The following is a 72,089-nucleotide window of genomic DNA, read 5'->3' as shown; positions in this document are numbered from 1 at the left end:
CTGCAAAGAGACAAAAGTAGATGGAATGAGACTGGATGTAGTTGGCTAAAAAGATACAAAAAAGTGGGATCAAAGACAATAGATTTGGTTCTGATAAATGAAGTCACTTGTGTAAGTCTAGAGAAAACAAATTTTGATTTGAACTCAAGACTTTGACTCCAAAGCCTTTACCTACCACAAAATGCTATACATCCTGATGCTATTAGGGTTCTTCACTGTTGACTGATATTTAACATTTTAAAATGGGCAATTTCTAAATGCTGTTCAAAGTCTTGGTTAACCTTTTAAATCATGAGATGTACTTCTCTGTCATGTTTGTTTGTTCACACTTTCCTAGCTATAACTAGGTAAAAGAGGTCATCCTGCCTTTTATCTATTAACAGTGAGTTCCCAGATGCAGTTGTTGCTCAGGACAGCACTGAGTCAGTGTGAATTCATGATTGTAGATCATCTAAATTTGTTAAGCACTGTGCTAAATGGTGGGATAGGGTACTGACGATTTAGGTGTGTGGTGGGGAGGAAACCCTGAAAATGAAAAAAAGGGCTGCTGTGCATCATGTGACTAAAGAAGATGATGCTATGAACTCTACTTGAGGGCACAATGAAAGACTTTCCAAAGAAGTGACATTTCAGCTGGGTTTTAAGGGGTGAATAGGAGTTTGTGTGTATCAGAATAACCTGAGCTCTGGTCATGCAGTGAGGTAATATCACAATCTAGTGGAAAGAACATTGGTCAGGAAACCCTTGCTTCTGTGTTGACTTATACAAGCATACCTCATTTTATGCATTTCACTTTATTGTGCTTTGCAGATATTGCATTTTCTGCAAATTGGTTTGTGACAAATGAACAAGTCCATCAGGACCATTTTTCCAACAACACGTGCCCACTTCATGTCTCTGTGTCATATTTTGATAATTCTTGCAATATATCAAAGTTTTTCATTATTATTCTATCTGTGATCTTTGATATTACTATTGTACATTTTGTGAGCTGCCACAAGACAGTGAACTTAATTGATAAATGTTGTGTGTGTTCTGACTGCTCCACTGACTGACTGAACACTTGTCTTTCTCTCTCTCTTTGAGCGTCCCTATTTTCTCAGACACAATATTGACATTAGGCCAATTAATAACTCTCCAATGGCCTCTAAGTGTCAAGTGAGAGAAATAGTCACATATCTTTCTTTAAATCAAAAGCTAGAAATGCTTAAGCTTAGTGAGGAAGGCCTGTCAAAAGCTGAGATAGGCCAATAGCAAGGCCTCTTGTGCCATACAGTCAGCTATGCTGTGAATGCAAAGGAAGAGTTCTTGAAAAAAATTAAAAGAGCTACTTCAGTGGACACAAATTATAAGAAAGCAAAACAGAACAGTCTTATTGCTGATTTGAAGAAAGTTTTAGTGGTCTGGATAGAAGATCAAACGAGCCACAACATTCCCTTAAGCAAAAGCCCAGTCCAGTCTTGACTCTAACTTTCTTCAATTCCATGAAGCGTGAAAAAGGTGAGAGAGCTGCAGAAGAAAAGTTGGAAGCTAACAGAGTTTTTAGTTCATGAGATTTAAAGAAAGAAGTCATTTCCGTAACACAAAAGTGCAATGTGAAGCAACAAGGGCTGATGTACAAACTGCAGCATTATTTAGAAGATCTAGCTAAGATCATTGATGAAGGTAGCTATATTAAACAACAAATTTTCAATGTAAATAAAACAGCCTTCTATTGGAAGGGGGTCTAGGACTTTCATAGCCAGAGAGGAGGAGTCAATGCCTGGCTTCAAAGCTTAAAAGAACAGGCTGATTCTTGTTAAGGGCTAATGAAGCTGGTGACTTTAAGTTGAAGCCAGTCCAGCTCCTCACCTCTAAAGTAGTGACCAGTGCCTTCCTTTCACAACAGTTCTTGTTAAGATTAGTTATAATGTATACACCATGACTGGCACATAATAGTTGTTCAGCAAATGGTAGCTATATTTATCTGTGTCTAGAAGAGAGGTAAGGAAGCCATGTGTATACCTTAATGTAACTCTAGATCCTTTTTTTTTTTTTAAGGAAAGACATTTCCAAGTAGTAGATCTGATGTCTGCTATGGCTGGGGTATTATTCTTGTAACTGAAACATTTAGAAGAAGATTCCTTCATGAAGAGGGGTCAAGGGGGATAGCATTTCATGGTAGAAAGGAAATAAAGATGGTCTTGGATTATGCTATGAGAATTTTGATCCTCTTTCTCAGAAACAACATTATTTTGTCAAAAGTTCCAATAGGCAATGGGCCAATACATACATATTAGGTATATAGTTAAGTGTTCTACATTTTTGAGATACAAAATATAGATCCTCTCACTTCAACAATTTATAGTTTAATAGAGGAAAGAGGAATAATACCTTGAAACAACTGAAAATGATAGTAGACTATGACTATGCATATATTTAATTGCTAAATGATATGGTTGTGTAGAATAAAAGTTAGTTTTTGATTTCCTGTTTATCTAATCTAACTGCTAATTTCTGTGATGTTTGAAGTGGCTGGTTATCAGAGTAATTTTTGGGGAATCATAGCCAACTTCTCAATAAATAACCCAACAGACAATAAATGAAATCCACAGAGGTCAAAAGTCAAGAGGGTCCCTTGCAATAATTGTCTTTTCATTCAGCAGAGCAGGTCACCCTCAGCAAGTACAGTCTTGTGAATCTGTGTGTTAGTTCAGTTCTTTCAGGTTGCAAAATAAGAGAGATGTCAGGTCACCCAAGGAGAAAAGGCCTTGATATAAGTTTGCAAAGAAAGGAAATAAGCAACGGGAAACTTTCTCAGAAGGCTTCATGGAGCCTGGAAGCTTATTCCAGTACAATTTGGTTCATGCAGTCCTGTTCTCTCATGCCCCCTCTGTAAGAGGAGTTTTTTGGTTCCTTCTCCTGTTGGACAATTGTGGACACTCTGCTTCTTTTGCTCCTACCATCATCAAATAACTGCCTATGGTTTCCTCATTTTTTCCTTCTTTCAATGTCAACATTTCTGCTAACTTGTGGGTTGTACTCATGCCTTTTGTAAGCTTCTGAATGACTTCTTTTTATCATTTTTCTCTGACTCTTCTTTCCAACAACCCTCTGTCTGATGACTCTTTTAGTGTCAAACAGAGGATTTGATTGCGTCAAAATATAGCATCCTCCTGGGTCACTTATCACCAAATAAGCTTCAGGTGAACTACTTTGATCACCTTACATCAGGTTTTCTTTCCTACTTTATTTACTTCCAAGGTGTTAGGGCTGCATAGTTCAGTGCCTGGAGACGTAGATGTCAGGAAACTTTCGGAAGTGAGTTACGGCCATGGTAGCCGTTTGAGGATCCTCAGGAAGGGTCAGTATATTTACAGTCGTAGTTCGTGGTGTTCCCAAGGGGCTGCATAGACTAAGTACTGTACAAGAAATAAGAAATCAATGTTTTTTCCGGAGGTTCTCTATGTAAGCTGTGGGAACTGTGTCCATGTGTATAGATTTTTATTTCTGCTGTAACAAATGACTATGAACTTGGTGGATTAAAGCACCATAATTTTGTTATTTTACAGTTCTGCAGGTCAGAATCCTCCCATGAGTATCAATGGACAGAAATCTCATTGTCAGCAGGGCTGAATTCTTTTATGGAGGCTCTAGGGGAGGTTCTGTTTCCAGGATTATTGACAGAGTTCAGTTCCTTGTCACTGGAGGATTGAGGACTTGTTTCCTTGCTGTTTGTCAGCTGAGGGTTATTCCCAGTGTCTAGAGGCTGCCTGTATTCCTTGGCTTGTGGCCTCTTTCTCCATCTTCAAAGGCAGCAACAGTGGGTCAAGTTGCTGTCAAGCTCCAGATCTCTCCTGCTTCCTCTTCGCTTTTCCCATCTCCCTGACTGACCCCTTTGCCTTTTTCTTCACTCTTAAGGACCCATGTAATTAGAGTGGGCCTATGAGGATATTCTAGGTTAATCTCCCATTCTCCAAGCAGTAATCACATATGCAAAGTCCCTCTTGCCATGAAAGGTAATGTAAGTCACAGGTTCTGGGGACTGGGATATGGACATCTTTGAGGGAGGAGGTGACATTATTTTGCCTGCTACACCATTTTTTGACATGTGCTTGTCTTGACCATGGCAAATATAAATTCTTCAGAATCTCTCTCAATTTTCACATTCTTGTGGAGCATTCCCCAAATATTCTTGGCAATGCAGATAATTTCTTCCATTAACTTCCTATGGCACTTATTGGTTCTGCCACATTTTGTCACATGATCTTGAGTACTCTTGATTTTTGCTAATCTGAGTATATATTTTGTCATTCTGTCATTTTCTCCATGAGATTGTGAGTTCCTGAGGAAATTCATGCATCTTTTGTATTCCTCACAGCATTTACCAACTGCTGTATATATCCAAGCTGTTCAATACTATTTAAAATATTATATAAGAGGCAGTCTTTGGGGGAAGGAAGTATAGTGGAGGTTCTGTCCTAGGATGACAATCACTTCATTGATCTACTTATCTCTAAAACAGAACTGCCAAAGGATTATTTTAATATATTTTCAAATTCCCCTTTCCTACTCTGGCAGTCAAAATTGATTAGAATTTAAGCCATTCCAGCAAGATCTTTCAGACATAGTAAAATCCCTGCCCTTGGATTTTATTGTTCTTCTGTATGAAGAAATCTTAAATAGACAATTCAGGTAAGGTTAGGATTCAGAAACCCTCTTGGACAAAGATCACATAGCATAATTTCACTAAATTCAAGTCTTCTATAAAGGTAAGAAAGTAGAACTGTAGAAACTTCAGAGTCAAGCTTGATGCCTAGATTTTATTACTCCTCTTCTCTTCTAAAGTTCAAAGAGAATGTCTATAAAGACAAGACCAGAGGTAAAAATATATGTGTTATCAAAGGGTTGGACAGTAGTCTATTAATGTTTCTAGGATTGCCCATTGAGAAAGGATCTTAGGACCCATGCAATCCTGGCGTACCCACTCACTTGTGAATGGAAAGCTGGAGGAGGATGAGCATGGCAAAGCAGGCCTCTCTCTTCACTTACACTCTGGACGAGGAAGCCAGGGTTCCTGCCAGATGTCGAAGGCAGGCAGCCTATGGTGAGCGAGTGGCCAAGGAGTCTGTCTTGATGTTGAGCAGCTCCCTGGTTATGTGACCCAGTCTCTTTAGTCACTATGTGACTTTAAAACTCAGAGAAGATATTCCTCCTCCCAAAGAAGAATGGAAAACGAGGAGAGAGACTGAATGTTTTATTCCCATGGCTATACTGGAAATGTAACAAAACTCCCCTCTCCTCTGAGAACACATGAAGGTGAGCTTAAACACTAACTCATATCCTTTCCTTCAGAAAGTAAACTTTATTGAGAGCCCCTTATGTAACAGCCACCAAATTGGGCTTTTCTCACATATTTCCTCCTCTTCACAAAAATCTTGTGGGCAGACATCACCGGCACATGCTTTGTTCTCTAGAGGTCATTTCCTGTCTACTCCCTCTCATCACCCCTCAGAAGAGGTCCTCTGACATGGCTTAAGGATACAAGGCAGCCATTGGGCTAAGTGTGGGGGTTTCGTTGAGAGAATAACAGGAGTTAAATCATGTCTTCCATGTGCAGTTCCTTTTTCGTGTTTGTAGTTCCTTTTACTTAGTTTTTTGGAACATTTTTCAACACAGAATTATTCTCCTTTAAGACCTGTTTCCAACGTAGCAGGATATTGTAAGAGACAATTTTCAATGTCTTTTTAAAACCTATTTAATTTTAGGTTTACAGAAAAGTTGCCAAAATAGTATCTAGTTTACATGTGCCTTTCACCAAGCTTCTCCTGATGTTAACAACTTATCAAACCAAAGGACAGCAATCAAAACCAATGGTCAAAGCTAATAAAATAAGACATAATAACATGTTGGTTGAACCATCAAAAAAAAAAAAAAAAAGAAATTAACATTGGTACAACTCTGTTAACTCAGCTACAGGCCTTGCTCAAATTTCACTCATTTTCTTTTTTCTTTTTCCCCTAATGGCCTTTTTCTGTTCCAGGATTCTATCTAGGACTTCCCTTGAACTTAGTCTTATCTCGTCAGTCTTCCCCAACTGTGATAGCTCCACATTATTGCTGTGTCTCATGATCTTGATACTTTTGATGAGTACCACTTAGTTATTTTTATAGACTATCTCTCAATTTGGGCTTGTCTGGCGTTTTCCCATGATTAGATTGAGGTCGTGCATTTTTTATGGGAATACTGGTGAGAATACCATAGGTGATGCTGTGTCCTCTTCAGTGCATCATATCAGGGAGTGAGATGTCCTATTATTGGTGATGTTAATTTAGATTATTTGGATTAGATGTTACCTGCTGGATTTCAACTGTAAAGTTATTTTTACATATGAAATGAATAGTGGGGAAGATGCTTTAAAAGTACACGAATATCTTATTTTCCCTTGAGCTTGAACCCACTAATTTTAGCATCCATTCATAGATTTTTCTGTAACAGCTATTACGGTAGTGCTCACTTAACAGCAAGTTTTATTTCCCCCTCTTCTTTTACATTTATGAATTGGAATTCTTTTGTAAAGAAGAGATGTCCCATATCTCCAATTTATGTATTTATTCAAATGTTTATTTGTATCCATAGGGACTCATTTATTTTGTGACTTATAATCCAATATTATCATTATTATTATTTGCTCAAATTGTTCCAGTGTTGACCATTGGTGTTCCTTCCAGTTGGCTCTCTCTGACTTGCCTCATAGTATCTCACACACATAGCGGGGGCAGGAGGGAAGATAACTTGTTGTTATGGGCTGAATGGACACTCTCCCTCAAAAAAATTCATATGCTGAAGTCTTAACTCCTATTACCTCAGAATGTGACTCTTTTTTGAAATACAGTCTTTATAGAGGTGATTAAAGTGAGGTCATTAGGATGGGCCCTAATATGATGTAACTTTTATTTTTGTAGGAAGAGGAAGTTTAGACACAGACCTGAACAAAGGGAAGATGATGTGAAGACAGAGGGAGAATATAGCCATCTAGAAGCCAAGGAGAGAGACCTGGAAAAACAGATCCACCCCCCATGGCCTTTAGAAGGAACCAATCCAACTGATGCCTTGATTTTGGTCTTTTAGCCTCCAGAACTGTGAGAAAATAAATGTCTGTTGTTTAATCTAGTCTGTGGTACTTTGTTAGGGCAGTCCTAGCAAAGTAATGCACTCGTCTAGAGAAAATATTACTTTCATTAAGACACCAGCCTTACTGATTAATTAGTGATCGGAATTTCCTTGCAAATACCACTCCTGAGAGAGGTATTTTAGACCAATTTGAACATACTCCAAGCCTCAATATTGCCACCACTGTCAGCCAATACACAAGTAGCAAAACTGATATCTTCAAACCACATCCTCAGGGATGCTAGAAATGTGACTTTATTTTTCTATAATTCAACTTTATCTCTCTCGAGCCTCATTTCTGCTCAGTGGCAGAAAATTTGCCCATTTTATTCTAGTTTTGATTAAGTCTTTCAGATTAAGTCCATTTTGGGGCTTTTTTCTTCTCCTTCTTCCCAGGGAAAGAAGTTTTGTGGGGCCTGAGAGCATGGCCTGGGGACAGCTGTGGGGCAGCACACCTGCTGAGGAGTGTAATCCACAGTTGCATTCTCTGCTGAGGTGGCATGTCACCACTGGAGTCTGGTGGCACGGCCCAACCCTTTCCACTTAGATGTCCACCTGTCACAACTGCAAAACTTGTTCAGGATCTACTGGGTATCTCTTTCTCTCCTCAGCCCTCTTCCATGGCCCTTTGCAGGTGCCCTCCAAATTTGTTCTACTATGATGCTACGTTGCTGCTGGAGAACCAGGAAGGCTTCTTTAGAACTTATCTGCCCCAGATACCCCATACAACCACTTCTACTACACTCCCACAGGTCCAGGGACTATATCAGACTTCCTCATGCATTGCTTCAGCTTCTCTCAGCCTCTCCTGTCTTTTGTTCCCTCCTTTGCTCTAATGACAAGCTTTGCAGGGCTCTGACTGACTTCCCAAAGGTGATTCGCCTAATACCTATGCCTGGCCAGGGGCTGTCTGTTGACATGAAAATGTGGAATTCTGTGGAATTCTACTTGGCCCCATAAATTTACAACTTGGAAGAACTGGGTAGTTAGTGCTCCCTGCAGTAAGGCTTTGACTAATATGATACAGGAACTGATGGGTAATGGATATATTTGTTTTCCATCCTCTTCCCTCTACTCTTTCTAACAGGCAGTCTTGAGATCCATTTTATATGACTTCTCGGAGACTGATTCAGAAAGATGCAGCAATTCGTCATGTTTTACTGTGGCCAGGTTGACAATGCATCACCATTTCCTTCCCTGCCTTACTCCCCTAGTCCCTCACTCTTGCTTCTTTTCACTCCCTAAAAAGTAGTAGCAAGTAGACCTTTTTAAGACTCTGCTTCCCCCCACCTCGCTTTTTTTTTCAAGCTAAGAAAAGGACTTTGCCTCTCTTTATAGGGTCCAATTGGAAATGAACCTAGTACTCCTTTGTTCTCTGAATGCCAGAATTATCTGAAGAGAAGAATTTTTACATCTTTCCCCATGCTCTAAGACCTGATCCTGGGTAGGAGATCAAGGGTTCAGAGCCTTTAAAGGCTGAAGTTTCCCCTCAAGGTCATTACATATGAAACTTCCTTATCATTTCCAGTACCATGTTCCACTCTATGTATGTTTCCATAATCTAACCATTGATGGGTACTTTTTCTATTGCAAATAATATGGCAGCAAATATCCTTGAACAATTGTACATTTGATAGACATTTTCCAGCTGATCTTCAAGTTGTCTGTACTATCTCCCATTGTCTCTATACTCCCATCAGCAACATATGAGGTGGTTTGTTTCCTTCAGTTTCACCAGTGTGGAAGACTATAAAACTTTTTGATATTTGCCAATTTGATAAAGAATGGCATTTAATTTTCATTTAAATATTACTTCTCTTTTTTTCTGCCTCAGATTGGGCATCTTTTCCTGTATTTAAGGGTTATTTATAGTTTTTGTAGCTTATATGTTCCTGTTCTTTGTACAGTCTTCTCTTGGTTTGTCTGTGTTATTGATTCTTCTGAGGTAATTAAAAAGGAAATTATCCCTTTGTCTACAATAGGAGTTTCAAATACCTTTTCCTGTGATTTTCTATTTGTATTTTGACTTTGATTATGGTGGATTTTACTGTATAGAATTTTTTATTATTATTAGTTTATCGATGGTTTCATTTGCCATATTAAAATATCAGTGAATATTTAAAACTGTAAATAATAGCGAAATAGGTTTTTTTCTTTTCTTCCCTACCAGCACTGGAAGCAGGAGGCAGTATCACTTTTTCTTGCAGACTTTACCTAACATAATTTTTTGCAGAAGTTTGTCAGAGTGGATTTGAAGTGATGTCTATTCAGTTTTAATAAAAGAAAAACTCTCTATTGTCCCAACTTACAGACCTACTAGTATCTTGTACATTCCTTCAAAACTTTGGACAGGTTTTCTAAAAAAGAAAGAAGCAAAATGAACACTGTGGAACAGTCCCTTGATCAATGTTTTGGTAAAACCATTTCACTGTTAATAACTGCTATCTTCTTCTTCATTGCCCAAGTAAAAACACAAGAGTAATATAGAAGAAAAAGATGATATAGATATTTTTGCTTTTGTTTCTTGACAAACATCAATGAAATAGAAAAGAATATTATCTAGAACATATTTTAACATTTGTAACATGTTTTCAAAGTGTTGCTTGTAACACATTTTCAAAACTTCTGGTATATAATGCCACTGGCATTAGAATTATCTTACAAAGGGAATTTCATTTCTAAATGTTGCAAAATTGCTTCCCTTCCTACTAGCATAAATTTAAATAATCTGATAAGGCCATTTAATTATTGGATGCATGCTCTCTTGCATACCTCAAGTAACCTCTTCTATGTTGATGACATTGTTTATTGTTAGGGAACAAGAATAGTCTTAAGATATCTGAGCCTGTGGGTTCATTATTGTCAATAAGATTGGCTTAACTTCAGCTATACTAAAGCTAAATTTATAATCTTGGTTGGAAATTTCTGCAAATTTAAATGAATGCACCCCTACAGTCATCCTTTAACAGAATTTAGCAAAATAACAAAAGAAAAAAAATCCATTTGGCAGTGCAACACATTCATTGGGAAACTAACATGTCCTCTCTGAAAACATTTAAATCAAGCTGGTCCAACCTGCAGCCTGTGGGCCGCATGCAGCCCAGGATAGCTTTGAATGCGGCCCAATACAAATTCATAAACTTTCTTAAAACATTATGAGATTACTTGTTGCAATTTTTTTAAAGCTTATCAGCTATTGTTAGTGTTAGTGTATTTTATGTGTGGCCCAAGACAATTCTTCTTCCAATGTGACCCAGGAAAGTCAAAAGATTGGACTCCCTGAATTTTAAACCCATACATTGTTCATTATTTGCTGTTCGTTAGAGATCCTTGAACTCTTCTGAAGATCAACTGGATTTCCTAATGAAGCTGCAGGAGCTATCTGCCTTAGGAGACCAGGAGGGGGTCAATCAAAACTGCTTGTTTATTTTCCTTTACAAATATTGGTCCTCACACAATTTTGTTTTCTGCCCCTTAATAGCATTTTGTGTGTGTATGTGTGTTTGTGTGTGAGATATTCTTTAATCCAGATACTTTTCTTTCTCATAAGACTTATGCAAAGTAAACATCCATCAAGGTCATGAAAGACAACGCAAGACTGAGAAAATATGAAAGGATTGGAGGCAACTGAAGAGAAATCACTCCTGAATGCAATATGGACCCTGGAGCAGATAAAGGAATTAATGAAAAACAGGTGAATTTTTCATGATGTCTGCAGCTTACTTAGCAATGCGATCCCAAAGTTACTCTCCTGTTCTTTTTCCCCCAGTTTTAATGAGGTATAATTGGTATACTGAAAACTGTGCATACTTAATATATACAATTTAGACATGTGCATACACTCATGTTACCATTACGATAATCCAGGTAATAAATTTATCACCTCCAAAAGTTTTCTTGTAATCCTCCCCTCCCTTTTTTTTTCTTTTTGGTGAGAATACTTAATATGAGATTTATCGTCTTGATGAATTTTTAGGTACTATATATATATATATGTATATATATGTGTGTGTGTGTGTATATATATGTGTATATATAATTTTTTTTTTTTTTTTTTTTTTTGTGAGATGGAGTTCTGCTGTTGTTTCCCAGGCTGGAGTGCAATGGTGCGATCTCAGCTCACTGCAACCTCCGCCTCCCAGGTTCAAGTGATTCTCCTGCCTCAGCCTCCTGAGTAGCTGGGATCAGAGGCATGTGCCAGCACACCCGACTAATTTTGTATTTTTAGTATGTTGGTCAGGCTGGTCTCAAACTCCCGACCTCAGGTGATCTGCCTGCCTCGGCCTCCCAAAGTGCTGGGATTACAGGCATGAGCCATCGTGCCTGGCCCACAATATCTTATTTTTAACCCTAGGCACTATGTTGTACAGCAGGTCCCTGGAACTTACTCATCTAGCTGTAACTTTATACCTATTGAATGACAACTTGACATATTACTCTGTTGCCATCTCCAGGTAACCACTATTCTATTGTTTACTTCTATACTTTTGACTATTTTAGATGCCTCATATAAGAGAAATCATGCAGTATTTGTTCTTCTGTGACTGACTTATTCCACTAATGTCTTCCAGTCCATCCATGTTGTCACAAATGGTAGGATTCCCTTCCATTTTAAGGCTGAATAATATTCCATTGAATGTACGTATCACATTTCTTTATCCATTTATCTGTTAATGGACACTTGGGGTTTTTCTATACTTTGGCTATTGTTCATGCTGCAATGAACATAGGAGTACGGATATCTCTTCAAGATTTAACCTCCAATTTTCTTGGATATATACCCAGAAGTGACACTGCTGGACCATGTGGTAGTTCTATTTTTAATTTCTTGAGGAACTGCCATACTGTCTTCCATGGCTTCACCATTTGGCATTCCCACCAACAGTGTGCAGTGGTTCCATTTTTTAAATAGTCTCACCAATGCTTGTTGTCTCTCATTTTTTTGATAATAGACATCCTAACAGATGTGAGGTGATATCTTATGTGCTTTTTGTTCCGTAAGTTATTGGCGTACACGTGGTATTTGGTTACAAGAGTAAGTTCTTTAGTGATGATTTGTGAGATTTTGGTGTACCCATCACCAGAGCAGTATACACCGCACCATATTTGTAGTCTTCTATCCCTCATCCCCCCCCCAGTCTTCCCCCCAAGTCCCCAAAGTCCACTGCATCATTCTTATGCCTTTGTGTCCTCATAGCTCAGCTCCCACATGTTAGTGAGAACACACAATATTTCATTTTCGATTCCTGAGTTACTTCACTTAGAATAATAGTCTCCAATCTCATCCAGGTCATTGCAAATGCTGTTAATTCATTCGTCTTTATGGCTGTGTAGTATTCCATCATATATATATCTATATATATAATTCCACTAATGTATATATTATGTATATATTAATATATAATATACATATGTATATATTATATATAAATGTATATTATTCCACTAATGTGTGTATATATAGATATACTTATTCCACTAATGTATATACAATGTGATATATAGTGAATTGTGCTGCTATAAACATGTGTGTGCAAGTATGTTTTGCGAACGACTTCTTTTCCTCTGGGTAGATACCCAGTAGTGGGATTACTTTATCAAATGGTAGTTCTACTTTTAATTCTTTAAGGAATCTTCCCACGGTTTTCCATAGTGGCTGTACTAGTTTACATTCCCACCAGCAATGTAGAAGTGTTCCTTGTTCATGCATCCATGCCAACACCTACAGTTTTTTAATTTTTTTGAATATGGTCATTCTTGCAGGAGTCAGGTGGTATTGCATTGTGGTTTTGATTTGCATTTTTCTGATCACTAGTGATGTTGAGCTTTTTTTCATATGTTTGTTAGCCATTTGTATATCTTCTTTTGTGAATTTTCAATTCATGTCCTTAGCCCACTTTTTGATGGGATCGTTTGTTTTTTTCTTACTGATTTGTTTGAGTTCATTGTAGATTCTGAGTATAAGTCCTTTGTAAGATATATAGATTGCAAAGGTTTTCTCCCATTCTGTGGATTGTCTGTTTACTCTGCTGACTGTTTCTTTTGCCGTGCAAAAGCTCTTTAGTTTAATTAGGTCCCAGCTGTTTATCTTTGTTTTTATTGCATTTGCTTTTGGGTTCTTGGTCATGAAATCTTTGCCTAAGCCAATGTCTACAAGGGTTTCTCCAATGTTATCTTCTAGAATTTTTATAGTTTCAGGTCTTAGGTGTATGTCCTTAATTCATCTTGAGTTGATTTTTGTATAAGGTGAGAGATGCAGATCCAGTTTCATTCCCCTACATGTGGTTAGCCAATTATCCCAGCACCATTTGTTGAAAAGGTGCTTTCCCCACTTTATGTTTTTGTTTGCTTTGTTGAAGATCAGTTGGCTGTGAGCATTTGGCTTTGTTTCTGGATTCTCTATTCTGCTCCATTGGTCTATGTGCCTATTTTTGTACCAGTGCCATCCTCTTTTGGTGACTATGTCTTTATAGCATAGTTTGAAATCAGGTAGCATGATGCCTCCAGATTTGTTCTTTTTGCTTAGTCTTGCTGTGGCTATGCAGGCTCTTTTTTGGTTCCATATGAATTTTAAAATTGTTTTTTTCTAATTTTGTGAAGAATGATGGTGGTATTTGATAGAGACCACTTTGAATTTGTAGATTGCTTTTGGCAGTATGATCATTTTCACAATATTGATTCTATCTATCTATGAGCATGGGATGTGTTTCCATTTGTTTGTGTCATCTATGATTTCTTTCAGCAGTGTTTTGTAGTTTTCCTTGTAGAGGTCTTTCAACTCCTTGGTTAAGTATATTCCTAACTATTTTATTTTGTTTGCAGCTATTGTAAAAGGTGTTGAGTTCTTGATTTGATTCTGTGCTTGGTTGCTATTGGTGTACAAAAGAGCTACTGATTTGTGTACATTATTCTTGTATAGAAGAGATACTGATTTGTGTACTGGAAACTTTGCTGAATTATTTTTAACAGTTCTGGGAGCTTTCTGGAGAAGTCCTTAGGGTTTTCAAGGTAAACAATCATATCATCAGCAAATAGTGACAGTTTGACTTCCTGTTTACCAATTTGGATGCCCTTTATTTCTTTCTCTTGTCTGATTTCTCTGGCTAGGACTTCCAGTACTATGTTGAAGAGGAGTGGTGAGAGTGGGCATCCTTGTCTTGTTCCAGTTCTCAGAGGGAATGCTTTCAGCTTTTCCCCATGCAGTATTATGTTGGCAGTGGGTTTGTCATAGATGGCTTTTATTACATTAAGTTATGTCCCTTGTATGCTGATTTTGCTGAGAGCTTTAATCATAAAGGGATGCTGGATTCTGTCAAATGACTTTTCTGCATCTATTGAAATGATCATGTGATTTTTGTTTTCAATTCTGTTTATGTGGTGTATGACATTTACTGACTTGTAGATGTTAAACCATCCCTGCATCCCTGGTATGAAACCCACTTGATCATGGGGGATTATCTTTTTGATATGTTGTTGGATTTGGTTAGCAAGTATTTTGTTAAGGATTTTAGCATCTATGGTCATCAAGGATATCAGTCTGTAGTTTTCTTTTTTGGTTATGTCCTTTCCTGGTTTTGGTATTAGGGTGAATTAGAGAGGGTTCCTTCTTTATCTTGTGGAATGGTGTCAAAAGGATTGGTACCAATTCTTCTTTGAATGTCTGGCAGAATTCCACTGTGAATCCCTCTGGTCCTGGGCTTTTTTCTGTTGCTAATTTTTAAATTACCATTTCAATCTCACTGCTTGTTATTGGTCTGTTCAGGGTATCTAATTTTTCCTTATTTAAGCTAGGAGGGTTGTATTTTTCCAGGAATTTATCCATCTCTTCTAGGTTTTCTAGTTTATGTGCATAAAGGTATTCACAGTAGCCTTGAATGATCTTTTATATTTCAGTGGTGTCAGTTGTAATATCTTCTGTTTCATTTCTTAGTGAAGTTATATGGATTTTCTTTTTTTCTTGGTTAATCTTGCCAATGGTCTATCAATTTTATTTATCTTTTCAAAGAACCAGCTTTTTGCTTCGTTTATCTTTTGTATTTTTTTTTGTTTCCATTTCATTTAGTTCTGCTCTGTTCTTGGTTATTTCCTTTCTTCTGTGGGATTTGGGTTTGGTTTGTTCTTGTTTCTCTAGTTCCTTGAGGTGTGACCTTAGAGTATCAGTTTGTGCTCTTTCAGTCTTTCTGACGTAGGCATTTAGGACTATGAACTTTCCTCTTACCACCACCTTTGCTGTATCCCAGAGGTTTTGATAGGTTGTGTCATTATTGTTGTTCAGTTTGAAGAATTTTTAAGTTTCCATCTTGATTTCATTTTTGACCCAATGCTCATTCAGGAGCAGGTTGTTTAATTTCTATGTATTTGCATCGTTTTGAAGATTCCTTTTGTAGTTGAGTTGATTTCCAGTTTTATTTCACTGTGATCTGAGAGAGTGCTTGATATAATTTCAATTTTCTTAAATTTATTGAGACTCATTTTCCTATGGATGTGGTTTCCTGTGAGCTGAACTGCAGTGATTCTTGTTTCTTTTCTAGGTTTAGCCACCCAGTAAGTCTACCCGGCTTTGGGCTGGTACTGGGGGTTGTCTGCGTAGAGTCCTGTAATGGGAACTGTCTATGGGTTTCTCAGCTGTGGATACCAGTGCCTGTTCCAGTGGAGGTGGTGGCAGGGGGGTGGGGGCAAGTGCAGCGGACTCTGTGAAGGTTCTTAGCTTTGGTGGTTTAATGTTCTATTTTTGTGCCGGTTGGCCTCCTGCCAGGAGGTGGCGCTTTCCAGAGAGCTTCAGCTGTGGTATTATGGGGAGGAACCTGCCCGTGGTGGACAAGGCCTTAGAACTCCCAGGATTAAATGCCCTTTGTCTTCTGTTACTAGGGTGGGTGGGGAGGGACCATCAGGTGGGGGCAGGGCTAGGTGTGTCTGAACTCAAACTCTCCTTGGGCAGGTCTTTCTGTGGCTACTGTGGGGGATGGTGGTGAGACTCCCAGGTCACTGGAGTTGTGTACCTGGGAGGATTATGGCTGACTCTGCTGAGTCATGCAGGTTGTTCGGGAAGTGGAGGAAAGCCAGTAGTCACAGGCCTCACCCAGCTCCCACACGCAAACCGAAGGGCCCGTCTCCCTCCCACCATCCTCCCTGCAACTGCCCCTAGACTGTTTCCAGGTGGAGAGCAATACAGGATTGAAAACCTGCCCCAGGCTATTCGCCTCCCAGCTGTGAAAAAAAAGGGCTTGGTTCTTCCCCAACCAGTAGAGTCCGCACACTGGATTTGCACCCTCCTGCAAGTTCTGGCCAGGAGGCTTCTCACCCTGTTCAAATTGTTACAAAGTTCAGCTAGAGATTTGCTTCTTCCTGTGCAGTTTTACCCCCGCTCCTCTCCTGTTGGATCTCTGTGGTACCAGGCAGGAATGGGTGCTAGGGGACCCAGTGAGCCTCCCGGGCCTTTCTGCTGCTTCCGCTACCCCTGTATTTCACTCGGCTCTCCACACTGATTCAGCTCCAGGTAAAGTTGGAAACGTCTCCCCTAAACAGACCTTCAGTTTCTGCAGTGGGGGTGTGTGTTCAGGAGAGGAGGGTCTCCCTTTCCCACTTCCACAGTCTGGGCACTCACAGTTTTGGGGGAGTCCCTTGGGTCCTGCAGGAGTAGTCCGCTTCCTTCAGAGGGTCTGTGGGTCCTCTCGGGATTACTGGTTGGCTCTTGTGGTGGATCTGGAGCTAAAATTCACAACGCGAGCCACCCGCTGCTCTGTCAGGAGCTGCAATCTTGTCCTGCTTCCCATCTACCATGATCGACTTCTATCTCTTATGTCTTTTTTTGTTTTCATTTCCCTGATAATTAGCAATGTTGAACATGCTTTCATATACTTGTGGGGCAGGTCTTCTTTGGAAGAATTTCTATTCAAACCCTTGCACATTTTTTTCTACATTTAAAAATTACTGTTGAATAACATAGACTTACAAAGTTGCAACTACGTATTTAAGTGCTTAAGCAGATTTAATGTATTCTTTCTTCTTTTAAGAAAAATCTTGATCATTCTACCCCAGTGGGGTTTTTTTAAATATAGAATATGACACATAGACACCTGTCACAAAGTTTTTCAAGAATTGAAGTTGAGATATAATTTAAATACAATAAAATGCACAGATTTAAGAGTTTATTTGCTGAGTTTTAAGAGCTGTGTATATTTGTGCTAAACATCATCCAGAAAAAACATATAGACCGTTTCCATTTTCTCCAGAAACTTTTCTTGTACCCACTTTTAGTCAGCTTACTCTCTCTCCAACAATCAACAACCTGTTGATGGACATTTGGATCATCTCCAGATTTTGATTATGAATAAGTTTGCTATGAACATTCTTGTACAAGTCTTTTTGTGGTCATATGTTTTCAATTATCTTGGGCAAATTACTAGGAGTGTAATTGCTGGCCTTGGGCCAATTATATGTTTAATTTTTCTAAGAAACTGCCAAACAGTTCACCAAAGTGGTTGTACCATTGCACCATTGCACATTCTCACCAGCAGTGAATGAGAGCTCTGATTGTTCCACATCACCACCAGTACTTGGTATTGTCAGTTTTTTTTTTTTTTTTAAGCTATTTTTTTTTTTTTTTAATCATGAAATGGTATCTCATTTTGGTTTTAATTTGAATTTCCCTTTGAATAATAATGAGCATCTTTTTATTTTGTATTGGTTACTTGTAAATCTTGTGTGTGTGTGTGTGTGTGTGTGTGACAAGTTTGTTCGAATATATTTGTTCATTTTAAAAATTAGATTATTCATTTTTTCCCCTGTTGATTTGTAGGAATTCTTTGTGTATCTATATAAAGGATGCCAGATTTTTAAAAACAGATTTTTAACCAATATACATTTTTCCTAGTCTGTGGTTTACCTATTAGTTTTGTAAGTAGTGGTTTTAATGAGCAGCAGGTTTTAATTTTGATGGAATCTAATTTATCAATTTCCACTTCTATGGCTATTACTTTTGTGACCTAAGCAATCTTCATCTACTGTAGAGTGTTATAGCTCTAGTTTTTAAGTTTAGGCCTATGATCCATCTCAGATTAATTTTTGAATGGCATGTGGTAGCAGTTGAGGTTCATTTATTTTTGTTCATGTGGATTCCAGTTTTTTCACTACCACTTGTACAAAAGACTTTGTTTTCCCCGATGAATTACCTTGGCATCTTTGGGGAAAACCACCTGCCTATATTGTGCGGATCTATTTCTGGAATCTTTATTCTGTTACACTGATTGATTTGTCTATCTCTGTAGCAATAGCACACTGTCATAATATTACTTTATGGTTAGTTTTGAATGAAGTAGTATACATCCTTTAATTTTGTTCTTCCTCAGCTTGTCAATTTCTTCATAAGCAGTCTGCTGGGATTTGTTTGAGAATGTATTAAAGAGATCAACTTGGGTCAAATGGACAAAAGAGTATTGAGTCCTTCGATTTATGAACATGAGGTATCTTTTCACTTATTTAAATGCTCTTTAATATCTCTTAGAAATTTTTGTAGTTTTCCATATAAAGGTCTTGTGCATCTTTTGCTAGAATCATTCCTATGTGTTCAATGCTTTGTGTTGCTGTTATATGTGGTATTGTTTTAAAATTACACTTTATAATTGTTTTTTGTTAACATATAGAAATACAATTGATTTCTGTATATTGACCTAGATTCTGCAGCCTTACTAAATTCACTTGCCAGTTCTAATAGAGTTTGTTTTTGTAAATTCCATTGAAATTTCTTTTGATTTTTCCTTTTTTTTTTTTTTTTAATGGAGATGGAGTCTCACTTTGTTACCCAGGCTGGTCTTAAACTCCTGGCCTCAAGCAGTCCTCCTGCCTCAGTCTCCCAAAGTGCTCGGGTTACAGGTATGAGCCACCACGCCTGGCCTCTTACAAATTTTAAGGTAGAAGCATGGATCAGTGATTTTCCATCTTTCTTCTTTAATAATATAAACAATTCAACACTAAGCATTTCTGTTACTGATGAAGGGTCTTGACTACGAGTCATACAGGTTCTTGGCGTTTTGAACAAAGAATTGGACAAAATGCACAAAGCAATGAAAGCAGAGATTTATTGAAACAAAAGTACACTCCACAGTGTGGGATCAGGCTTGAGCAAGCACAAGCGGCTCAGGAGTGCTAATTTTAGAATTTTCGTGGTTTAAATACCCTTTAAAGATTTCCCGTTGCTTAACTGGTTACACCCTATGTAAATGAAGCACTGTCCCAGGACCAGTCTGAATGGTCATGGGAGGTGACCAATCAGAGGCTGAAGTGAAGTTATAAAGTTACACCTTATGCAAACAAAGACTTGGCTCGTTACCAATCTGATTGGTTGTGGGAGGTGGCCAATCAGAGGTACTTTCCATTTTTCTTCTGCAACGCAGTGGAAAGGGTAGGGGGTTTTGCAAAAGGAGAAGCCTCTGATCCTTTCGTTACTTGGGCATGGAGAGATAGGATTTTCTTTTTGATTCTGTTCTAGGAAGTCAGTGCAAATCAGTTTGCGCTGTTCTCCTGTTCTGCCTCATTACCTGTTCTCCTGCTTCATTACCTCCTCAGCTTAGTATTAATTGAATCCCATAAATTTACATATGTTGTGATTTAATTGTCATTTAGGTTGAAGTATTTTCAGTTTTTCTTACAATTTTCTCTTTGACTCTGGATTATTCAGAAGCACATAATTTAATTTCCAAATGTTTGTCATGAGTGTTCTTAGCTGTCTTATTGTTTTAGAGTGCTAATTTAATAACAATGTGACCAGAGAACATACCTTATCATTTCAATTTTTATAAATAAATTGAAACTAGTTTTATGGGCCAGGATACAGTCTCTCTTGGTAAGTGTTCCATATATTCTTTTAAATTTTATCTATTTATTCTCTAATTTTTTAATTTTTATTTTTATTTGTGAGACAGGGTTTCACCATGTTTCTCAGGCTGGTTTTGAACTCCTGAGCTCAAGTGATCTACCTGCATAGGCTTCCCAAAGTGCTGGGATTACAGGCATGAGCCACCATGGCCAGCCTGTGTTTTTTAAAAGAATGTGCGTTCTTCATTTTGGAGTATTGTATTTTCTATGAATATAAATTAGGTCATGTTAGCTGATGATGGTGGTCTAAATCTTTTATACTCTTAACTGATTTTTTGGTTTACTTTTTCTGCCAATTAGTGAGGAAGAAATATTAACTTCTGCAGCTGTGATTATAGATATTTCAATTTCTTCTCTGATTTCTGAGTTTTTGCTGCATAATTAGGTGCATACTTATTTATGAGTGATTTGAATTCTTGATAAATTGACCATATTATCATTATCAAATGTCTGTCTTTAGCTCAGATTATACTGTTTATCTTAGAGGACTTTGTTTTATACTGGTACACTAATACTAGCTTTCTATCCTTTAGTACTTGCATGGTATATGTTTTCTCACCCTTCTTTCAATCAGGCTATATATTTCTATTTTGAGTATATTTCTTGTAAACAGTTAATGACTGAGGCTTTTTTTGGTCTAGTTTAACAATCTCTGCTTTTTTACATGACATGTGTAATCCATTTACATTTAACATAATTATTGATACTTGGGTTTAAGTATAACATCTTGGTATTGATTTTCTATTTGTCTCATCTCTTTTTCCTTTATTTCTTTGTTTCTGCCTTCTTTTGGCTGAATAAAAAATTTTGTAATATTCCACTTTGTTTCTTCTATTAACTTTTAAAGTGTATTTTAGTAATTGCTATAGAGATTGCTACGTGAGCTTTGAACTTTAGTTCTACACTGAAGTAATACTGAGTCTTACAACAAGGATCTTACAACACTTGAATGGAATCTTACAACGCTTTTTCTTCAGTGGGGTTTGGGATCTGTGTATTCATGAACCTCCTTGTATGCTTTATAGCTTTGCTACCAGATTTTTGGGTTTGTAGATGAGTGGGGGAGGAATTCTCTTTTCTCTACAAGTTACTTTCAGGTTTCTGTGCTCATGATACCTCCCTCTGCTCTGCTGATGTCCCTAGGCTTTGGAGAGTGTGTTGTAGTATACTTAGTAAAAGCCTGGTGAGCCTTGGAAAGATTTTTCTCAACTCTTGCTCTGTCCCTGCCTTTGGTGGCTTCTGCCTTGCACATGGGGAAAAATTTGTGTGTTTATCCAGCACGTTCAACCTCTTAGATGGGAGAGACGTTCTCTTCTCACTTTCTACATTCTGACAAGAAGAGGAAGTCCCTTTATATGTCAACTTTTACCATCTAAGATCTAAAACAACTTAATCAAAGATGGCAAAATTTCACATAAACTCCATATTTCCAGTTTTCCCTGAAAATCCAGATAAATTTTACAATAATGGGTCTGTATTTCTTTTAAATAAAAATGGGCTGAAGCTGGGTAGTGATTCTCTTATATGATAAATTATGTATTCTTAACTTGCACAATCCCCTTCACTTCCTATTTATTCACTACCTGAGTCAAACATCTATCTGCCTGGACTCTGTAGGCAATGTAAATTGGAATCCCTGCTTAAGTCTTATGATTATCTCTTTAATCAATATTATAAAACAGCAACACTCTAGGCATGATAAATTGCCTTTCTAACCTTTTATTTTTGAAATATCTGCTGCTTTAAAGGGAATGTGTAAAATATATATTAATTATTAATTCATTTACATTTCCTAAGTCCTCTCCATTTTTAAGTTATATAATCAGGACTCAGTTTTTGTGAACGCTAATTCTTTGAAGATATCTTTTGATTTCTATGCAGTGCTGCATATTTTGTGTCAGGATAATACTAGAGTGATCATTTGCAGTATCATTTGTAAAAGCAGAATACTAAGCATTTTTCTATTATCATCCAATGTCCCTGGAATTTGAAATATACTTAATAAATACTTTCTAGATTTACACTAGAAAAAATATGCTTTTCCATGTGTCTTAGTTTGTTTGGGCTGCTATAACAAAACATCATAAACTAGGTAGCCTAAATCACAAACATTTATTTCTCACAGTTCTAGAGGCTGGGAAATTCCAGATCAAGGAATCTGCAGATTTGGTGTCTGCTGAGGGCCTGTCTCCTGGTTCACAGATGGCTGTCTTTTTGTTGTAAGCTCACACTGGGGAAGGGGTGAGGGAGCCCTCCTCAATCTCTTTTATAAGGGCACTAATCCCATTTGTAAGGGATGATGCTCCTGACCTAATCACCTCCCAAAGGCTACACCTCCTAGTAGCATCAGCTTGGAGGTTAGGATTTCAACATATAAATTCTGGGGTTGGAGGGGACACAATTTTTCAGTCAATAGCACCATGCTAATATATGGGTCTTTAAAAAGTCAGTGTTTTTGGGAGCATCAACCAATGATTGTTTTTAACTTAGTTACCATGAAGCTCAGAGTTAAATTTAGCATTTAGTTATAATATCTCACTCCTACTAGTTGTTCTAGGTAATTTCTTTGAATTGGTTAGAATAATTAGGAGGAAAAGAACTAATCAGAACATTTTCACTGATGCCCATATAAGGCCCAGTTTAACTGAACAAACAACACTAAATTCTTAAATTAGAAGGGAGTGATATAATTTACCTACTCCATGCCCTTGGATCCAAAGTAGAATATTCTGAGCTCAGGATTCTTCTTTGGGTTTAGTAGCAGATGGGCAGGAAGGAACCCCTCCAGGATCATGACTTGACTCAGTTTCTTGTTAAAAGCAGAAACTATAGATGACATGACAGACCTCAAAGCATCATCATTTGAATACGAATAAGAAAGTCATAGTAGTCTCAGTCCCCTGGAGGGTTCAGTACCCATTGAATTCACGCTCTGCTCTGAAACTCTTTCCTGTTCCCACCTGAGTTCTGGTCATCATCACAGATCCATCTGTGTTTATCATTCATCCACTTGCCTCTATGTTCTTAAATCAGAAAAGGGGCTTTCTTCTTATTGATATATTTACTTTAGTGTTATTGATCAAGGATCTCTGCAAAGGAGTCATGGCTTAGTTATTAAATCTTCTTAGGATACAATATTTAATTAATACCAGGAATCAAAAACAATTGTGTGGTTAGATCTCATGATCAGTACAAATCTTTCATTCATTGATTCAAAGTAATGCATTCAACATTTTTCCAAAAGTTAGATAATAATGAAAATATTATTTAGAAATTTCCCATGGAGGCTGATAACTGCTTCTTTTCTTTCTTTTGCTAAAGGTGATCATCATAAACAGAACTTAAAAAAAATGTCCACTCACAGAGGCTTGGCTTACTTATTTAACTTCTCTTTCTAATTGCTAATTTTACTTTTTAAATTATGGTTTTTTTTATTATGTGTTGAACATTGTAAATTGCCGAACACATTTTTCTTTAAAATGGGAAGGCCATAAAAAATAGATATATATAACCATCTGAAACATTGAACAGATTGTGGTAAGCCATTTTTATAATTCTTTCCATAAGAAGGGTGTGGAACTGTCACGAGTCAGAAGCAAGGTCATTCTCTCTACATTGCCAAATTATATAGTCTTTCTACAGAGGAATAAGAAGCATTGTGGATAGGCATAATAAATACACAGACATGTGATACCATCTCTAGTCCAACAACTTCTCAATTAGAATCTCCTGCCAAGACTTCTCCCTAACTAACTCCATCTTGTATACTCAACTGCTTACACAATGTTCTCACTTACTATCTAATTGTCATTTGAGCCAGGTGTGGTGGCTTATGCCTGTAATCCCAGCACTTTGGGAGGCTGAGGTGGGCGGATCACCTGAGGTCAAAAGTTCAAGACCAGCCTGGCCAATGTGGTGAAACCCTGTCTCTACTAAAAATACAAAAATTAGCCAGGTGTGATGGCACATGCCTATAATCCCAGCTTCTTGGGAGGCTGAGGCACAAGAATCACTTGAACCTGGGAGTTAGAGGTTGCAGTGAGCTGAGATTGCATAACTGCACTCCAGCCTGGGCAACAAAGCGAGACTCTGTCTCAAAAAAAAAAAAAAAAAGGCATCTGAAAGTTAACATGCCCCAAGATGATTCCTGAACTCCCTCATCATACCTAATCTTCTCATGTTTTTCTCTCAGTAAATAGCCAGTTCATTATTCGAATTCCTCTGACAAAGCGTCTTGAAACTATATTTAATTCTTCTCTTTTACTCATATTCCACATCTGATCCGTAATAAGTCTTACTGGCCACGTCTACAAAAAGAAAATCCTGAATCTGACCCCGTGTAAGCCGCTGTACCACTACCACCCTGGTCCACATCACTGTCATTTCCCACCTGGATTATTGCAGTTTTCTAACTGTTCTACCTGCTCCAGTCCTGTTCCATTCAGTGTATTCCTAACAAGTCAAAGATATTATTAAGATATAGGTCAGATCTTGTCAGTCCTCTGCTCCATTTCTGTGCTTCGAACTCTTTAAGAGTTGAGTCTTCCTTTCTGTCTGACTCAAAGTAACAGCAAGAGATGTTAAAACAGCCCATGGCATTTCTGTGATCTGGCTGTCCATGGCCTCCCTGACCTTCGCCTACCCTCCCCGTGTGTCACTCCACTCCAGCCATGCTGGCCTCCTGGCCATTCCCTGACAGTTCAGGCATGCTCGCATCTCAGGGCCTTTGCACAAGTTCTTCCTTCCTTCTGTCTGGAACACTTACTTTCTCTGGATATTGTCATGTGTCACTCCCTCAACTTGTTCAGTCTCTTGTCCATATCATCTTCTCATGGAAAATTTTTCTGGCCAGTCTAACACTGCAACCCTCCCCAAGTCTCTCTATCCCACTTCACTATTTTTTTCTTGCTTTATTTTTTTCTCTTTAGCACATACCAGCACTCACAAATTGTGTTAGTTCCTCAGGCTGCCATAAAAAATGTACCTTAAACCAGGTGGTTTAAAACAACAGAAATTTATTCTTTTGTAGTTCAGGAGGCCAGAAGTCTGAAATCAAGATGACGATAGGATTGGGTCCTTCTGGAGGCTCTCAGGCAGAACCCATTTCATGCTTCTCCCCTGGCTTCCGGTGGCAGCAGCAATCCTTGGTGTTCCTTGATTTGGAGCTGCACACTCCAATTTCTGCCCCCATCATCATGTGGCCTTCTTCCTGTTTTCCTGTATCTTTAGGTCCAATTTTTTTTCTTCTTAAAAGAACACTAGTCATATTGGATTGAGGGCCCACCATCATCCAGCATGACCTCATCTTCACTTGATGACACCTGCAAAGATAATATTTCCAAATAATGTCACATTCACTGGTTCCAGGTAGATGTGAAATTTTGGGGGGACTATCCAACTTAAGACACCAACTTATTAATTTAATTTATTGTCTATCTCTGTCTCCAAAGTATAAATTCATGATAACTTTGCTCATTGCTGCATCCCTTGTGTAGGATTAGTCTGCAACACTTAGTAGGATTTAATAATGTTTAAGTAAATAATCCCTTTGGTTGATCAGGCTATGTTTTATTTAGATGGCAGGTGCCCAGATAATATTTCAGGTGGTGATTACCACGTTATAAAGGGAGAACATTTTTCTAAGAAGTATAGGCTAAGGGCTAAAAATCCAACCATAATATTTTATTCTTTGACCTTTTCCCCTAGATCTACTCACAGGCTTTGGACTAACTCTGAGTACCTTTGAAGCTCTATAAAAGTAAGTAATATCTGCTGTAAAAGACTCTGAGCTCCCTGGATAAAAGCATTATATCCATAAAGGGACTGTTCTTTTAAGCCCTCTCCAATGTCATTTGATAATAGAGGGCACTGAAAAACTTTTGATGTGTTTCTGGCTTCTCTAAATTCCCTGGATACTAGAAAATCAAATAAGACAGTCCAAGAAAAATATTTCCAAACAAAGCAAATAAAAGCCCCCAACATACTTTTGATGTCAAAGCAAAGCTCTACTCACATTTAATACCCGTGTGTACACTCTTGGGTGCAGATGAGTCAACAGCAGCTAAGTTAACAGATGAAATATGCAGCCTCCTATCTCAATATGAACCTTCACATCCCGTTCAAAGAATGTAACTCCAAAACATATGTTTTTCTCTCAATGAATGGAAACTACATTATTTGATTAGCAAAAGTTGATGTGAATATTAAATGGTGCTTTTCACTTTTTAAAATAAGCTATTAATTTTACCATTTGGTATTATTATTAGATCCCCATTTGACTGGGGTAAGAGGAGCATCTTGTTACTGATGTTCAATCTTATTCTATGTGAGTTGATTATTTAGTTGCTGAAGTTGTGAATTATTGGCCTGAATGAAGCTTCCTGCCAGGTTTTCACATATTCTTTCATTATAGACATGGTTAGTGTGGGATGCTGTATTAGGGTTCTCTAGAGGGGCAGAACTAATAGGATATATATATATATATAAAATAAATAATTATATATGGTATATATAATATATTATATATGGTATATATAATATATTATATATTATATTATATATATAATTATATCATATATAATATTATATTATATATTATATAATATATAATATATATTATATAATATATAATAATAATTATATATAGTATATAATAATTATATAATATATAATATATACTATATACTATATAATATATAATATATATTATATATAATATATAATATTACATATATAATATATAATATGTAATATAATATATATTACATATATAATATATAATATGTAATATAATATATATTACATATATAGTATATATGTAATATAATATATATTACATATTATATACAATATATTATATGTAATATTATATACAATATATTATATGTAATATAATATATATTATATATAATATATAATATATATTATATATAATATATAATATATTATATGTAATACAATATATGTTATATAATATATATTATATAGTATATATAATATATAATATATACTATATAATTAATATTATATATTATATATACTATATTATATATTATATATGCTATATATAATATATAATATATAATAATATGTATATATTATATGTATATGTATATAAGGGGATTTATTAAGTAGTATTAACTCACAGGATCACAGGGTCCTGCAATAGGCTGTCTGCAAGCTGAGGAGCAAGGAAGCCAGTCCAAGTCCCAAAGCTGAAGAACTTGGAGTCCAATGTTTGAGGGCAGGAAACGTCCAGCAGGGGAGAAAGAGGTAGGCTGGGAGGTTAGACCAGTGTAGCCTTTTCACGTTTTTCTGCCTGCTTTATATTTGCTGGCAGCTGATTAGATGGTGCCTACCAGATTAAGGGTGTGTCTGCCTCCCCCAGCCCACTGACTTAAATGTCAGCCTCCTTTGGCAACACCCTCACAGACATACCCAGGATCAATGCTTTGCATTCTTTAATCCTATCAAGTTGGCACTCAGTATTAATCATCACAGATTCCCTGCCAGTGGGGTGCTCTCCTGGAGAGTAAATGTTTTTCCTCAGTGAGAGACTGTGATGGGTTGAATCTTGTGTCCCCTTCTCAGTACCCCCAAATTCATAAGTTGAAGTTCAAACCCCCATACCTCAGAATGCAGCTTCATTTGAAAGTAGTGTCTTGGCAGATGCAGTTATTTAAGTTAAGATGTCATTAGGGTGGGCCCTAATGCCAATATGACTTGTGTCCTTATAAAGAAAGGAGTTTTGGACACAGAGATGTGCAAACAGGGAAACACCATGTGAAAATGAAGACAGAGGTCAGGGCAATGCTTCTATAAGCCAAAGAGCACCAGACCTTGCCAGCAAACCAGCAGAAGCCAGAGGAACAGATTCTCACAGCCCTCAGAGGGAATAAATACTGCTGACACCTTCCAGCCTCCAGAACTGTGAGACAATAAATTTCTGGTGTTTAATTGACTCCATTTGTGGTACGTTGTTATGGCAGCCTTAGCAAACTGATACAGAGACCTTGCCAGCTACATCAGAACTGGATAGAGACAGAATATCACCTTGAAATTGCTGAACACGGTCTCCTATTATAGGGTGCTTATAGGATAAGTAAACCTGATTGATGGGGTAAAGGGTGAGCAAGTTTTTGTGATAAAGTTGGTTGCTGGAACATCTTGCATACAATAGGATATGCCTTGGGGCTGGTATGTCCATGGGAATTAATTGTGTGGAGTTACAGAATGAATTGCAGAGAACGAGAAGACCAGGGAACAAAGGCCTTGTGGGTGTGCATTATGGGAAATGAACTTTTCTGGAAGAGTCACTGTGAAAGGATTGGGGAGTGAAGGGCTATGAGCCTAATTTTTGAGAGCAGTTTTGATGGTGCAGGCAATGCTCCCTCTCCCAGAAAGCCATGTTTCTTCTGAGGAGTCTGGCCTGACACAGCTTCCCAGCAGTCTTGTGCCACCCTCTGGTGACACCACATGACCTGTGCGTTTCTGACCTGCTTTGCTTCCTAGCAGCCCCGTTCACAGCAGGCCAAATCCAGAAATCAAACTTTGATCTGTCATGTAATTCAATCTTTTCTCCTTTCCCTGGGCTCTGCGAGCAGCAGTGGGAAAGGATCCAGTGGTTTGTTCTTTTACTTTCCTTCCTACACCTTCCTCCCACTCTCTAAGGTTAGTGGTTCAAACATGCAGAAGAAGGAATAGAGAAGAGGAGGAAGATCTTTTTCTTTAGCTACTCATGCTTATTATAGTTCTCTTCCCTTTAAATGCCAGGGGTCCAACTGCAAATTTTTGCCTCCTGAGGCTCTTCCTGTGGATTCCTCCAGACCTCCCTTTGGGACCTCTGCATTGTGCCATTCCAGGCTTGGTGATCTCTCTTGCAGGCCTCTTAATATGCCCCCAGCTCTTGTGCTCTTGTGACCTACTCAGGTTCTTTCTACAGGGAAGTCCTAGTCTTGTGTTGTGGGCTTAATTGTGTCCACTCCACCCCCCACCCAAATTCATATTTTAAAGCCCTAATTTCTAGTACCTCCAAATGTGATTATGTCTGGAGATAGTATCTTTCCAAGACATGATTAAACTAAAATGAGGTCATTAGGGTAGGCCCCAATCCAATATGACTGATGTCCTTATAAGAAGGGGAGATCAGGATGCAGACATGTACAGCGGGAAGACCATTTGAAGACAGGGAGTTGGCTGTCAAGAAGCCAAGGAGAGCGGCCTCAGAATAAACCAACCCTGCCAACATCATGATCTTGAACCTGCAGCCTGCAGGATTATGAGAAAATAAATTTCTATTATTTAAGCCACCCAATCTGTGGCGCTTTGTTATGGCAACCCTAGCAGACTAATACACCCTGGGAAGCACTTGGGTGGGACCTTTTCAAGATGGCCCTCGCCTGGCTACCTTCATGGTGTCTACTAGGCTGACAGGAAGACTCCTGCCTCCCTTCACCTCCATAATCCTACCCCTTTCCTCTATGTCCATGCCCTCAATTTCAGGAAACCCCACCTAACTCTTCTTAGAATTATCTATTTCAGCAAACATGCAACCAGGGATGTGTTGTCAGACCCTCTTTTGCAAAACCCAAAGCTCTATGATTGGTTCCCTTGGAGTCTTCCTCACCCCGCTGGGAAATGGAGATAGAAGAACCTACAGAAAGGGAAGAAGGAATATCACAGCACTCTTCTTTCTATGAGTTCTCTGTAAAGACCCTCATCTCTTCATTCATTCAGGTGGCAAATGTCTGTTGACTGTCAGGCCACGTTCTAGATACAACAGTGAACAAAACAAAGTTCCTGCTCTCTTATATTCTAAAGGGCACAAAATATTAACAAATAAACAAAATATGTGATATGTTAAGTGCTAAGAATAATATAAACAGCGTATGGCAGGCGCTGGTAGTTCTATTTTATAGAAGATACTTTTTATAGAGGAGGGAAAGTCTTTCTGATGCAGGGGCATATGTGTGCAACATTATGGGAATTGAAAGTAAAGCAATGAGCCTCTTTGAAAGAAGAACTATCCAGGCAAGGTGAGTAGTGAGACCCAGAAGACCCAGAAGTCAGAGTATGCTTGGTTTATTCATGGAAGAGGAAGAACAGCTGTGTGGCTGCAACTTAGTGATCAAGGGGAAGGTTGGTAGGAGGTACATTCCAAAATGTGAATGTGGGCACAGATCAAGAAAGGCCTTACTGACAATTGTAAGGACTTTGAGTTTACTCCAGGGGAGTTGGGAAGCATTGAATTATTTTGAGCACGAAAGTGACATGATGTGATGAATTTTTATAGGGATCACTCTGGCTGGAAGTGAAGAATAAATTGTACAAAGGCATGGGAGGGAAGCAGGGACACCAGTGTGACGAGAGAGTCTGCATGGTGCCAACTCCATGCCCATTCTCCTTTCTTACTTAGAGATTCCTGATTTCAATGAGGTGCTGATATACTCAGTTAAAAAATACTTTTCTCAATCTTTCTTGCATGCAGGAAGGCCTTGTGAGTATAATAGTTCTGGCCGATGATATGCAATCAGAAGTTGTTGTGAAGGGTTTTCAGGAATGCTACTTAAAAAGAGTGCTGCCTCTGCTAGCATATGCCATCTGCCCATTGTCTTTCCCTCTTTCCTGCCTAAAGGATGAGAATGATGGCTGGAATCGAAGGAGACGTTATTAGGAAAATACAGTTTAAAAGCACAATGATGTACCTCCTCACATCTATCAGAATGGCTAACATTTAAGAAAAATGACAGTGCTAAGTGCTGATGAGGATGGGAGGCAACAGGCACTCTCATGCATGGCAGGTGAGAATGCAAGATATTACAACTCCCTTGAGAACTTTTAAGGTTTTTTAATAAAGTTTAACCTAATCTTACTGAATGATTTAACTATACCACTTTCTATTTGCCAAGAGAAATAGAAATTTATGTTCATATAAAAATCTGTGTACAAGTGTTTATAGAAGCCTTATATGTAATCTCCAAAGACTGAAAACAACCCTAATGTCCTTGGGTGAACAGACTGACAAACTGTGTTGTGTCCATGCAATACTATTCAGCAATACAAAAGAACAAACTACTGATATGGTCAACAACTTGCATGAATCCCACATGCATTTTGTTAAGTGAAAAGCAGGGCCTAAAAGGCTATATACTGCATCATTTCATTTCTATGACTTTCTAAAAAAGGCAAAGCAATAGGGACAGAAGAGAGAAGCATGGGAGTAAGGGAGAGGGAGGGGTTGACCCTAAAGGGACAGCATGAGAGCATTTTGGAGGGGCAATAAAACTTCCGTACCATGATTGTGGTGGATGTAAATCTGTGTGCATTTCTCAAAACCCACAGAACTGTACATTCACAGGAGTAAATTTTAAAGTATGTAAAAAATGTAAAATCTGAAAAAAAAAGACTGGGAAAATAATTCATGTAAATCTGTCCCTTCTGCCAGAAAAACAACCCAAAGTGGGAAAATGAAATCATCTTGATTCCTGAAGTTTAGTGGTGTGGTTCAGGAGAAAGATAACTTAATTCCCCTTTATAAATAGCCTAGTTCCCATTTATTTTTAATTTTTTAATTTTTTAAAAAATTTTTTGAGACAGGCTCTTAACTCTGTCTCTCAGCCTGCGGCACAGTGGCATGATCACTGCGTACTGCAGCTTCAAACTCCTGGACTCAAGTTATCTGTCCACCTCATTCCCTTGAATAGGTGGGACTACAGGTATGTGCCACCATGCCTGGCTAATTTTTTACTTTTTATCCTTTGTAGAGACAGGGTCTTGCTATGTTGCCCGGGCTGGTCTCAAAATCCCAAACTCTAGCGATCCTTCCACCTCAACCTCCCAAAGTGCTGGGATTACAGATGTGAACCACTGTGCCTGGCCCCATTTTTAAAGGAAGTACTTGTGTTAGGAAGGCAATGTAGGGAGCAGGATAGTCTGAGAAATTGGATTTTGGTGTATTTTTTTTCCATCTTAATATCTCCTACTGAAAACATTTGAAGAGGGTCAGAACTGACAGAGAGATAAGCCATATGTTAAGCTTCTTTTCTTCCTGGTATATAAATGTTAATATGCCAGATGAATTTCACCATAGCAGTTGTTATGGGGATAACATAGGGATGAAATATCAGGAAGTTCCCCTCCCCGCCCCCGAAATCTCTTTAAACCGAGAAACATGATTTTAAAGTTTTAATATAAAAATAGTTTTGAAATCCTAGATTAGTTTTATTATTAGAAATGAAAATGATTTGGAAGGAATATTTAGTGGCGAGGAGCAATCTAATGAGACAGCTGAAATCCTACAAAAGGAGGAAGAGCAGTGGCATCTGAATGGAATAAAGCTGCAGCCGGCTCAGGTCACCAGATGGCCAGCCCTGCGGAGTCTCTTTCCCTGTCACCAATTACTGCCCATGAATTTTCTTTTTAGGGACATGCTAAGAAAGTCCTACTCTTGAATTCACACACAGAATAATCATCCAGCAAGTAAGTCCCTTCTTTGCCCTAAGCTGCTCTGGCTCTCTCTGCAGGACAGAGGTGAGAGCTGTGGTTTAATAGAAGGCAACACCAAAAGTGTGAACCACATGCAGCCGACTTTGTGCCCTCATGGGGTGGAAACTTTTTAAAAATGTCAACTTTTATTTTAGGTTCAGGGATACATGTGCAGGTTTGTCACATGAGTATATGGCATAATGCTGAGGTCTGGGATACAAATGATCCTGTCATTCAGGTAGTGAGCATAGTACTCAATAGGTAGTTTTTCAACCCTTTTCCCACTCCCTGCCTCACCCACCTGGTAGACCCCAGTGTCTATTGTTCCCGTCTTTATGTCCGTGTGAACTCAATGTTTAGCTCTTACTCGTAAATGAGAACATGTGGCATTTAGTTTTCTGTTTCTGCATTAATTCACTTAGGATAATGGCCTCCTCCTCCTCCAGCTGCATCCATGTTACTGCATAGGACATGATTTTATTCCTTTTTGTTGATGTGTAGTATTCCATGATGTATATGTACCACATTTTCTTTAATCCAGTTCATTGTTGATGGGCATCTAGGTTGATTCCATGTCTTTGCTATTCTTAATAGTGCCAAGATGAACATACAAGTGCATGTGTCTTTTGGTAGAATGATTTATTTTCCTTTAGGTATATGCCTAGTAATGGGATTGCTGGGGAGAATGGTAGCCTAAGTTCTTTGAGAAATCTCCAAACTGCTTTCCACAGTGGCTGAAATATTTTATGTTTCCACCAACAGTGTATAAGCTTTCCCATTTCTCTGCAGCCTCAGCAGCATCTGTTATTTTGTGACTTTTAAATAATAGCCATTCTGACTGGTGTGAGATGGTGATCTCATTGTGGTTTTGATTTGCACTTCTTTAATTATTAGTGATGTGGAACATTTTTCATATGTTTGTTGGCTGCATGTATGTCTTCCTTTGAGATTGTTTGTTTATGTCCTTTGCTCACTTTTTAATGTGGTTGTTTGTTTTTTGCTTGTTAAATTGCTTAAGTTCCTTACGGATTCTGGATATTAGACCTATGTCGGATGAACAGTTTGTGCATATTTTCTCCCATTCGGCAGGGTGTCTGTTTACTCCATTGGTAGTTTCTTTTGCTGTGCAGAAGCTCTTTAGTTGAATTAGGTCTCACTTATCCATTTTTGTTTCTGTTGCAATTACTTTTGAGGACTGAATCATAAGATCTTTGTGAAGGCCAGTATCCAGAAAGGTATTTCCTTGGCTTTCTTCTAGGATTTTTTATAGTTTGAGTCTTACATTAAGTCTTAATCCATCTTGAGTTAATTTTTCTATATGACGAAGCGTAGGGTAGGGATCCAGTTTTATTTTTCTGCATATGACTAGCCAATTATCCCAAGAACAGGTGCAAATTTTAAAGGGGAAAAAGAGTAGGTTTATTTGGGAAGGGAGGTGAAGTGGAGGTCAATCAATATGTTTTTCCTACAGAGGCTTTCTTAGTCAGAGGCTAAGATAGATGCTCTGTTATCTATGTAGGTGAGCCTATAACATTTGTGATGATGCCCTTGTGTACAAATGACTTCATGGCATTCAAAGTTAGTATATAGAAGGCAATGCTAAACTAGTTGTCTTTATTAGTGTACTCTGAAGTAGAGATTAAGAGGAATAGGGGAAGTAAAGGATTAGAAGGGTCCCAAAGCTCTTCTTGATTATTCTCAAGCCAGCCAGAGCCCACAACTAAATGGTTCAATACTCTATTTTTTAAAGCAGTTCCTTGCCCTGCTGGGCAGTAATGGTACTCTGGCCCCTAACAGTCATCTTTTCCAGCTTTGCAAGTGCAGGATTACATTTATTGATTTGCGTATATTGAACCAGCCTTGCATCCCAGGGATGAAGCCCACTTGATCATGGTGGATAAGTGCAGAGATTTCCAGGAGGTTGGAGTTGAGGAATAAAAAGATAAGAGGGGCAAAACCATCTAAAACCTGCCCACCAGTGTTATGGCTGGGTACAGAACCCTTCCTTTGTGACCTGAAATACACCTGACACACAGGCCAGAATAATAGAAATAGGCTTAAGTCAAATTAAATCCAACAATATTTGCTAAATTGTGATTCCACATAAAAATAGTTTCCATAAGCTCTCTGTTGAGATGAAATGGGAAGTGTTTACAGAAAAGACAAGACAAAGTGTGTGCCTTGCACAAAGTAGAGAATCTCCTTTGTGCCCAATTCTTCCTCTCTCCACAATTTTTCTCAAGGCTGTTGATTTTTTTTTTCATCTCTACTTAGACACAACTCCTTTCTCCACCTCTCACTAGGGCTCCTGCAGCCCCTTCTCAACTGTAGTTTCTTGCTTCTTCTCTAGTCTGTTTCCCACAGGGTGGCCAGAGTGATTTTCTTATAACTAATATGCCAGATTTTGTCACTCCCTGCTTAACACATCCAGTGATTTCCTTTGCACTTAGAATAAAACCCAACATTCCTTTGACAAAAACCATGTTATTGAGGTATTATTGGCATACCAAAGGCTGTCTACAACTTGATGACTTTGGAGGTAAGTATACATCCATGAAACCATCACCATGATCAATGCCATAAACTTGTCCATTACTCCAGAACTTTTCTCCTGCCCTCATTACTCATTGCTCTTATTATTTTATGATAAGAACACAACATAAGATCTACCCTCTTAGCAAAATTTTAAGTATACAATAGAATATTACTATCTGTGGGCACTATGCCATACAGTAGATCTTCAGAACCTATTCATCTTATGTGACCAAAACTTCATACCCTTTGACTAATACCTCCCTGTTTCCCCTTCCCCCCAGCCCCTGGCAACCACCATCCTACTCTGCTCCTATGAGTTTGACTCTTTCAGAGTCCTTATAGAAGTGGCATTATGTAGTATTTGTCCTTCAGTGGCTGGCTTATTTCACTTAATAAAATGTCTTCCAGTTTCTTCCGTATTGTTGCAAATGGCAGGATTCCCTTTTTAAAGGCTGATAGTATTCCATTGTATGTATATATTACATTTTCTTTGTTCATTTGTTGAAGGACACTTAGGCTGCTTCCATGTCTTGGCTCTTGTAAATAATGCTGCAGTGAGCATGGGGGTGTAACTATCTCTTCCATATATTGATTTCGTCTCCTTTGGATACATATCCAGGGTGACATTGTTGGATCAAGTAGTGGTTCTATTTTTAGTTTTTTGAGAACCTCCATATAGCGTCTGTACCAATTTACATTTCCACAAACAGTATACAAGGGTTCCCATTATTTCACCTCCTTTTCAACAATTGTTACTTTTTTTTTTTTTTTTTTTTAAATAGTAGCCATCCTAAGGGGGAATAGATGTGAGATGACATCTCACTGTGGTTTTGGTTTTCATAAAACCCAACATTTTATCATGGCTCATGAGGTCTTGAGTCACAGGGCTTCTGCCCACTTCTCCACCTGCAATCTAAAACATTTGCCTATTTTCCTTTAACATTCATGGACAAACTTTCTGTTCCTCCAGATGCAAAGCCCTTCCCCTCTCCCAGCCTTTGCCATTGCTGTTCCATCTGCCTGGAATGCTCTTTCTCCAGCTCATTGAGTGGCTGTCCCATTCTCAGATAGAAGGCAGGTCTTCCCTGACCACTCCATCTAAAAGGGCCCTCCTCAGGTACTCTGCTCCTCACCCCATTTATTTTCTTTGTAGCACTTCCTAGAATTAGTACTTATTTATTGTTTTTCTCACAATATACACACTGTGAGGGCAGATAACTTGTCTTATTCATTGCTGTGTCTTACACAGCCTAGAACATTCAGAGGAGTTTATAAAACATTTGTTGAATGACAACAAATGTGAGTGGAATGAACAAATGAATGGATGAGTGACTAAAAGGAGCTGTACTTTCCTAATCTTTTGTTTGTCATCTCAGTAAGTTGTTTTATCATGGTTTAGCTATAACCCTCAGCTAGTTTTTCTGGGTCACTACCAAGAAATGTCTCATTTTTCAGAATTGTGTATGAAATTGAAAAAGCTGGAGTGTCTTGGATCAGATAAAGGTAACAATTTTAACTAGTGGAGAATGTCTCACCAGAGAGGTAAAATTTTTTTATAAATATTAACTGATTAACTCCAATACCCCCACATCCCATAGCTTTATTGAGGTATAATTGACAAATGCAAATTGTATATACTTAAGGTGTACAATGTGGTGCTTTGATATACATATACATTGTGAAGTGATTACCACAATCGAGCTATTAATATATCCACTATCTCATACAGTTACCTTTTATTTTTATGTGGTGAGAACATTTAAGTAACACCTTAAGATGGCTATTATCATAAAGTCAAATGATAACAAGTGTTGGCCAGGATGTGAAGAAAAGGGAACCCTTGTATACCTTTGGTGAGACTGTAAATTGGTGAAACCATTATGAAAAACAGTATGTAGCATCCTCAAAAAAACTGAAAATAGAACTACTATATGATCCAGCAATCCCACTTCTGGGTATATATCCAAAGGAGTTGAAATCCGTATCTGCATATTTATGTTTATTGCAGAATTATGTACAATAGCCAAGATGCAGAAACAATATGTCTGTCGACGGACTAGTGGATAAAGAAAATGTGAAACACACACACACACGCACACACACACACAGTCCCCAACTTTTATATTTTTTGACTTTATGATGAGTTTATTGGGGTATTAAATGCATTTTGGACTTATGATATTATATTTTCAGGTTACAGTGGGTTTATCAGAATATAACCCCACTGTAAGTCAAGGAGCATGTGTACATATATCTACATACATATATACCACAGTGAAATATTATTCTGCCTTAACTGATTAACTTTCAACTGCCCAGTGTGTCAGGTTACAAGACAGATTAGCAGGTTAGTGGTTAGGGGAAAAGCAGGATCTGCTTACAGATCTGAGGCACAAGTGGTCAATCCCCTCTGCTGATGAAACTTGGATGGTGTGCAGTTGGAGAGCAAATGCGAAAGTTATAGCCCAAAGGAAAGGACAGAGGGTGGTGTGGGGCTTATCTTCCTTCTACCATTCCCCTTCCAGATCTGAGGTTTTATTTCTGAATCTAATGAGTCCCACTACCTGCACACAGGGTGAACCCGTAATGAAGACTGCTTAACAACTATTCAAACATCCCTCTTCCCTATCCTGTAGCTGAAGTAGCAAACCTAGACTCCATCCTTAGTTCTTTCTTTCCTCTCCCACATTCCCAGTCTAATCAGTTGCCCTGCCCTAATATGTTAAACTTACTTCTTAAATGGCTCTGGATTCTTCCAATTCTCTTTACCTCCACTATCACCGCCCTAGTCCACATCACCAACTTCATTTGCCTGGACAACTTCAGCAGCATCCTGAAGCCTTGAGTTAAGTTATCCTTAAATGCATCCTCTACTCCAAAGCCAGTGATGCTCAAAGGTGCCAATCAGATCATGATTTTCCTCTACTTATACCCCTAAATAACTTCCCTTGGCCCTTAGATGAAGTCTTTGTCTGACTTAGAGAACCTTCAGGAGTTTGCCCTTATCTTTTACTTCTTTTCAGCCACTTCCCATCTCCTCCAATCCAAGTAATTTAAATTGTAAGACAGTGGACTTCTTTCAGTTCATCAAATACCATGGACCCTCTTTTCTTAAGACCTTGGAAAATCCCTCAGCCTGGGATCCTCATTCTTCCCTTCCTCACTTGGCTGGCTCCTATTCATCCTTTAGGTTGACTGGAGTGGCATTGCTTCTAGGAAGTCTTTCTTATTCTCCCAGCCTAGATTAGGGACCTTTACTAGATCCTCCTTAGACAGATGGTACTTTCTCTATCACAACCCCCATCCCTACTAGATGCAAAGTCTCCTAGAGAAGAGACACCTTCTAGTTGGTTCATGATTCCTAATGGACGGCACAGTGCCTGGCACATAATAGGTGCTTAATAAAAGTGTATTGACTAGGCCGGGCATGGTGGCTCATGCCTGTTAATCCCAGCATTTTGGGAGGGCAAGCTGGGTGGATCACTTGCCGTCAGGAGTTTGAGACCAGCCTGGCCAACATGGTGAAACCCCGTCTGTACTAAAAATACAAAAATTAGCTGGGTGCAGTGGCACATGCTTGTAATCTCAGCTACTTGGGAGGCTGAGGCGGGAGGATCACATGAACCTGGGAGGCAGAAATCAGTGAGCTGAGATTGTGCCACTGCACTCCAGCCTGGGTGACAAAGCAAGACTCTTGTCTCAAAAAAAAAAAAAAAAAAAGTGTGTTTACTAATATTCCTGTATTGTTTCCCAGTATACTCAGTGGTGGTTGTTGGAAGACCCTGTTACCATGCACTGTTCCATCCTAATACTCACTTTTGCCTTCACCCTGTTTGACTGTGCCCTTGGTATTGTCACATGGGCAGCCTCCGCTCAACCCAAACACGCCCAGACTTTGGCTTTTCTGGTGTCTGTCTCACCTTAACAGCCAGGTTCGGTTTTAGGTCAGCTTCTGTCAGCATGACCTGTTCCAGTAACTCCTGCCCAGTTCTTCCATTAGATAATGGCAATAGTCAGAAAAAAAAGAGATAGGTATTATCTCTTTTTTTTATACTCATTATTGAGTATAAGGAAAGGGAAACAAAGGTGAAAGGCTGGTCTTTGGCAGCCATTTCTTACAGGAAGAGGTCTTAGGCCATGGGTAGTACACATATCGGGAACTTCTCCAGATTCGCAGTTTCCAAATGCTATAACTCCAGAACAAACTAAATGGCAGACAATGAAATATCTGGGATAAGGTCTGGATGTTCAGGGAGTTGGTAGATTGCTGCTCAATCTTGCCCATGCTTGAAAAACCTGTTTCAAAAGACAATCAAAATGCTCCGCCACCCCGTCCCACTCATTTTCACTGAAGGGCTTTGATTTCAAGTGTGAGGTTTGCCTTACTTTGGGGACGTCAGTGAAAGTCCTGAAGCTTGCCTGTCAATTTAGATCTCAGTGGTCTGATTCCATGAGGAGAATTTCCTTCCTACTCCTTTCCTCTCAGACATTCTCTTCCATAAGGTGCAGTTTGACACTCACCCATGAACATCAAGAAAAGTGCTAAAATTGGATTTTTTCAATCCAACTGTCGAAAATAACAAGATGTAGCAAGGAAGGGAATTGTAGTAATAATCTTGACCCCTTTCCTACCTCCTTTGGCCTATCTTTGGTGCTCCCTTCTCAATATTGCCATAGAAACCGATGACTCTTTCTTGTCAGAGTGATTATACCTTTTCAGATTTTGACAACTAGAAGATACAATTGAAAGAAGCCCGGAGTCTTTAATTCCAACTTCCTCCTCCCACATGGGTGCTGCTTATGCAAATTGGGGAAAATAGGCTTTGTTATGTTTTATTTTGTATTCTGCTAACAAATAGAGTGCATCTGTTTAGTGCATGTGTGAGAGGAAGAATACTGGTTACCCAGACATATGGGGAAGCATCAGATTTTCTTGGTTTTATTATATTACTTTAACCGTCTGCTTGACAGATACGGTAATCATTACTGATTGAAAATACCTTTGTCAGACAGCAATTTCCTGTGATGGGCATCCACACAGTTCTGCATAATATATGGGGTTGACAGCTTGCAGGGGAAATCCAGAAAAAAAAAAGTTGTGAAAGGGAAAAGCTTATTTTAGCCAGCAGACTTGGAAATTTCACAGACATTATAGGATTCTTTTAAAGCTACGCATGATTTCTCCTCATCAGCTGCTAATTAAGGACATTAATTTATCTATTTGTTTGATACTGGAAATATAAGGCTTAGTTCAGCATGAGTTATAATTCATCATGGTTTTAGTATCTTGAATAATTCAAAATTATGCTTTGCAATAAATGATTTATGAGGAGTTTATAAGTACTCTTATTAAATCAGCATTTTTTATGTATTATTCTTTGGCATTACGAACCTCTGGAGACCATTAAAGTTTATTACGCAGTGTTTATTTTAATAAGAACCTTCTGACTTTCTCAAATGCCTAAGCATTATCCACAAGTTTCTTTCCAATATTGAATGTGGCTGTGGTTGTAAGGGAATCTTCTTCATCAATACTTCTGAAAGAAAAATCAGTGAATAGTCAAAATTTCAGCTTTTATGTAATGGCTTGTGCTGGAGTTTCCTAGTCATTTTTACTTCATGACGCACGTGTAAACTTCCAAATTTGCAGCAGCAGCACTGGCACGCAGTGAATGGGCACACATCTGGAAAACAGCAGCACTGACGGCTGCAGGGAAGGCTTGTGCTGGATGCCACGTATCCGCTGCACCTGAAGCTGGCTGGGTCCTCAGGTCTGACTCTGGAGGGAGAAAGGAGGGACATGGACTGATGGAGAAACTGAAAAAGGATGAGAGATTGTTGGGCCTGCATTGTGCTGGGAGCATTTTAATTGAAGAGTTGTCTGAACTTGGCACAAAAAACCAAACTTACTTCCCAGAGATACGGATAGACAGACAAACCCTCCCCCATCCCACATACCCTCCTCCCCCACCCATCACACACACATGAAACCATTCTATAAACCAGTTGAGATGTTGGGGCCTTAACATTCGAAAACAGGGCTATAGGGATTCCTTCTCTTTTGTTTGATATTTTAATTGTTTTTCATATACTATACAATAATACACCCAAACTGCATTTCTTATGCTAAATTTAAAGTCACGTCCACTGGCTATTGCTCTTGCTTGTCAGCCAGCAGCTCAGTGTTGGCTGAATAGCAGTGTTTGCCTCTGTAACTATTTATATAAATATTGCTTGGTATTTCATCCTTAATATTTAAATGTGAATGGAAAACAGAAAAACCAAAGTGTTGATACTAGTGATGAAACTATTGAAACAATGATTGAGGCCCTTGGAGTGTTTAATTTTAAAACTTCAGTTGGACACCCATCAATCCTAAGAGTTGACTGTTGTGTTCAATTGTAAAGAAAGAGGAAAACAGTGAAGAATAAGTTGGGAATATGCTGTTGAAGATGGCCTAAAAGGCCAAGTATAATTAGAGATTTTACTTTACATTTGAGCTTTCTTGGAAAAGTTAGCTCCATTGTAATATGTGAGATATTGTTCAACTTTTCTGTTTGGTGTTAGTGTGTCTTCTTAGGAGTTTATTATGTATGAAAATCAAAGATAATCTCTCTGCCCCATCTTCCTTCTGGCTTTCAGCAAATATGTGCTGTTAGGGTGCTAGCTAGGGTGCTGTTAGGGTGTTAGGTCCTTGTCCCCTCATATATATATATATATATATACATATATTTATTATTATTATTATTATTATTTTTTGAGATGAAGTCTCGCTGTGTCACCCAGGCTGGAGTGCAGTGGCACGATCTTGGCTCACTGCAGCCTCTGCCTCCCAGGTTCAAGCAATTCTCTGCCTCAGCCTCCCGAGTAGCTGGGATTACAGGTGCCTACCACCATGCCTGGCTTTTTTTTGCATTTTTAGTAGAGACGGGTTTTCACCATCTTGGCCAGGCTCTTCTTGAATTCCTGACCTCATGATCCAGCTGCCTCAGCCTCCTAAAGGCATGAGCCACTGTGCCCGAATGCCCCCTAATATATTAACACAGCTACTTATTATATGTGTTAAAACCCATGCATGAATCTTGCCAACTTTCAAAAATATAAAAACTCATTTTTAACACTTTGTTTACCACAGACATTATTTTTATTTCTTATTGTGTGTCCACCTCTGTGTAGATAGAATTCTTTCCAGAGAGATAACCTATTACAATTATTTAAATGCAACTAAAGACTATTGTGGAACTTTAAAACAAAAGGGAAATGAAACAATAAACCAACTTATTATGGCTAACACTATGTTAAGATATTCATTTTCTAAAAATCTTTGCTTTAATGACCTTGAAAGGCATAGGCAGGAAATGGAAATAGGGGGTGTGGGTTGACTATCCTGTAAGGATAAGTCCTCAGAAGTAAATTAAAATTAAATTTTTAGCTTTCCTTTAAAAAATGCAACATTGTGCATTTCACTGGGAATTCAGAAATATAGGGTCTAGATATATATATTTGCCACTGATAAGGTGTGCATTTGAAGAAATCACTAAACTTTGGGTATTCATAATACCTGCCTTGGCTTCCAGTGGATTTTTCCAAGCAGAAAAGAGCACGGGAGAGCACGGGCTAAGGAGATAGGTGGACTTGGGTTTGAATTGATGCTGATTACTGGCTCCATGAACAAAGACACTATGGATATCTTTCTCCTCATCTGTAAGATGGGTAGACTACCTCTTCCACAATTTTAGTGTTAATCTTTCATTGGATAACCATGTAAAATGCCCAGTTCAGGGCTTGACAAATGATAAGACACTAAGTGATTGCTATCCAGGCAATCATTTATTGTTCTTGGGTTATAGAAGCCTAACTGTGGTAGGCTGAATAATGGCCCTCCAAAGGTATCCACATCCAAATCCCTGGAACATGTGAATATGTTATGTTACATGGGAAAAGAGACTTTTGTAGATGTGGGCAAGTTAAAGATTTTGAGATGGGAAGATTACCCTGGATTATCTGGTTGGGCCCAGTGTAATCATAAGAGTCCTTATAAGGGAGATGAAGAAAGAAGGTGATGAAGGAGATAGAGAGAGAAAGATGCTAGATTGCTGCCTTTGAAGATAGAGGATGGGACCACAAGCCAAGGAATGCTGGTGCCCTCTAGAAGATGGAAAAATAAGGAAACAGATTTTGCTCTAGAGCCTTCAGAGGGCCTTGCAGCCTTGCTGATGCTTTGATCTCAGCTAGTGAAACCATTTTTGAACTTCTGACCCCCAGAAAATAAGATAATAAATTTGTGTTGTTTTAAGCCACTAATTTGTGGTAATTTGTTACAGCAACAATATACTGGTTATTATTATTTTGGTAACACATGAAAAGGAAAAGTGGCCTTCTTCTCTGCCCTCCTCCATCCCTCCCAACACTGTCCCATGGAATGAGACATTTTTGGTCTAGGTAAGGGCATGGTAATCCTATTGCCCTTTGCTGGTGGTTTAAGGGTAGATGTGTGACTCAGTTCCATTCAGTGAGTCATAAGAAGAAGGCTGCTGGGTGGGGAGGCTTTCTGGTAAGAATTTTGTTCCCTAATAAAAGGATTCATCAAGGTAAGAAATCTTGCCTCTTTCAGCTTGCCTTGGACAAAGTTAAGGGAGGATGTAACAACTGGAGCTGCACAGCAAGGCAGTTAATTATGATGGTGAAATCTATGATGATAAGAGACTGAAATGTGTGGTCAGACAGACTGACCAGATAACAACTAATGAGTGCTTCAGGCAAAGAGAAACGGGATATATTTCCATCATCAAAGCATTAAAAAAGAGCATTGAGTTTGCAGTTCAGGCAAGTTCAGTTTTCTGTGGGGACTTTGTGGTGAATTCAGGAACATTAGATCATGAACTCAAGATGCTCTGTCAGAAAACAAGCATCAGATGATACACTGGTATGATTGTTCCAATGTAGGGCTCAAAACTCACCTAAGCACCTTAAAAAAATATCTTTCTTTCTTTCCCTGAGCTTTTCCTAAAAGGAGAAACTGATCAGGTCCCATTATACTTTCCTTGCCCAGGGCAGACTTGCTATAGAGAAGCATTCTGTAAAAGATGAGTCTCTCTGGAACCTTCTAGAAGAGACTTTTTTTCTCTTTGAAGGGCCTTCTCCTGTCTTTCCTGTCATGGCCAGTAGAAGCCCCACTATCTTGCCAGTTATGTGGGTCAGAAGCCTGGTTCTCTGCCTCTTTTCCTCCACTCACTGCATAGCTGCTTGTTGCCTTTGCCATGCTCTGTGCCTGTATCCTCCTTTGTTTCTGTCCTGGTTTTGTCCTTCATCATCCCTTGTCTAGGATTTTACAATGAAATCTCAACTTGTCTTCTATGTCCCCTGTGTCTGTCCCTTCAACTCAGGATCCACACTACAACCAAATCATCTTTTCAAAATGGAAAGCTGATCATACCAACCACTGCCTCTCACCAGGTAAACCTTTCTATAGCCTACATGGTAAAGTACGAACTTCTTAGTATTATTGCTAATAAAGCCTTCTGAGGCTCCTCACTGGGCTCTGCAGCTGTGACTTTCCTTCCTAGCATCCTAAAGTTTGGTCAGTCAGAATGACGTGCAGGTCCCTGGTGGGGCCATGCTGTGTCATGCCTCCCTGCCTTTCATCACGCTGTCACCTCTGCAGGAGTTGAAAGCCTCACCACTCTACTAACTGAACTCAAGCATCACCACCTCTGGGATGCTGTCCTGTCTCTCTTAGATGGAACTGGCCATTTTCTTTTTGTTGCATACACTCTGCCCCCTAATCCCACATGTGAGTGTCTTTGTGTTACTTTCTTTCTTACTCTGTTATGTTCTTACAGGCTTATAAATTGTTATTCTGATGTTAGGTGGTGAACTTTTGGAGACAGAACCATTCCGAAACTGTCTGCCTTTTCTTGGAGCTTAATACAGTGCCTGACACTTATGAAACACTCAATCTCAAACTCTTGCATAAATAAATGAAAGAATAAATGAATGTTGGTGAGATATTAGAAAGTTAGATTAGCTTCACAATTATTATTTTCAGCAAAAGGAAACTTATGTATTATTTCACCCTACTTTTTTATTTTATAGTTGTAGAACTGTACTGTTCAAATTGATAGTCACTAGCGACATGTATCTACTGAACACCTGAAATGTGGCTCTTCTGAATTGAGACATGCCATAGGGGTAAAACTCACACCAGATTTCAAAGACTTAGAAACCCCAAAATGTATATTTTTATATGGGTTACACTTTGTAATGAAAATATTATAAATATGTTGGATTAAAGAAAATATAGTATTAAAATTAATTTCCCCTAGTTTTAAGTGTACGACCACTAGAAAATTTTAAATTACATATAGGTTTCATACTGGAGGCTTGCTTTACATTTCTGTTGGAGAGTGTTGTTCTAGAATAGGGTCAGCAAACTCAGGCATGTGGGCCATGTCTGGCCAGCCACCTGTTTTGTTATTGTTGTTGTTCTGTTTTTAATGCCTGTTAACTAAGAATGTTTTTCACGTTTTTTAAATGGTTACATTTTATATAAGTAACTACATAATAGACTTAATTTTGCCTTTGGGTTCACAGTGCTTAAAATATTCACTATCTGGCTGAGCGCTTTGGCTCACACCTGTAATCTCAGCACTTTGGGAGGCTGAGGCAGGAGAATCACTTGAGACTTGGAGTTCGAGATCAGCCTGGGTGACATAGAGAGACCTCTTCTCTACTAAAAATAAAAAACTTAGCTAGGCATGGTGATGCATGCCTGTGGTCTCAGCTACTTTGGAAGTTAAGGTGGGAGGATTGCTTGAGTCCAGGAGGTTGAAGCAGCAGTGGGCTATGATGGTGCCACTGCACTCCAACTTGGGTTACAGAGTAAAACTCTGTCTCCAACCACCCCACAAAAGAAATAAATTTACTATCTGACCTTTAAGAAAACATGTGCTAACCCTATTCTATAAGATAAGGCCCAGTGTGGTGAAATAAAATAATGATGATAACAAAGAGTAGCTACTGCCTTAATAGTAATGGCTCCCACATCAAGTAATGCCATAACCTTAATGCTGTTAAATTATTGGCATGTAGAGATCTACCTTAGCTATATTGATCAAAACAGTTTATAGTTCTATTCATGTAAATGGTGCTTAAAACTGCTTGAGAACATTTTTTTCTCTTGTTATTTAAACATTCTTTCTAATACTGTATTCATTTGTTAATTATCTTTTTTTTAATTCAAGCATTTATAGAACATGTGTTGAGGCCAATTGTGTTGAAGGATATAGCAAAGTCCTGGCCTTCAAGGAAGCTCAGAACCCATTGGTGGGAGGATAGGCTATGAGCAAGCAATGTTGATATCATGTAATTAATACTCTAATAGAGTGTGCCGTGAGAACGTGGAATTGGAGCAGTAAACTCTGTGTGGAGGTTGGGAAATTTTTTTCAGGGAAGAAAATATTGCAGCACAGTCTTGAAGAATGAATAGACATTTTCCTTGAATAAAACAGGTATGCATTCTATGAAGAAGGAATGGCATGTATAAGGTAATAAAAGTGTTAAATATTTGAGGAATCAAAAGAAATTTAGTTTTGGGGAGTGTGGGTGGGAAGAGGAGGGTTGAGAAACGAGCTTGAGGGAAGATGCTGGGACTGGATCATGGAGCAGCCAGGTGTCATGGGGAAATGGCTGAACTTTCTCATTAGTGATGGGAAACCTTTGAATGAATGAATGAAAGAATTACATTATTTGTTCGTTTGTTCAATATCATAATCTGAATTTTTTCATTTCATCTTTCTGGTGATGGATTACATAGGAGTGGGGAGAAATGTGTGGTTTGGAAGCCAGTTACGAGGCTGTTGAAACTCTTCAAGTGAGACTGCAAAATCAGGCATGGCGGTGAGGATGGAGAGGGAAAGTCAGATTAGAGACATTTTTAGGGAGAACGTAATTGTTTGTTGACTAGTTTAATGTATGGTGCAAAAGAAAGGAAAAAATTAAGATAGCCACTATATTTCTATACTGAGAGACACTGGAGAGTGACTCCATTAATTTAGAGAGAGAAGACAGGAAAAGGAGCAAGCAGGGAGGGGCTGGTGGTAAATGGCATTTGAGACCTTTCCAGGCTGAGCCCACTCTGAGTTTGGGACACAGATGTGGATGCATTACCAGGGGCTAAGGATGCCAAAATGGATATAGTCCCTGCCTTCCAGGCATAATCCAGTGGAGGTGGCAAGATGTCAGCAAATTACTTCAATAAAGTATGATGAGAGCTAAAATACAAAGCACAGGTTGAACTATAACAGCAGTTATAATACAGAGAGAGGATAAAAAACAAACTTCAACTCTTGAGCTATCCCTATTTTATGAACTAATATAGTCAAAGTAATGAGGTTCTGCATATTTGCACTCTTGGATTTTTAATTTTCTTTTCCTAGTCAAGAATTTTGTCTGCTTCTGTGGTTTGTAGAGAACTTTGATATCTGTAACAAATAAATACTTATTAAACAGTAATGCAAATGGTATTTGTTTCATTTTAAAATCTCACTTCCATTTCCACATTTCTCCCACAGCTGCTCTCTTTTGGCTAAAGTTTTAATTGCTTCCTTTCTCATATCCTTTTCCTTTGTATATTTTCCTCAATCTGTTGTTTTTTTTTTTAAATATGGCACCATCAGAGTTTTTGCCATTACAAGCATTATTATTCTTCATGCTCCTTTACAATGCCCGGCCTATCTCACCTTTGGGAAGAGAATGGAAAAAAAAAATTGAATTTGATAATCAATATGTATTAATCTTATAAATATTTGGCTAGTTTATTTCATCCTAATCACTTTCTGACAAGGCCATTTTAAACAATGACTTATAGCCAAAATTTCCCACTGGAGGTTTTTTTTTTTTTAATATAAAAGTAAAGCTAGAAAAGCTATAATTTTGGGGATTTATATAATTTAAGCAAATTCTTCTAAGAATAACTGGTGTCACAGTTATACATTAGAGAGAGTACAGTACAAAAAGCAAGTTATCCTAATTAGATATCTTTCTCATCATACTGTAACAGTGCATGTTCTATTCATCTCCCATAAATCTTTGAAACTTCAAAAAGAATAACTTTACTGTTCTCATCTTTGAGGAGCACTCCTGGATTCTATTAGCTACCAGCTTAAAAGCCATTACAGGCAAGTGTTATAGACTCAGGGTTGCTATAGTCAAGTCCTTGTAAGTAGCTTTTCTCAACTGATTCCCTCCTTGAGTGAAGATGGATACTTGGACAACTGCTTACTAATCATTAGTGGTAGAAATTTCATTTGCTTTCCACGGTCCCTCTTCTTTCCCCCCTCTGTCACAGAAACAGAGAAGTTAACACACACAAACTGTGGTTCTTTTCTTCTGTCCCTAATTTTCATTCCATGAGTAGGCCTTGTATGAACCAAAGTAGAATGCTCAGATGACTTCAGCAATAGCTTCTTTTAAAATCTACTGCCACAATAGAATTTGGAGTGGCAATATCTGTTTAAATCAGAAATGATTTCCTAAAGGGTGCAATATTCTTTCAAAGTTAAGTTATTTTAACCAACAATGAAAAAGAAACTAACATACAGCCACAAATGGGCTCTTCCTGATGTTCAATATCAGTTTCAAGTTGGAAGAAACAACTTACTAAAAATTCATCATCTTGCATTGTTAATTGAGATGTGGCTAATAACTGATTGAGAATACTGGTAAGAATGTCTTCTTTGGGCCCTCAAAATGAATCTCTGCTCCTTGGCTACCTTGACTATAAAATGGGAGATAATATCCTGTTCCTAGGCTTGTGAGCAGGATTAAATGTAATGAGATGTGAAAAACCATGTAAGATTGTAAAGCACTATATGAGTATAAGCAGTTATTCTTGTTGCTGTTATTGTTTCTGGTCGAGGTGGGATAGTGGTAGTAGTTTTGTAGGTTGCAGTAATGGTGGTCCTATTAATACCTTGTCCTTCTTAAGTCAGGGTACGGCACACTGGACTGGCTGAAGGCCTAAAGGCAATTGTCAGAGCAGAGCAAAGAAATAAAAAAAAAGTGAGTGGGAGAGAAAACAATGTGTCTGAGACAGAGTGAGAGAATTGAAAAAAAAATCACCAAAAGGGATAAGATATCATTTCTACAACAATTAGAGCAATCCTAATTCATTCAAAGTGGAAAAGAGACTATTAAGGAGCACTTACAAGGAAAAAGGTGCCTAAATGTGATGTTTCACAGAACATTCACAACTATCCCACGAGGTACGTTTTATTAGACCCATTTTGCAGGTGAGGAAACTGATAACCAGAGAGGTCAAAATCATCATACAACTGTCTATTAGAAGCCAAGATAAGAAAATGGAAAATAGAAATCCATTGAAGAAGAAAGTAAAATAAGTGGGAGCTGGGGTACAGAGGGAAAGCATGTGTTGTCTGAAGGCCCCTGAATTCGTTTCCCCCTTCTCCATACTGTAGTAGCCCAACAAGGATGCAAGTATAGGACAAATTTGCTACCCTCTGTCTATATATGATAGCTTTTACAACTGGACAAGGATCTCTGCAGATTCTGATGGATGTTTAGAGGGGCTGGTTCTGCCCAAGAAGGAGCTAAGTACAATTTCATGTTTGGTACAGGAATCTCTGGCTGCACTTCAATGCCTATACTATAGGCGTCTCTCTTTAAGTATATAAACACACAGATTCAAACTGCTAGAAATGCCATAAGATTGCAGAAATCCAGCAAGTAGGCACATAGTGTATACAAAAAAAAGCACAATGTAGAAAAATAATAAACTAAATTCATCTAGGGCTTCCTTTATGGCAGGCATTGTAATAAGTGATTTATATGCAATGATTCATTCACCCCACACAACAATCCTATGAGGTTGTGCTTATATTTTGCTATTTTACAGAAGACAAAAGTTAGGCACTTGGGAATTACATAATCTATCTAAGATCACACAGCGAGTAAGTGGAGGAGCTGGAAGCTGAATCCAATGACCATGTACTTAATCAAAATAGAGATTGCATTGCTGTCATGTGATAAGGAATATATTACTTCATTTTAATATTTAATATGTTCAACAAAACAGATTATTTTGATTCAAAATAGTAAAACAATCGCTTGGCAAGTAAGAGGTATGAAAAGGACAGGAAAACTATTAAAACATTTTGAGATTATGAATAAAATTAGAATACTGACTAGGTACTAGATGATATTAAAGGATTATAGTTATTTTTGGTAAGTGTTTTAATAATATTATTGTTATGTAAAAATACATCTTTTTAAAAGAAATTAACCGAGAAGTGTTTGGGAGTAACACATCGTAATATATTGGATTTGCTTTGAAATAGTTTATGAGAAAGAAAAAAAGCAAGGAAGTGAAAGCATGAAAGAGGAGAAAAGAGAGAAAGAGAGAAAGCATAAAAACAAGATGGGAAAATGCTGACGGTCATTGAGTCTGGGAGATGGATATATGTTGGTTTATAGTGCTATTTCCTTTACTTGGTATATAGTTAAACTTTTTTCATAATGGAAATTCAAAAAAAGAAACAGTTCACTTAAGTTCCCAGAAGCCCAATGGCAATGCCAACATCCATATGTGACAAATGAATGTGGTAAGTGCAAAGGAACGGTAATAGCACTGAGCAATTTACATGGACGTGTCATTTCAACCCACAAAATTGCCCTGTTTACTTTTCATGTGTTAGTGCTTTCTGGGAAGAAAAATGTAGAAAGGAAATAATATCAAGTCTGTTTGTTTACTAGGAATAACACTTGTGTAATTGTTTTAATGTGTTGTAGCTCAACATTTATTTTTAGCATTCTTTGCTTTATTGGCTAATTCAAAACATAAACACTTCCTGGCTTGAGCAAAATCAGCATGTCACTTCCACACCAGAGGAAAGTCATAATCGCTTGTACTGCTCATTTGAACTTTGTGAGAAGACACATTTTTCCTTTCAAGTAGGAGGCAAATATATTTGCAAAGATTTCCCCATTTAATTGCAGTCCAAACTTAAAAAAAATCTTTTCCCCAACACACTCATAGATCAAGTTTTATGAGAAAGAGGTAAATGAAAACCAGACAGTTGATAAAAGCTCTTTCTGTTTTGAGTAGTGTATTTCTAGCTATATCACATAGATAAATCAATATTTTGGCCAATCCGTTTTATTTTCTATACCTGTAAATGTTTGTCTTTCAATGTTTGATCCAGTGATTTCTAAAATACTTTTAGAAGATTAAAATAAGTTGTATCTATGGGTCTGTGATCTCTTCTCTGAAATCCTTGCAGTCAGGTGTTTCTTGGAATTGTGAATATTTCAGGTTTTAGGACAGTACTACTTTGCATATAGTCTATAACAGTAGTTTCCAACTTTTTGGCACCAGGAAACAGTTTTGTGGAAGACAATTTTTCCACGGACATTGGGCTGTTTGGTGGGGTGGGGGTGGGGCGGGGGGATGGTTTTGGGATGAAACTGTTCCACCTCAGATCATCAGACATTAGATTCTCTTAGGAGAGCGCAACCTAGATCCCTCACATGCATAGTTCACAATACAGTTCCCACTCCTATGTAAATCTAATGCGGCTGCTGATCTGACAGGAGGCAGCACTCAGGAGGTAAAGCTCACTCACCCGCTGGTCACCTCCTGCTGTGCAGTGCGGCCTGGTTCCTAACAGCCCACAGACCATACCGGTCTGTGGCCTGGGGGTTGGGGTCCCCTGTTCTATACCACATTATGTCCTCAGTGGCATGTAGGAGAGCAACATGTAGTCAAATGCATCTTATTTATACACTAAAAGTATAAATATCCCCACTAAGTGAGATCATTAAAGATTCTAAGGAGCCTCACATCACTTTAGATCAGATTTGGCTACCTGGTGAAAGTTTTTCGATGCCTGAAGAAGGACTTTGGGTTTGTAGTACCATGGAGGTTTCAGGATTGCAGAGGGGGACTGTGGAACCGAATGCTTGGGTAAGAGCATCAGCTGGAGGGTCGGACAGACCCACATCAAAATCTCACCCGTGACTCTTACTAGTTGTGTGACTCTCTAGACCTCATTTTCCTCACTTATAAAATGGAAAAATATCTTCTAAATAGGATTGTTGTGAAGATAATTTTCACAAAGCACTTAGCCAAATGCCTGGCCCAGTATGAGAAGTCAAAAAGCAGAAGCTGTTACAATATTATTAGCACATGTACCCTAAAACTTAAAGTATAATAAAAAAAAAACAAAACCAATATTATTAGTTTTATTAAAGATAAAAAATGTGTAAAAAGTATGTGTATTATTTTACGCTGGCCTCCAGGTCTTTTTATCTCTGTGTTATTTGCTGGGTGGGGTGTGCATCTGAATTTAAGCTATTAGAGAAATTAAGCTCTAGGATGATGATCGTGGACCTGTTTTCTGTGCGGGAAATGTGTGAGAGGGGAGAAGAAAAGACACACACACAATACCTTTAAGGGTAAACAACCTTTATCCCAGGTAAATGGCAATGCAGATATAATAAGCAAATGATATAATAAGCAAATAATATTGTAAGCAAATTGATATAATAAGCAAATTGATATAATAAGCAAATTGCATTGGGAAGGGGAGAAGGTGAGTGTAAATATATATATTTACTCACTCACCAGACTAAGGAGGATTCATGACCAGACAGGGAAGCATCGGCCTGGGCTCCAGTGTCGGCCACTCGTCCGTGAACAGATGAGGAGAGGTCTCATGAAGCTTCAGTGTGGTCTGGGCCCCTAGCTCTTTTCGTAATGAGTTGTTTGGCATGAGGCCCAGTCATGAGAGCCCTTCGTGACTGGTCTTCAGCAACACAAAAAGGTCAACTTGTTTTTGCGATTGCCTGTTGTTTTTCAATAACTAATATATAGGAATAGATTGAAATAGAGATTTCTCTGAAACAGTGCTGGATTAATGCCTCAAGGAGCTCACACAACCTGTTGCGGGAATTGGTGACCATTGTTTGTGTCCACGTTCAATTGAGTTCAAATTTAATATTTAACTTTTCCTCCACAACCTCGGACTCTGATGAGTTTTGCCCAAACTAAGTTTAACATCAACTAGGTGATCTTTTGGGGTCACAGAGCCTCTGGTTGGGTTGAACATGAGAGATTCTGTAACTTGTTCTCACCGCCATCCCCAACCCCTGCAAATGAAGCAGAGTCTATTCATTAAAAATCATGCAAATGATAGTGCATGCTCGTTGTATCAAAACGTGAGAGTCTCCTGCTGCATTTTCTCCCATCCCCAATTTCAGTTGCCAAAGACAATCTTTCACATTTTTTCCTACTTTTGTTTCTTCTGCTGGTAATTTCCGTATCTCTAGATAATTTGCCTTTATTTCTGACTCCTCAATATGAAAAACAAGAATTAAATAATTATACTTCTTTTCCTTTCTCTCATATCTTTCTTCTAAAGTATCATCATTTTGAGTTCTTCTGTTGGTTGCTTTTATAACTGAAAATAATATATATAAAACTTTATTATTTGTCCAATAACTTCTTGTTATAAGATGAAAATAGTAGCTCATATATTTCCCTTACCTTTTCCTGTTCCCTATCATACCTTCATTGAATACTTTTTAAACTTTTATATGCAGATACTGTTAACATTAATATTATGTGCTGCATCTATAACTAAGATTTCTGTACTTTGCAGTTTAGTGTAAAACTTGAAAACCAATAAACAGAGCTTATATTACTCTGACTATATAAGAAGCTTCACTTCTGGGCCAAGTAAGCGTCCATTGCCACAATCTGAGGGCCACTCAGGAGAATGTTGTGAGCTTCAAGTTTAAATGGAGTCTCTCTTGTTAACTCTAACCTTTCTTAAAATCATGCCATGTTTTATTTTCTTCATATTTGGCCTATGATAATCTTGTATGGTATTTGTTTATTTGTGTTTCCTAAAGATTGTTATTGCCTTTATTTTCACCTTGCATTATATGCTGTTGTTTTTCCATGCTCTCAGCCATTGCATTTAGTCTAAAGAGTCTTTATGGTCCTTAATCTAAAAATAATGTTTAAATTACGCATATAACACATGGTTACACTATATGTTTGTAAATTTCAAACATCATAGATAAGAGTAAAGCACTTTTGACCACCAGCCCCATCTGAGACCACATTCCATTCTTGTATAATTTGAAAACTTGCTAAATATACAGTTTTTCTATATTGAGTCGAAATTCTTTCCACCCCCAAAACTTGCTAATTTTCACTGCTTAATATACCATCCATTATATAAGTTAATATTTTTCTTGATGGTTTTCATATCTGATCTTCAGACATGCTGCCTACTAGAAGTTTCCCATTGGAGTTAGCTAAAGCAATCTTAAATGTAACATGGGCAAGACTGAAATCCTGATTTTCTAGCTCTAATCTTTTCCCGAAAAACCTTTCCCAACATTTCCTAATTCAATGATTAGTTGTTACTATTTACCCAATTGCCCCAGATTAAAGTTTTACCCCTTGCATCCAGTGTGTCACCAAATACTATTGATTTTATATCAGAAAAATGTCTTTAATATTCATTTTTCTCCACTATGCTTTTCAGCTTAAGCCATGTGGATATAGGATCTCAGCTGGTTTACTGCAAGAGTCCGTACCAAAGAGTCTTTGCATGTGCTGTTGTCTGTGTATGGAATGCTTTCCTTTCCATCTTTGGTTAACTCATCCTTTGACTCTTAACACAACTATTGCTTCTTTATAGAAGCCATCTCATCTCACACTCTTAAGCATATATCAGGTTTCTGCCCGCAGAAACTATGTCTCATATTTCTGTACTCATATTTCAATTTATAATTAAATTCCCTCTTCCTTGCTGGATTTAAGCTCCATCAGAGTAGGGACTCTTCCTGAATTGGCACATATTTAACATCTGGGACTGTGACAACCGGCCCCTCAGTTTCAGTGTTTCAACCCCTTTTACATTAACAGTCTTTACTTCTATCTATCCTATTTCCAAGCCCCTTGTGCTCACTATAATCTGACTTTACTCAGTACATTTCCACCTCCAGGAATTAATATTCTGAAATTCCCTTCTGAAACCATTACCTATGCGTTGCCTTTTTCATTTCTCCTAGAATGTTTTCTCTGTGTTCAATACGATATCCTGTTGCAAAAGTAGTTTGGTTTTTCTAGTTATTTCATCTTTTAGCGAGTGTCATTTGCCTCTCTATCCAGTGTGGATTCCAGAACTTATCCTATCAACATTATTCTTTCTTAAAAGTTAGCCTTCTATATCTTTTTGTAATTTCTTATCCCACGTTTTGCCAATCCACAAAGTGGGTAAATAAGTTATTTCAGAAAGTGAGGACACATAGGTGAAATGGATACATTTCTTAAAAAATAACTTAAACATTAAAGAAATAGGATCATTATTTAAAAGATCTTCCTACAACGAAAACATGAGGTTCAGACATTCTTTACCCAGTGAGTTCTGCCAGACATTCAAGAAACAGAACTACAATCTTACATGAAATCTTTCAGAGAACCAAACGAGTCAGAATAATGACTAACTTATTTAATGTAGCTAATATAACCTTGACACAAAACCCAGACAAGGATGATATAAGAAAATTTACAGGCCAATATAACTTATAAATATTGCTGCAAATATATCAAACAAAATACTAGCAATCCAAGTTAAATAATGTATAAGAATGAAAAAAATCATGACCAAATTATTTTTTTTTCCCAGAAATACTACTGTGGCTCAAAAATGTGAAAATCTGGCAGTGTAAATTTTCTCTTTAATGAATTTAAATAGAAAAAACCATATGTTCACTTTGGATACATAGAAGAGATTTGATAAAATTTAATGCACATTTATTACCAAAAATACCTCTAGCAACTAGAAAAAGAAGATGTGGCAGGGTCTGCTGTTTTTCTCTTATATCTTTTTATTCTTTATCTTTGTAATAACACAACACCTTATTAGATGTTAGGCATTTAATTGCTCAAGGTAAGAACTGAGCTTCCCTTGAAGCTAGCTGTGACTGTCATGAAGGCCTTTTTAATGGGACATAATTTGGAGTTATCTGTGGAATTGCAGAGTTGTACCCTTATAGGGAGGGAGCATGGCTCTCTCTTCCTTTGATTGGAGAAGGGACCTGGTGTTGAGCTATCTCAGACTCTGTGGAGGAGGAAACACCTTAGGAATGGTGGAAAAATAGAAAGAAGCTAGATTCCTGATGGCTGTATACAAAGTGACTTCCTTAATAGCTTAGGCTTTAATGTGACAGAGAAATGAACTTCTGTCTATATAAGGCATTTTAAAAGTTAGATCTCTGTTACAGCAGGCAAAACTTAACTAATAATAGGCGAGAATCTCCTTAACTCAATAAAGTATATTTTAAAAGTTTGTATGAAAACATCATATTCAGTGATAGAGTATTTTCTTTAAGATCAGTGGTGACCACTATAATCACATATACTTAATATTTAACTGAGAGTCTTAGAGCAATAAGGCAAAAACAAAAAATAAATTTTATAACAACTAGAAAGACCAAAAAAAGCTGAGTGATATGGATTAGGTCTCTACCTTTATCAGATACTCAAAACAATCTGAAGAAAAAATATTAGAATTAATAAAAGAGTTAATTAAGTTTACCGGGTACACAAGTAATATACACATATAAAGCAAATAGAGCTAGAAAATATAATTATGAAAAAGTATTTATAATTACAAACAAAAAAGACACTTTGAGAATAAAATTACTAAATATGAGAGCTGTATAGATAAAATAATAAAATAAAACTTAATTGAAAGTTATTATTTATTAGCTAAATAAAATGACAGAGATTCTCATAGATAGAATACTAAATAAAAGTCAATTCTCTTCTAGTTTATATAAGCATATTTACATGTGGATATGTATATATTTATATATGTGTGTATATACACACATACATACATATTTTTATATATATCCAATGCAATTGCAATAAAAATCCTGGTAGGATTTTCTAGTGGAACTTTAAAAGACAATTAAAAAATTACATGGAAGTGCACAAGATCAAGAATAACAAAAACATTATTGAAAAACAATATTAGTAGAGTCTCCTAACTAGATATCAAACTTTTTCATATAAAGTTACAGGAAGTATAGCATAGGGATAAAATAAGTGACCAGTGAAATAGAATAGAGAGCCTAGACACAATCACAGATATAGCTGAAACTGTGATTTACAATGAAGGTGTGATTGTAGATTATGCAGAAAGGATATGTTTACTCAGAATACAATATATTACTAAAACAATTGGTTTTCTCTATGGAACAACAAGAAACATGAACATGAATCCCTACTTTATGCTACATAGTAAAACCATTCTGAAATGCATTAAGACCTTGAATGGAAAAAAAAGAATCAAAACTTTTAGAAGAAAACATGGGCTAACAATTGGTTAGTGGAGTGGTCCTTAAAAAGAGAGAAAAAGCACAAACCACAAAACAAAAGATTAATAAATTTGACTATATCAACCTTAAATTTGTTCATCAAAAGAGGCCATAATGAGAGTAAAAAGAGAGATTGCAACCTGGTAGAAAATATTTGAAACAGGTATTACTAATAAAAAATTTGTATACCAAATACATAAAATGGCTACAAATTTATTGAATAAATGCAACTGCCCAAAAAGGGCAAAATAAACATTAATTGGAGTTGAACAAAAAAGAGGAAACAGGATTGAACAAAAAACGGAAAGAGGAAATTAGGATTGAACAAAAGAGGCCATCTTGAATGGCCAAAACAAGAGAAAATATATTAAACAAATGTGTATCCAAGAGAATGCAAACTAAAAGTGCACTGGATTGGATAATGCTAAGTATTGGAGAAGCTGTGGGCAAATGGTAAGATTATTAATTTGGTGAACCAGTTTGGTTAAAAACAGAAAAATTCACAATAAAGTTGAATGTCCACATACCTTATGACAAAGTCATTCCACTCTTGTTTATGTTTTAAGAGAAATTCTTGTACATGTGCCAGGGACTTGCATAATATCATGAATATCAGCATTTTCCCAATAGCAAAAAATAGAGAACAACTCAAGTATTCACTAACCGGAGAAAGGATAAATCAATCTTAGTGCCTCAATTGAAAGGAATACTATATATCAGTAAAAAATAAATGAGTTATTACTTTAAGAATCAACCCGAATGAATCGCAAAATCATTACAGTATTAAAAGAAATTTTCAGAAGAATATGTGATTTATGATTCTGCCTATATAAACTTTCAAATTAGGCAAAACAAATAAAATTGTCATTTAGAGATATGTGTATGGATGCATGGCAAAGGTAGAAAGAAAAGCAAGGCGCTGATTAACTCATGATTCAGTTATTGGTTATGTTTGGTGAATGGAAGTGCACGTGCTCAAGGAGGTGCATAGAGGGATTCAAAGACATTAGTCATGCTGTAATTTTTAGGCTTAGAAGCTGATACAGTGTGTTTGTTTTTAACAGTTCACAGAGGAATGCTAAATACACTCCTCTGGATGATGTGTTACACAATTAAAAAGTAGAGGTTAAAGAAGACTGTCTCTTCATTGCTTTTACTCCTTGTCCCTCCAATTCATTTCGCAAAGCATCACATTCTGGCTCATGATTCCCACTATTTTCCTGAAACTGTTGCCTCTGGGATGACCGATAACTTTCTAATTAGTAGATGCAAATATATCTCACTTGAATAAGAAATCACCCTTTCTTGCAACATTCTCTTCTATTAGTGTCTCTGGAAAGCCACTCTCCCATTTCTTGTCTGCATTTAAAGAAAAAAGAAGTAAAAAGTCACTTCCGAAGGTTAAATTAACTTTAAGCCCTAAAAAAATTATTTGCCATATTTTGCAAATTGTATTTGAGTAGTAAATATTTATTAAGCACACACTATATACAGAGCATGGAAGATTCAGAAAACAATCTCCATTCTCAGATCTGTTCTTTGGCCCGTCATGTATGGTATTAGTATGTTGTTGCATTGCTATAGAGAAATAGCTGAGACTGGATCATTTATAAAGAAAAGAAGTTTAATTGGCTCATGGTTCTGCAGGCTTTACAGGAAGCATGGTGCTGGCATCTGCTGGGCTTTTGGTCAAGCCTGAGGGCATTTTCAATCATGGTGGAAGGTGAAGAGGAAACAGGTACATCACATGGTGTGAGAAGGAGCCAGAAAGAGAGCACACATGAGAGAGAGAGAGACAGACAGTGGGAAGGTGCCACACACTTTTCAATGACCACATTTCTCAAGAACTCACTTGCTACAGTGAAGACCGCACCAAGACATTAGGTATATGCTCCCGTGATCCAAACACCTCCCACCAGGCCCCACCTCCAGCATTGAGGATTACAATTCAACATGATATTTGGCCAGGGACAAATATCCAAAGTATATCAGGTATTATTTAGCAAAAATTAATAGTCAGTAGTCATATTATAAAGGCAATTGAATGTGATATAGGAGTTAAAGAGGAACTACTAGGGCAGATAATGAGGGTATGGGAGTCCTCGGTAAGGTTTTCCTTTTTAATGAAAAGCAGCCCCCAAATCATTTTCTAACAAAGAACAGCCTGTAAAATTGAGCTGCAGACATAGACAAGCAAGCTGGAAGCCTGCACCCATGAATGCTGTCAGAAAAAAGCTACCTGGGACTAGACATGTTCACAATGGCTTCCTTCCTTTTGTCAGCTATGTGTAAGGTAAGAGCAGACAACATGGTGAAAAGGCCATTTGCATAATAAGATTAGGGCAGGGTGACCAGCCTTTCCCGAATGCTATGTAAACACCACATCACACCTGGTCAAACCAATCTGTGGGCTCTACATAAATCAGAAACCGCCTCTTCAAGCCTGCCTATAAAATCTGCTGTGGTCCACCCAGGCCACCTTTTCCCTTTTGGATGCCTTGCTCTCACAAGAGAGAGAAAGCGCTGCTGTCCTCTCTCTTTTCTTCTACCTATTTAACTTTTTGCTCCTTACCCCACTCCATGAATGTGTGTCCATATCCTTAATCTCAGTGCGCGAGACAATGAACCCCAGGTATTTACCCCAGACAACAATGCCACTTCAAATGTATCACTTTTAATGTGAAAATTACTATTGTGTTTGCATAATACAGTTTTGAGTTTCAAATTAGCAAACATTCAAAATTAGAGTTTTCCCTAAATGGGTAAACACCTAATCTCTTTTCTGAGACCTACTAGATTTATATTTTGGTTTTTATAAATATGTATGGGAAGTTTGTATTAAAGATTTTGTAATTGTCGATCCTTTCATTTAATTAAACATGTGAAGGAGTGCATTTTTTCCACATTCGTAAGTGTTCATACGGTTTTCCTCAAATTTTCCAGAGAAGAAAAAATAACTATATTTGGGTGGAGCTAGAACATGGAATGGAAAGTTTCAGTTCAAAAGGCATTTTTTTCCATCAAGTTATGAACATTTGAACATGGAATTATAATTGAAACCATTTTGTATACTTCACCATCAAATTCATTCTGAAAATAATGTTTTACTATTTTAAGCAACAGATATAGAAAACTCATTGGTCCACAGAATTTATTAAATGTCTGCAATGGCACCACTGCATTAACCATGCTGGAGTGGTCAATGAAGTCAATGGCATGATATTAAGGATATTAGATATGTGTAGAAGAACTAAATAAAACCTGTAGATAAATTTATGTTTTATAATGAACCAAAAATTTTTGAGATGGTTTAATGCAACACAATTAAGTTTAGCTAGTGCTAGCTTCTAGAGCTGGTAGATTAAAACAAAACTTGCCTTTAGCTTCCTATGCTTTTTCTTTTTTATTGTTCACTTTCCAATGATGATGTAAATGAGCACTGAGCAGATCAAAACCAAATATCTGAAGAGCATGTAAGGGAGAAGAACCTACAGATAATTCATTTAACCCAAATCAGCCCAATTTACAGTGAACGTAAACTAGAAGAGCTTTGAGACACTGATTTTGTGAAGTCCCTGTGCCCAGTGCTACTCTCTCTGTTTCAAGTTTAGCAAAAAAGTGGTTTACATTTGTCATGCCTACATGCTGTCTTCTTACTGACTTCTCAAACCGCTGCCCTAAAATTGTTCTTGAAAAGATTACTCCTAAATTCATTTTGAGTTTTCAGTTAACTTAATTGAGTTACCTTTAGTATTTGCATTATTGATCACTCTATGAAATTCTCTCTGCCTCTGGCTTCTCCTGATTTCCTTTTTAACTTCTAAGACAAATCCTTCTCAGCTTCTTTTCCTCATTTCATTTTGCATTTTCCTCCACTCCCACAATTTCCCATTTTGTTCTTTTCCTACCTGTCCCACAAATGATGGCGTCCCAGGGCTCCCTCCTTAGCTCCCTTATAGTTCCACTATTTACATTCTTCATGGTAATCATCTACTTTTTTGTTTTAAATACGAGCAGTGGTTCTCTGCTCCTCCTATTCGACAGACAGCCACATCTTCTTGTGCAGTGCCAGCCGCATCCCTGAGACACCATGGTTAAAGTGAAGGATGGAGTAAATGGTTTTGGCCGTATTGGGTACCTGGTCACCAGGGCTGCTTTTAATTCTGGCAAAGTAGATATTGTCACCCTCAATGATTCCTTCATTGACCTCAACTACATGGTCTACATGTTCCAGTATGATTTCATCCATGGCAAGTTCCATGGCACTATCAAGGCTAAGAACAGGAAGTTTGTCATCAATGGAAATCCCATCATTATCTTCCAGGAGTGAGATCCCATCAAAATCAAATGGGGTGATACTGGTGCTGATTATGTTGTGGAGTCCACCAGCATTTTCACTACCATGGAGAAAGATGGGGCTCATGGGGTGGGGAGTCAAAAGAGTCATCATGTCTTCTCCCTTTGCTGAATCCCCCTGTTCATGATCGTCATAAAGCATGAGAATTATAAAAGAAAATCAGCAATGCCACCTGTACCACCAACTGAGTAGCCCCCTAGCCAAGGTCATCCAAGACAACCTTGGAAATCATGGAGGGACTCATGACCACACTCATGATCACTGTCTCCTCACCCAGAAGACCATAAATGCCCCCTCTGGGAAACTGTGGTGTGATGGCCATGGGGCTCTCCAGAACATCATCCCTACATCTACTGGTGCTGCTAAGGCTGTGGGCAAGGTCATCCCTGAGCTGAACAAGAAGCTCACTGGCATGGCCTTCCATGTCCCCACTGCCAACATGTTGGTACGAGACCTGACCTGTCATCTGGAGAAACCTGCCAAATATGATGACACCAAGAAGGTGGTGAAGCAGGTATCAGAGGGCCTCCTCAAGGACATCCTGGGCTATACTGAGCACCACGTTGTCTCTTACATTAACAGTGACACCCATTCTTCCACCTTTGATGCTGAGGCTGCCATTGCCCTCAATGACTACTTTGTCAAGCTCATGTCCTGGTTTTACAGTGCAGTTAGCTACAGCAACAGAGTGGTGGACTTCGCAGACCACATGGCCTCTGAGGAGTCAGAACCCCAGACCATGAACACCAGCAAGAGCACGAGAGGAAGAGAGAGGCCCTCAGCTGCTAGAGAGTTCCTGCCACACTCAGTCCTCCACCACACTGAGAATCTCCCCTCCTCACAGTTTCCATGCAGACCCCCTGAAGAGGGAGGGGCCCAGGTATCCTACCTTGTCATGTGCCATCAATAAAGTCTCCTGTACTCAGCCAAAAATATTAAATAAATAATGGATAAATAAATACATATGTACATAAAAAAATAAATACCAGTAATATTCTGGAGACTTCCAAATAGGAATTTCCTTTCAAAGCTGTATCTCTTTAAAGCTGCATCTCTAGCTCCTTAAAAGGCATCTCCACTTGGGTAGTGTATCAATCGGGGTCCAGTTAGGAGATAAAAACCACATCAGTAATTTAGATAGGAAACTTTGAATGTACAGAATTAACTAGAAAAAGATGATTAATTACTAAAATGAGGAAAAAGAGGGCTGTAGAGGTAGAGAAATAGTAAATGCCAAAAGCTACAACCTCTAGGGCTATATAACCGTGAAAAACTGAGTAACTAAGATTTTAAAAGAGATGCCCTTTCCACCTCTCTCTGAGATTGAAGTCCAGATCTCTTGGGAGAAGATGCGGCTGTCAGAGGAACATGCAGTGGTAGAAAACTTGCCAGAAGGCACAAAGCTGGAGGTGGCCTGAGATGGTTTCTGAGGTGAATGTCCATGGCCTTCCACATGCTGATTTACTGGCTGCCATATCCAAAGAAAAGCCACACTGAAACAGGAAGGGAGGGCCCTTCTGCTGTTATGGCCTTGCAGTATCCCTCCAGGGCTCTCTGTTGACGAAACCTAACATTGAGCCAGCTAGCAAAGGAGAAATGTTTACAGGGTCTGGCCAGTATCTCAGAGCAAGAAGGGTGGATTTAGGGGCTCAGATGTGATAAACTGAGAACTGGCACAAATGGTCCACTTATACCTCCAATTCAACTTGCTAAAAATGAGCAAGTTGAGCAACTCATTTTCCTCTGGTTCTTCTCTTACTCAATGGTATCACCGTCTCCCTAGCTGCACCAACTGGAAATCTGTAAGGCATTCTAGATACTTCACTTTTACTCAGATACATATGGTCAGATACCAGCAGAGCCCGGCTACGAAAAGTGTGCAGAGCCATGACAGAGGCATTGTCATTCCAGCTGGCTGTGGAGTTACTTAAGAGTTGACTTGATTCCACACAAACAGTGTCTCCCAAGGGCAGTCCCTATAGGTCCAGGACCTTTGTCTCTGTGGTGGAAATTGAGCTGTTACTCATGTTTCTCTCCTTTTGCTCTGCAGTTTGGAGCCTTGGGGAAAATCTCTCATATGTTTTCTTGCTTGGAACTCTTTGGAAGTGGCCAGTCAAACCTGATGATGAGAGATATGTGTTTTTTTTTCTTTGCTGCTTCTGTTTTGTGTAACCCAGGCAAAAATGCAACAACACAGGGATATAGTCAATATTACAGAAGCCTATTTATGTCTTATTTATGCTTATTTTAAAACCAGTGGTTTTTACCACTAAAATATAATCTTTTTAGTAATCTGTAATAGGAACAGTTTTTGCATTGAAATATACTTGTGATACAAAATGTATACAGAAAAAAACATCGTTTTAATTTAACTATTTGATGTATTCCTCATCCAAATTTCATGAGAATTATTTTAAATGTTCTCTAAATACTTCTGACTTCTTCTAGAGCATGTATCTTCAATATATGTATATTAATATATGGATGATATACATATGCTTCTCTAATCGTGCATTGAGTATATATAGAAACATATACAAGTGTAGTGATAGATTACATTAAAATTAATATAAAGAAATTCTAGTATTTAGTTCCACCCTGATGGACTGTCTTGTGTGTGTCACTTAAGGTTTACTTATCCAGCATTGGTGACAACTCTATTCATCTTTGTATGAACAGGGCAAACAGGAAATCAGATTTCTGTGTGTTCTCTGAGGAAGTACCATAGTTTCAAAACAGTGACTAATTTGTGTCCTGTGCAGGTTCTTATTTAATAAGAATATGCCTTCTAGCCTTGCACTCACCTTACCATACACCTCTCTGATGGGTTTCTACTCCAGTCAGGGGGCAGAATGGTAGAATGGAGAGAATTGCTGAAGTTTTGTATTATCGCAATTGCAGCTCTGTCATTAACTGTTTTTGTGCCCTTGTGACTTTGTACAAGTTACCTGATCTCTTTTAGACTTGTTTTTTCTGGAAATAGAAAGTTTCAAGCCAGAAGGATCAGACTTGGGAGCCTGTAAAGCACATCGTTTTTCTGACCCATGTGTAAAGTACTGTCAGATTTATTATAAGCTGGTGCACTTAAGAGGTATCAAGAACTCCTTGATTGGTTCTGTGGTATTGAACTTTGAGACTTACCAGAAGATAGAACTGAAGCTATCAGAAGGTGGAGGTTCTGCATAAGGCACCATATCAATGCCAGATTATCACCAACAATATTCCAGAAAGGTGGTCATCCAATTTCCACCTCTTGGGATGGAAAATTCACTCATTTTTAAACAGATTATCTCCAGTAAGAAAAGTTTTAAATGAAACTATGTATTTAATACCTCAAACCAATAAATTATATACAAATGTGTAATAAAATAATTTACCTTTATATATATACATGGTGACCCTTAGAAAATCTGAAGGCAACTATCATACTCCCCTTGGTCTCTTACCTTTAACAGAAACATGTTCAATTCTTTAAATAAGTTTTCACATGCAATGACTTCCAGCTCCCTTGCTTGCTGATTTGTTATTCTCTGAGTATTCTGGAATTAGTTCTGGAATTAGTTTGAAGGTTACTAGTTCCCGAAAAGTGGCCCCAGAGCTGGTTTTCTGAGCAGGCCCCAGCTCCTGCTGAGCACTGCCTTATTTTGGGGGGCAGCTCATTCCTACTCCCTCTCACCTACTCACTCCAAGTGGTCTTTTCAAAAGCAGGCAAAGCTTCAAGCCTTTTGGATCAAACTCCATTCTTCATTTGTTTCTAGATAGCTGGCTGAAAGACTGAAACCTGACCAGGGCACGTGTTTTTGGATTTTACTTCCACTGTGTCTTTCTGCTTGACCTGGATCTTTGAACGCTAAATTTTGTTAGGTTTCTTGAATACTAAAACTCATTTGTGACATCCAGTTTTCCCTGATATACTGGATTCTGACCTCATTTTTGCCCACAGGACTCCCAGTGCTATTCTTTCTGCCTGCCCACATCACAGGCCTAATTTCTCCAGAATTTCGTGTCTTATGGTTACCTTGAGTCTGACACAAAAGTGTCTTCTTCCTCTCAATTCCTCCAGCTCTGAATGTCTGCACAATTCATTTCACATTTATCAAACGTAAGCTTGGGTCATCAGTTACCCTTAAAAGCACATGTCTGGTCTGCCCAGTTGGATTAATCATATTCTGTAGTTGGAACTAGGGTTTTTGACCTTATGATAGTCAATACAATGCTTAATGTAAATCCTTGAACAAATTAAATTCTTAATAATGCTTAATAAGTAATTGTTGAGCTAAAGCGATGGCCAAACATGACTTCTCCTTTAATGTACTTTGGAAAATGATTAGGTTTTTGGACCAGTCATTAGATTTGTACCTTGAAGAATTTGTTTATTTCCTCTTCTCTGACTTTTAAAATTGTGTCACATACTGGATATTCCTTTTAGGTTTGGTTGCCAGGAAAGTTATAATGAAGTTCACCTACTGTGTTGGCTCCATGCTTCCCTCACTGTTTTCAATTCTAACTTCCAGTTTTTATTTCTATTATATTAATTGTATGTTATGCCTTTCTCTCATTTTTTAGTAAGACATTTAAAAATCCTTTCTGAGAAGGAAGGGTATTACAAATACATTTGTACAAGGCTCTTACTAATAGAAATAAAACTTTTTTTTTTGCATTTTGACATTTAGGAAGTAAAAAAAGAACCAATCTGAAGAAGATATAAGAGGCAGAGTAAGTCTAGATCCCTACCCATTGAAGAAATATTTATCATTTTGCAAACAAGCTGATTGTAATTTTTTTTGCAATGTGATGTAAGATGAATTAAATAATTGGAGCTTCAGATGGAAAAGAGACTAAGAGATTCATATGTTTCAAATAATACTACTAAGTTACTTAGAACAGAGCCATCTGGACAGAATCCATCTTGATATGAGAAACAAAGGCAAGTAATTTCCTTGAGATATACCTCCATGAATTATCTTCCAAAATAGACACAATATGAGTTTGGGGTACAATAAATACTGAACTTAATGTTTAACAACTCCAAGGGACATGGAGTAACTATAAAGCAATGAGAAGTTTTGTGTGTTGTTCATTTTTACTATTTTTGAGTCCTATTCCATATTACCCTAATGTCGCGACAAGGTGAAAATGGCAAGTTTCCTATAATCAGTGCTAGATATGATTGTATTCCAAATTCCATAAGAATTATTTTATACTACCTAGTTTAGTGCTTTAGTTTTATATTATTGTCTAGTTGATTCAACTGATGGTTACATAGAGGAGACACAAATGCATAAGGTCTAGCAATTGATTTCAAGAGCGTACTTCCTAATAGGAGAGCATATAGACTGGAATTAATCTAATTATATCAGTTGTATTTCATCTTGCCTCTTCAAATATATGATGTGTGGCTGCAGAGAAGTATGATGTCATCTTATACTTTGATACTTCCCTGTTGTGTCAGGTAGCAGTAACAACCCACATAAAAATAAGCAGGATTTTAACAAGGTGGTATGACACAACTAAACTTTTGAGATGACCCTACCATAAATCACTGTAGTGTATAAATCCACAAAAGAGATAACAATCTTAAAGAAATTTAAAAAGAATAAAAAGGTTTTAAGTTCTTGTATCAGTTGGCATATAGTTAATTCTCAAAGTGACTGGCACAGTTATCCAAACAGCTGGTGTTTCACAAGCACTTGATGTTTGATTGATTGATGTAGAACAGCAACTAAACCATTGGAACAATGATGTGGTCTCTAGACCACATCAGTTTATACATCAGCTCATGTGTACATTGTAGAAGTACTCTCTTTTTGCTAGGTGTCTTTTGTTGCAGGGTTGTCATCCATGAACCTTGCAATGGGCAAGGAAAAGATCCTACTTTTTCTCCCCTACGCTAACAATACCCTTTACACACACACATTTAATATTTTATTTGGCATAGAAGCCTTCAGAAATGAAGACCCAGTGATCCAGGGAAAACCATATTTTTGTAGACAGTCATGCAGAAATGTGATGGTAAAACCAAAAGGTATTATTTAATGGTAATAACCTTGTGGTGGGGGGAGCTTAGTAAGGCCTGTTCTTTCAGATTCTTCTTGGCCTTCTGGTTATAGGCATAACCTCTCTGGAATGAGGGTCTTATGACCTTCTCTCAGGGGGATAGGTCAGAGAACTATTTCGTGGCCTGCTTCAGGGGAGAAAGATGGGAGAATGTCAGAGAGTGACTTTTGGGCTTTCGTTGTTTTGTCAATTTCCTTTAGCTTAAAATACTCAGTATGCCAAGGTGGTGTATTTTGGGGTATTGTGTTCTGAGCCCCAACATGAGACATCAGGATGGTGGTGATGAAGGAAAAATGTACGAATGAGGATTACAACAGAGGTGGAGTCTGGATCTGGTCTAAGATAAGATTAGCAGTGTTCCCAGATCTGAAAGACAATTACTTGGTGTTTGGAAGTCAGTCAGATATTAAGCAGGTAAGAAATGGTAATCTCAGGACTCCACTATCCGGGAAAGGATTGTTCATGACATTTAGAGGACTGAGAAATGGAAGATCAAAGATAATGACCAAGGTCAGACAAATGTTCACCCTCTGGGAGAAATTTTTGTCAAAAAGGTTAAATGGCCCATCAGTTGGAAGTATATCAATTTCTGAGGAAACAAGGAGATCTCAAGTCAGGTTTCCAGTACTTAGGAGTCTAGTAGAGGAAATAAGACAGTATTAAAAACTATAGCCCATGATAATGTTCAAAAGAAGGATATAATCAAAGTACTGTAGACCAACAAAGACTGAATGTAAGGGAAATAATATTAAGTAAATGGATATTATGTACTAAAAGCATGCTAGCTATTAAAAATGTGCAGGAGGAAGATACCATGTCAGTTGGAAGATTAGAAAAGGCTTTGTCATTAATGTCTTTAAAGTAGGTGATCAGAGAACGAAATCTGAAGCCAGATGATCTGGATTCTAATCTTATCATTTAAACACTGTGATTTTTTTTTTGACAATTGCTTAAATAGTTTAAACTTGGGATTTCTATTATGAAAACTTAGGATAGTAATAGCTATATAACCTTACAGAATGATGGTGAGAACAAAATGAGCTGAACTGTAAAGTTCCTTGAAGGTAGTAAAATCTTATAAGTTATCATTTATAACAAATAAATATAATTCCGTAGAAATAAATGCTCTATAAATTTTAGGTATTTGAAAAAAATGGAAAATTGAAAATGAATCCTGTTGCATTACTGCTGTCATGTCATAATGCTGTGACATATTTCCTTCTAATGGTAAAAGATCCATTCTACATTGCTTTATTCTTGGAAAATAGTCTAGTTATTAGAATAACAATCTATTTTATAGTGGAATATTTCTTAAGTAATTTTCTTGAAATACAATTTTTGAAATACCAATTGTATTTAACTGACATTCATATTGTTGAATATGTCAAATCCAACTTGATTTAGTATAAATATTAAACAAGATTTTGGGTTCTCTTCAGAGCTAGCAAGGAATCCTTAAAAATCAGGCATAGTTGGGCTTAGGGAAAACCAAAATGTCAATGATTTGCTTTAATGAAAGATTATTTATTGGTCATATGTATAGTTTTAGATTTCTCTTACAGATTTAATCTTTGTAGCATTAACTGATAGTTTTCAGGAGGGTTTTGTCATAGTGAGAATAAAGATAACATAGTCTTGGTCTCTTTCTGCTTCAGAGTTAAGCCTTCTGTACAAATTGAGGAAGGAAATCTTTTTGTGGACTACTCAAAACTGGCATCCTTCTAGGTCATTTGATAAATGGGTTATCCCCAAGTATGGCTTATGCTTTCTCCAGAGTCCAAAAGAATCTACCAAATGTTGTGCTTCTCATTCTAACTGGTGTGAGATGGTATCTCATTGTGGACTTGATTTGCATTTCTCTGATGGCCAGTGATGATGAGCATTTTTTCATGTGTCTTTTGGCCGCATAAGTGTCTTCTTTTGAGAAGTGTCTGTTCATATCCTTGCCCACTTGTTGATGGGGTTATTTGTTTTTTTCTTGTAAATTTGTTTGAGTTCATCATAGATTCTGGATATTAGCCCTTTGTCAGATGAGTAGATTGCAAAAATTTTCTCCCATTCTGTAGGTTGCCTGTTCACTCTGATGGTAGTTTCTTTTGCTGTGCAGAAGCTCTTGAGTTTAATTAGATCCCATTTGTCTATTTTGGCTTTTGTTGCCATTGCTTTTGGTGTTTTAGACATGAAGTCCTTGCCCATGCCTATGTCCTGAATGGTATTGCCTAGGTTTTCTTCTAGGGTTTTTATGGTTTTAGGTCTAACATATAAGTCTTTAATCCATGTTGAATTCATTTTTGTATAAGGTGTAAGGAAGGGATCCAGTTTCAGCTTTCTACATACGGCTAGCCAGTTTTCCCAGCACCATTTATTAAATAGGGAATCCTTTCCCCATTTCTTGTTTTTGTCAGGTTTGTCAAAGATCAGATAGTTGTAGATATGCAGCACTATTTCTGAGGGCTCTGTTCTGTTCCATTGATCTATATCTCTGTTTTGGTACCAGTACCATGCTGTTTTGGTTACTGTAGCCTTGTAGTATAGTTTGAAGTCAGGTAGCGTGATGCCTCCAGCTTTGTTCTTTGGCTTAGGATTGACTTGGCAATGCGGGCTCTTTTTTGGTTCCATATGAACTTTCAAGTAGTTTTTTCCAATTCTGTGAAGAAAGTCATTGGTAGCTTGATGGGGATGGCATTGAATCTATAAATTACCTTGGGCAGTATGGCCATTTTCACGATATTGGTTCTTCCTACCCATGAGCATGGAATGTTCTTCCATTTGTTTGTATCCTCTTTTATTTCATTGAGCAGTGGTTTGTAGTTCTCCTTGAAGAGGTCCTTCTCATCCCTTGTAAGTTGGATTCTCAGGTATTTTATTCTCTTTGAAGCAATTGTGAATGGGAGTTCACTCATGATTTGGCTCTCTGTTTGTCTGTTATTGGTGTATAAAAATGCTTGTGATTTTTGTACATTGATTTTGTATCCTGAGACTTTGCTGAAGTTGCCTATCAGCTTAAGGAGGAATGGCGATCATTAAAATGTCAGGAAACAACAGGTGCTGGAGAGGATGTGGAGTAATAGGAACACTTTTACACTGTTGGTGGGACTGTTATGTAGTTCAACCATTGTGGAAGTCAGTGTGGTGATTCCTCAGGGATCTAGAACTAGAAATACCATTTGACCCAGCCATCTCATTACTGGGTATATACCCAAAGGATTATAAAACATGCTGCTATGAAGACACATGCACACGTATGTTTATTGCGGCACTATTCACAATAGCAAAGACTTGGAACCAACCCAAACGTCCAGCAATGATAGACTGGATTAAGAAAATGTGGCACATATACACCATGGAATACTATGCAGCCATAAAAAAGGATGAGTTCATGTCCTTTGTAGGGACATGGATGAAGCTGGAAACCATCATTCTCAGCAAACTATCGCAAGAACAAAAAACCAAACACCGCATGTTCTCACTCATAGGTGGGAATTGAACAATGAGAACACATGGACCAAGGAAGGGGAACATCACACACCGGGGCCTGTTGTGGGGTCGGGGGGAGGGGGAGGGATAGCATAGGAGATATACCTAATGCTAAATGACGAGTTAATGGGTGCAGCACACCAACATGGCACATGTATACATATGTTACAAACCTGCATGTTGTGCACATGTACCCTAAAACTTAAAGTATAATAAAAAGTAAATAAATAAAGTACAGCTGTAGCCTGATAAGATTTAAAAAAAAAATGTTGTGCTTATCTTTTTGTCTTTTTTTGAGGAGTTATTCCGGCTTGCCCCAAATCATTGTATCCCTAGAAATTTCACAGAAGTGTCAGGCCCCTGAACCTTGTGGGATTTTACTCCAATTGTTTCGAATGTATGTGTCTTATTAGGTGCATTATGGGTGCTTGTCAATTTCCAGATTTGTCACCAGGTGCAAATGAGTATGCTGTCATTAATATAGTAGACTGGTATGAGGTCAGAATAATTAAGGTTCTTGTGGGCTACATTATAACTGACAGCAAGATTGTTGACCTACTCCTGAGTTAAAATGGTGAAGGTATACTGCTGTCCTTGCCCTGTGAAAGTGAATTGCTTTGATCTTCCCTATGGATGGTTATCATGAATAAATCATTTGCCAATGTAATAAACACATACCATCTGCCAGAGACTGTGTTGATTTATTTTAGTAAAGGTACCCACCTGGCACAGCCAC

The 72,089-nt window shown here is 37.9% G+C and overlaps 1 protein-coding gene across 2 annotated transcripts; it reads left to right on the top strand.

Annotated features, from left to right (window-relative positions):
* The first annotated feature begins 16,015 nt into the window (after positions 1–16,015).
* LOC100936679 (glyceraldehyde-3-phosphate dehydrogenase-like) lies at positions 16,016–62,779 on the top strand. 2 transcript variants are annotated; one of them, XM_054520457.1, is made up of 3 exons: positions 16,016–16,648; positions 25,732–25,783; positions 61,480–62,747. In XM_054520457.1, the coding sequence occupies exon 3, from the start codon at positions 61,959–61,961 to the stop codon at positions 62,727–62,729; it is 771 nt and encodes a 256-aa protein (XP_054376432.1). In that variant the 5' UTR covers positions 16,016–16,648; positions 25,732–25,783; positions 61,480–61,958; the 3' UTR covers positions 62,730–62,747. The 2 variants fall into 2 exon arrangements, with proteins under 2 accessions (XP_054376432.1, XP_054376437.1); XM_054520462.1 differs by lacking the exon at positions 25,732–25,783 and having other exon boundaries at positions 16,099–16,648; positions 61,480–62,779.
* Positions 62,780–72,089: the final 9,310 nt, after the last annotated feature.

Source organism: Pongo abelii, chromosome 1 (genome assembly GCF_028885655.2).
Source record: "Pongo abelii isolate AG06213 chromosome 1, NHGRI_mPonAbe1-v2.0_pri, whole genome shotgun sequence".
In the NCBI taxonomy this organism is placed as follows: domain Eukaryota; kingdom Metazoa; phylum Chordata; class Mammalia; order Primates; family Hominidae; genus Pongo; species Pongo abelii.
The sequence above is the reverse complement of the archived record's forward strand: the minus strand, read 5'-3'. Positions and strand labels throughout refer to the sequence as shown.

Excerpts from the sequence above, each read along its gene's own strand:
- LOC100936679 (XM_054520462.1), top strand. The coding sequence starts at position 61,959 with ATGAGAATTATAAAAGAAAATCAGCAATGCCACCTGTACCACCAACTG.